Source organism: Microchirus variegatus (genome assembly GCF_963457635.1).
Source record: "Microchirus variegatus genome assembly, chromosome: 14".
NCBI classification, from domain to species: Eukaryota; Metazoa; Chordata; class Actinopteri; order Pleuronectiformes; family Soleidae; genus Microchirus; species Microchirus variegatus.
The window spans coordinates 18323263-18395351 of NC_139815.1; the positions used below are offsets into that span (position 1 = coordinate 18323263).

Genomic DNA, 72089 nt, shown 5'->3' on the forward strand with positions numbered 1-72089 from the left:
CTGTCTTTCAGGATTATCACTGAAACAAATATCGTAATCTGATCCAAGTGCATCCACTTATGACCATCTATTAATGCCAAGAACTTAAATGGTGAATGTAAGGAGTAAATGTTCATTCAGTGGCTAAAGGTGGAGATCAACGCATCCATGTTCATTTTCTGCTACGTTATAATCCCCCTTAAACTGCTTTGGGAAGTCAAGGATAATATCTTTGCTTTCATGTGTTTCACAACTGTTTATTTATCAATGACAAGCACTTGGTCATGATTAAGAATGTGGGTCCTGCCCACAATGGAAAACACATTTCTGTATGTGTGCTTATGTGCAGATAGACAAACACTAAATTAAAAGAGAGCTTGAGAGAACTGACGAAGGGAAATATCCTTCATGGGAACAAGTGAAACCTTGTGGTTTACAGTAACAAAACACCACCATCAGCTGCTTTTCCTGCGGTTCTCTAATAATGTTGCTTCATGTATTGTATGAATTTATGTGATTGTTTCGGGGGGCGAAGCCAAAACAGACCGTGGAATTAACTTTTACCAAGTGACTGTGCGCATACATGTGTGCAGTATGTGTGTTTGCATGTGTATTTTCTAACCCTAACCCGATGGTGAATAAAAACAGCTGTTTCTATTGAACAGTGGCCAAGAACTCCACACAGCAATGGGAATAGACGGTACCAGTGAGCACAGAGTTACCTAACATCGCTTGACCAACCACTGACCACCGTGACCTGCTTCCCACTGAGGTGACTATTGGTCAGATCTCCTTTTAACAGTGGAATAACCCTGTTAGTGGTTTCACTGTACTCAAGAGATGTAGCAACCAAATCAGTCAGTCTAATGTCTATCCAGTACAGTACAGGTAGTTTTACTTTGGTACATTGCATGATTCTTTGCATTTTCATTTCAAGGGTACTAAAATAACCCATTTGTGATGGTCAGAGAAAATGCATAACTGCTGTGTTTTTCTGTGCACCCTGTGTCTTCCTCACAAACAAAGCTTGTCTTCATCTTGTGATAAACGGCCACATGCCAAGAAGAAGAAAAAAACACACCAAATGCTGGATGTCCTCCATTGTTGCTCTTTGTGTCACATTCTTCTTCTTCATTGTGGAATTTATTGGCACGCGACGCTGTCTCGCTGGTATGCCATCGCACAATATTTACGTAGCTGAAGTACCCAAGTACACATCGATCATCATCATCATCATCATCATACGGCGGCAACACAAGTGTTAGATCAAGGTTTTCCAACCCAAACCACAAAAAAAAAAGACAACATTTTTTGAAATCTCGAGTTTCAAAGTCGAGATCATGAGTTTCCAAAAAATTATGACATTATTTTTTATTGTCATTTTTTTTTTCTTCCTCATGTCACTTGGGGGGCACCATAGAACTGCACTTGGTGCAAAACAAAAAATAAGGCTTAGGGAAAGGTTTTTTTGTGGCATGGCCCTGAAACCAGACGTTCCATGGTTGCCAAATCAGGTGATGGAAACCTGCTCAGGCTTGGTTGCCATTCACCCTGTTGTAAATCAACGTACCACCAAAAATAATCTTGGTTAATCTTACTGTATTTGTAGGTTGAAATCCTACATTGTGTTGCTTTAATTTGCAAATGAAGGAGGATTAAATCCTCTCTAGTAAGTGAAGGTCACTGCAGTGACGTGCTTGGGAAGTGAGTGAGGATTCCTCCAGTCTCACACTGGACATTTAAATCCACCAAATACAGTAATAGTAAAGAAATAAAAAATGATTTTCATCAGTTATTAAAACAAACCAAAAATACAGTGAACGGGACTCGCGTGAGATCATTTTGGGGGTGTTGTTTCTCGATGTCGTGTGTCTGTGTGAGGACATTTAAGTTCAGCATAAATGTGAGAACACAAATGTCGAGCACACATCAGTGTTAATCACATAACCATGTGCGCCGTTCAGCTCTTAAAGACCATGGCAGACCTGCACCTCGAGCAATCAGGCCGTGATTGCACGTATGATTAAAAACACACGCAGGAATGAGTGGATAATTATTTATAAAAGCCTAACCTCTGCTGAATGTACAGACTGTTTTATTAATGACTTTCCCCTCTCTTTTCTTCTATTCTTTATTTCCTTCTACCTTTAGTCTGTTTTCCAAACCATTTACAACTTATTGGCTTAGTGTTTTATTTATTTGAAAACTTTTTTGCAAGTGCATAATGAAACACAAAAAAAAAAAAAAAAAAGCTATAGTGGATACACATGGCAGTATACAGAAAATATATACGCAAGGAGGGAAGGATGGAAAGTTAATGCTCACTGCCTCTGTCTGCCCAATGTTGTCAGAAGCTACGTTGAGATTAGATTTATCGGAGTTGATTTATGCCTTTTGAGTGTAGCTTTGCTTTCAAACAGCCATACTTTTATTGCTGCCGGCGTCATAACAAGCACCACAACACTCCAACTGTCAAATAACTGAATGTCTGAATTTCACAGAGCTCTTTTCAAAATCCTGTTTCTTATAAGTCACAGTAGTAGTTCTGGGCCAAAACGGAAACATCTTGAATCCTGTGCTTACAGCAGCGACACGTCAGACCTCAGAAGTTGACACTGGTCTGCTGCGTGTTCCCATAATGAGCTCCAAACGTATAGTGAAAGTGCTTTGAGCTGCTCTGAAACCAATAACTATCTTAAGACGCTCTGCTTTGATTTGTCCACAACCAAATGATTCTTTTCCTCTTCTTTATATTTGATCAATATCGATTCCAACATCTGAAGACAGACCCATGTGAATCTTATTAACCTAATTTTGCTCATGCTGTAGCATCCAAACACTGCCCCTCCCCCATCCCTGGATTTCCCTCCAGCTCATGAAAGTGAATTTGTGAATGTGCTTTGACTTTAAAGATATCAGGAGAGCTAGGATGAGATTGTGGTGAGGATTTAGATTAAGAACTCTAATTATTATCATTAGTATTATCATCATTGTATGACCATCCATGATCAATGGGCGGTGGGGCTGTGTTCTCAGTTGAGGTCTCTTCTTTAGAGGCAGGAATGTAAATCCAGAGGGATTAGTGAGAACACACTGAGCTGTAAAACCTTCATTAACTCTCCAAGGGGTCTCTGCCTCAGTGCGTAAAGTTGGGACGGAGCTCCGGGCGCGCCGCGCGCAGCAGCAGCACTTTCTATCCTACGGGCTTCATGCGCGTCACCTCTGCGAAATCCTCCACGAGCTTTTGCTAATGTTTCGATGCCACTTCTCGCAGTAATCTCTCTCCTGACAGATGACACCAGTGGCGTTCGGTTGATGTGAATGCGTTTTCCTCGCACAGATCATCTCTCTCGGTGCGCAGAGGGGACATGGGTCAGCTTTATGGTGCGACTCTTTTACCATTTGGCGCTATCTGTGTGGTTTTCCTGTGGGAATCTGGTGCCAGCTCTATCAGGACGACGCTTGCAGTGGACACGTCGAGGTGAGTGTCACGGACCACAGCACCAATATAAAGATTAAAAAAAAGCTGTAAACGCATGTTTATCTTGTCAATGAGAGACGAACGTTTGAGAAGCAACTGTGTCTTCTTCTTTTTAAACTTGATCCACAACATCTGTAACTACACTTCATTTTAAGATGCACGCGACAGTAACCGCATCCACTTCACCCACATTATAACGTCTTAGTTAAAGTCAAATTAAGGACTATCTGATTAGATTAGCGCACCGTGCCAAAACCACACTAACGTTGAGTCTGCGTTTAATAGGTTGCCGCTTCTTTACGACACTGGTGTGCGCGCACGCTGTCAAAGAGGAGACCGCTGGATGAACTTGGAGCGCGTCTAATCTAATGTGATTTTCAAGGAAATGCAAACGGCAACCGAGAAACTCCAAATGGTTACGATCGGTCGCGGTACAAAGAGCCAAATGTTCCTTATGCTCAGACAAAACATGACAGATGTTATCAACGTGTCCGGAGAGAGGAGGAGGTGAGGAGGAGGAGAGGATGAGAGAGAATTCACATGCACCGTCGCACATTTGGAGGAAAAACCAACAAGCAAACCGCAGATCGTAAACCAGCAGTAGCGTGTTATTATTCTTATTCCTATAATTATTATTTTCAGCTTGTCCTCTGAACACCCACTGATGCCCCCACTTAAAGGACCAGTGTGTAACATTTATGAGGGATATTTTGGCAGAAGTCGAATGTACTAACCATAACTGTGTTTGTATTTGTGTTTAATCACTTTTAAATAAAAACTCTTTGGTTTTCATAGCCTTGGAATAAACCATGTATTTGTACTTTAGGTGAGGGCCTTGTTTTATGGAGGCAGCCATTTGTTACAGCAGCCTGAACAGACAAATTGGTCAGAGCTTGTGTTTTGTATCTTGAAATGGAAGCGTATTCTTCCTTGTATTTGAAGGCCACCGTAGTATCACAGTTAGTTTGGATAGTAAGATATATATTGCTATAAGAATAGCAAGATTGACAGTTCGTATGCGTGTGTGAGATTTGCATGTGCCCTGGGTTTTCTCTGTTTCCTCCCTCCATGCAGAGTAGAGCTGCAACTAACGATTCTTTTCGTAATTGATTAATCTGTCGATTATTTTCTCCATTAATCGATTAATCGTTTGGTCCATAAAATATCAGAACATGTTAAAAAATTGGAAATGACGATGTTCTTGAATGTCTCGTTTTGTCCACAAACCAAAATGATTCAGTTTTAATGATTTCTTTGTTATGTGGAGCAAAGAAACAGAAACAAACAAACAGAAATCTTGTTTTAATAATGAAAAAAGCTTCAAACCGATTAATCGTTTATCAAAATAGTTGACGATTAATTTAGTTGTTTCAGCTCTAATGCAGAGGTTAATTGGTCACTCTAAATTGACCATAGGTGTCAATGTGAGAGTGAATGTTTGTCACTTCAAAGTATTGTTTTTGGTGGCTTTGTGTGTCTGTCTGTTTGTTTGTGTTTCCACACTTGCTCTTGCCACTATGACCAACAGAGGGCGCCAGAGGCTTGTTGAATGAATGGGGTGAAGTCTGCCATCTCTGCTTGCCTCCTTCTATGCGTTTGCCCTGTCCAGGATTTCCACTGACTTTCACCCCATGTCAGCTCGGATCGGCTCCGGCACCGGCCGGTGACCCTCTTGTGGAGGATAAAGCAGTAGATGATGAGTGAATGAATAAACCTGGTTGGTCATATGGATAGAAACAACTAAACAAGTTCAGACAGCCACACATGGTATCAAGTAAACGGCACAATAGACAATATAAACAAGTACACACAAGGCCTATTATTCAGTGCAGCTACTGCTGCTGGGATAAAGCTCCTCAGAGCTCTGTATCTGTGCCGAGTGCACAATTGGTTGAAATGGTGGTTGAGTGGGTGTGTAATGTGCTCAACTGTTGTGGTTGCGATGCATGTTACGGCCTTATTGTTCACTTCTGTGAGTTTGGCTTTGGGGAGACCTATTAGTGTGGATGTGTGAGAGTTTGGCTCAGATAATGTTGTAGAAACAAGAGAAACGGTAGAATTGTAAGATAAATAGTGACGATGTTGATGTATTTTCTTTAAAAGGTCCAGTGGGTAGAATTTTTGACATCTGATGGTAAGACTGGAGGTCGCAACAAACAGACGAGTCCAGAAAGTTTTCTTCTTCTCTGGTTTTGTGTGTTATAGAATATCAGTGCAAGATGGTGTAATTTACATGTAAAAGTCTGATATTTCAGTTGCAGTAAGTTTTTATGTGACTGAGAAAAGTTTTCATGCTTGAAGGATATGGAAAAATTGGTGATAAAAGGTTAAAGAGAGTGAACACATTGGAAACCGTTCAGAGCCGGCTCAAGACATAAGCGAACTAAGCGGCTGCTTGGGGCCTCACATCACCAGAGGGCCCCAATAGTGTGTGGAGGTATTTTTTTATTATTATTATTATTATTATTTATTTTATTTTTTTAAATACATTTTTTTTTAAATGTATGCATCGTTAGATATATTTCCATATCTAGATAGTGTTTGGTTTCATTTTGAAGTTGGTAATTTAGAGCACATTTGCTCTAATTGTCAGGAACCAGCTTCTCTGATGTGGTGGGAGGGGGCCCCCCAAATCAAATTCAGCTTGGGGCCCCATAAAGGCTTGAGCCAGCAGTTAAAAGAGGATGTTTAGAACCCCCATATTCCATTCTGCCTTTGCATTTCGCTGTACTGTAAATATTTCACAAATGGCAGTAAGAGTGGGCGAAAGCAAGGGTTGTGTTCACTACTGAGGAAACCACAACATGTGTCCGGTTAACGCCAAAAAGCAAATATTCCTACTTCAATAAATGGAAGCAGAAACAAAATGCGGATACTGCATACATCAACACTGACTCACAATCTTTAAGCAATTAAGTTACACCTTCGTATCCCTCACCTTTCAATCTTCACTTTACCACAGTGGACATACATGCACAGAAATAAGTATTTTTGGGCAATGTATTTTAATGGAAACCTTTCAAATGACCCTGGAATCAATTGGATTCAACTACATATCATGTATAATATATGTCGTTAAGCATAATATGCTTATTTATTATTCACTATACAAATACAATACTGTATAATGCAGTGTGACTAATAATTTAAGTCAAACTACTTTTGGCACACTAACATTTCAAGCAAAACTGTTTAAAACTATTAATGGTGGTGTTGGGACTTTGTCTTTTTCTTTCAGCCAAACTTATATATTATATTTGACATGGTAGTGAGTGTTGATCATTTCCATATTATTTCCATGTGTCTTTCTTTTCTCAGAGCTGAGTGTCCAGAGAATAAGATCCTGACCGTGGAGTATCCCTGTGTCAGAGCAGGAGGCAAGAACAGCACTTGTTTCAGGTAAGACAACATCTTCTTGTATGTGAAGAAAAAATAAATAAAGAAAGAAAGAAACCTGAGCCACTGAGTGAAACAGAAATGAGTCACTGCACGCCACATAATATTATTTATGTCTTGGTATTTACTGTAGCTGACGGTCTTTCCCAGAATAGTGCGAAGTACAAAGATGCGCTGAAAGGACAAACGGCTACTGATGACTGTTGGGAGACCTGACCGGAAACGTTGTGGGCTTTTTGGGTTTCTCTAACCATTAAACCGACTGACCATGTCGTTTCCAGGATTCCACAAACTGAAATTTCCACTAGAGAGTATATATATACTTTCCTGAGCCTCATCACTCCTATAAGGAAGATGCCGTTGGTCATAATGTGTCACTTCACAGCAGCCACACTTCCTGTCTCTATTTAATAAAGAAATCATCACCCAATCTTTTATTCTAACCTCACTTTGTAGTTTGCTGTCCCTGTTGTGGACATGGTTGTTATTACTTTCCTCGTTCTACAGTTTCCAGCTGAATCCCACCAGCCTGGCTCTGTGACAGCAAAGCAGAGCTTGAACTTGAACTTTCTCAGCTTGGGTCTGGAGCTGAAACGTTAAGGGAAGACATGATCCCCTCCCAGGGAGTCGGAGTCGGGCCTGAACCTAAAAAGAAGTCGTCTGACAGGAGTGGATGTGATCAGTTATTTTGAGGATCCATCTTGAGGAAGACCAGGACAGGAGACTGTTTATAATGATTACCAGCAAATGTGTTTTAGCTACAGTCAAAAGGGAAAGAGGAGTGCAATTTAAACAGGGTCAGATACACAGTACAAGGCAGTGTAAGAGGAGAACATAGGGCCAGGATTTGAAAGGTATGACATATTACCTGGAAAAACAGTTTCCTTTCTTGCTGTTCTTTTTAAACATAGGTATAATTTACGACCGTGCACTTCAATATCATATCATGGAGCGTTGAGGTTCACATAAGTTAAAGGGATTCCGTGAATTGAATACAGACGCTGAGGCAGAATGTAAGACTGAGCCACAACAGGAGTAAATCAATGTAAATTTGTCATTTCTGACATTTACATAACCTCACTCTTAAGCCAAACTTTGGCTCAGATTTTGGTTGGAGATGTAAGAAGATCCTTTAATAAATGAGCCACCAGGTCTGGTGTGAGGCCAGAACATCTGATCCGTTTACTGTCAAGGTCAGACGGGAACTGGCTCTGCGTCTCGTTTAATTTCTGGCTTCGTGATAGATGTGCGCTTAAGAAGGTGGATTAGACGAGGGCGTGTTTTCCTTCCCAAGTTTCACAGAGTGGTCGAGCACAGACGTAGAGACATTTAGACTTCGGTAATTACCAGCAGGGACAAACGGACTGATCCGTCATGTCAGTCTGAATCTGAACAGAGTGATATTTGTTGTCCAGATCGAGCTGATGAAGGAGGCTGTTGTCGATTTTCATTCGCTTGGACACAAAAGTTTAAGTTGTAGGTTCACAACAAGCTTGACCGAGTTATCTGGATGTAACGTGATAACGTCCATATTGTTCTTCTTAGATTACACACACCATCTGTCATGTGCACACTGAAACGATATTTCAGGCTTTGAATCCATCACAGGGCCACCCTGTTCATGCTAACCACTTCACCACCACCACAGTGTTGTAGGCTGAGCCTGTTTGTTGATGCGACGTGTTCCAGACTGTCATAAATCTGTCCACTGTGTTCATCAGGGAGGGAAGTTACCCAGGTTACAAGAAGGGAAAAAAAATCAAACTAACCAACAAGTCGGGTATCTGAAAACAGAGGATGTCTCAGTTATGGATTAATTCTCATAATCCCGACAGAATTCTATTGAGACATACCTCCATATATTCTCTCTATCTCTCTGCTACATCTTTTCTGACTTTGATAATATCGGCCAGCGACTGTGTACAAGTGAGCAAGTGAGAGTCAGGCCTGGTGCGTGACTGCAGAGTGAGTCCATTATTACTGTTCATTTAAAGGTGGATGTCAAAATAACTCTCAGGGCCAAATGGAAATATCCAGGGCTCCTGCATGGAGTGTAACCATCCTAGTTTTTATACTCAAATGTAGTTTGAAAGTGTTGCACATGCATACCGTCTGCTCGTTTTTGTTTATATTATTATTCTTCCTCTGTTGGGTCTTTGTGAACAGAATGGATGTAACACAATTCATCTGAAATTGGGCTCAGTCGAGCGAAACTCTCAAACCTGACTGAGGGACAGCTGGAGGCCCAGGTTTTGTGAGAAGTAGAATTTTGTGGGTGCTTCTTTGTGTTTTTAGTCATACCCCAACCTGTTTGTAGGTGTATTTGATGTTGCTGTTGTCTGTCTTGACATAAAATGAATTACTTCCTGCAAGTGTCCCTGAGGCGACACGATATCAAAACACTGCTTTACCGAGAAACAAAGAAAGAGTTGTTTGGAGCTGATTTACTTAGCATTGTCTGTTTGACAATGGTTTGAATGTGTTTATGTTTGAAAGTTATGCACCACGGTTTTAAAAGCACAATAAAGACATTTAAAGCATGTGGAACTAGATAAGATGACCTCAGATAAAATAGTGTGGCGATGGATCTTTTGGGTTTTGAATGAGTATCAGCTGAAAGTCCACTGCAGTGATTCATTGTATTGGAGATAATGGCATGAAATCCAATTTGCCAGGTCTTGCACTTTCATGACTTTTGAGATATCTTAAAACCTAGGTCAGAATCCATTAATATGTCAACTTTTGAATACGTTTTTCTTTTAAGCCCAGAATCTTGTGAAAGAGGTCTTTTATAGTGAGTCTGCACCTGATGGATGGATACATTACTAAGTAACTCTATCTTGTACACCACTGGCTCAAGCTTAGAGTAAACTGCCTTCAATCCAAAGACGTGGAGAAAATGAGAGCTTCAAAACCGATACAGTTAGTGACGCAGTCCTCAATAAATAACATTCAGAGAGGGCTACCTAGTCAGACAGGTTAACAACTGCACTTTAGATCAGATAAATATGCTCTTCGTATTTATTGCACATATGATCTTTAGATTTTGCTTTCGGGAGGAGATTTACATGCACAGTTTAATCGAGCTAAGGCCGTAGTCCAAGTTTACCTGCGGAGGAGAAAATGGATGTATTGGCCGTGCACATCTGCCTCTGAATGTGGCGCTGTATCCATCTACAAGTGATTGCATATTGAATCCGTTTCCTGTTGACCTTTACGTCACAGAAAAACAAACGGAGAACGATGAGATGGATCGTGCTGTTCGTACGTTTCGTACCTGCTGTACATGTTAATCGTGATTTTAGTTAGATGGAGCATGGCTCATGTGGTTGCTTGTTGTTCAAAGAAAGACCCCACCATCGAATGATTTACGGAAACACTACTGCAGTTTATATGTTGGTCTCCTTCTACTTCCGTGTCAAAGTCAGGGGAGGACATTTTGGTGCATGTGCAGAACATTAAGTCCGACCCCAGTCTGACTAAGCGTAAATGCAGGAGTAATCAGACTATGATAATCACATTACCCCTGTATGTTAGTCCAACAACGATTAGCTTGATTTTAGTCAGACCAACTTGTTTACATGACATTAAGAAAACCAAATTATTGCCTTAGTCTAAGTCGGACTTTTAACAGATCTTAGTGGCTTTCAAAACATTGAACCACATTATGGTGCTTAACTGTGTGAGATTTATTTAAATAATTAAGTTGTCAGGTGTTTTAAACCTGTTGCCGATAGACTCTTTACACTTTATACTTTTTTTTAATGTGTTTCACTACTTTACTTTTTCTGCTAATCTTTGCTGTGCCTGTGATGTCTCAGAATGCTAATCTTGCCTAAACTGTGAATATGATACCGCTCGACCGACTCGTGAGGTTTTGGGGTGTTGTGTGGTGGAACCCTCTTTGATCTTGCCATGTAAACAAAGTCTGACGAAGCCTCAGGCCTCCTCCTCTTCTCTGCTGTGGCTTTCACACAGAGGAACGGTGAATCAGCTGAATTACCACAATGCTATTGTTTTTGCTTATTTCATGTCCTTGTTCTTGTCCTTGCTGGAGGTCAGGTTTCAGTCCGTGGTTTGTATCCAGTATCTGTGATGTGAGTGTATATGAGCTTGCATGTTTATGTATGAGTCTGTATTCTCTGTGTTGGCAGTAACAGCAGTTCAATTTCATCTTTCCGAGCCCTAAACACTCTCAGCTGTGGAGTATGACTCTAAAAAAGGACCTGCGGGGCTCCTCTAAAATATAAACCCTCCTTTCTCTTGACTGGCATGTTGGTTTGTGCCTATAATCATACTTCCTGGTTTAGCACTTTTTTCTTGAGTGTGTATTTTTAGTGCATTTAAAAAGTCATGTTATAGTTGTATAAATGCAATCAGTTTAAAAGCAGGGAGAGGTGAGCAGACCGTGCCAATGGATCAGTTTGTTGCTTTTGCGGTGGTGGAAGGTTCTCATTTAGACCCGTCAATGGAGTTGTGGATATGAACGATCTTTATTACAACGAAGATGCCTCAAGCCAACACACTATTTATTTACATGTATACCCTTCAGATGGTGTCATGACAACCGCAAATTTAGTCCACATCATTCCAGGAATCATTCACACTGCTATAGTTCCAAGGCTCTCCTTAATCCTTGAGACTCCCATCTCTGCCAAACTCTGTTGTCCTGTCCAGCAGCTTGGCGTGTAGCCTTCAACAAGTTCATGAAATGATCAAATAAAGACACAGCGCACTGTGCAATGCAGTAGATTTGCAGATATGTAATGAATAAAATGTGGTACATAAATTAGTATATGACAAACTGTGGATTGCACACCAGGTTGTGTGTCGGTAGCTACTCTAAAGAGATGCGTGTGTATACCAGAATTGCTAATTTAGTCCCTTGTTGTCATGTCATTTACTGGTTCTTTTTCTCCTTGGGTTGGATTATTGTGTTATGCCAAATAACAATTGCTTCTAAAGTGCCAGAAACATTGTCATGACATTCCCTACATGCAGTCCATACTGGGATGTGGCGAGATTACACAATATGTTGTTTAATCACATGGTTCATGCAATCTTTCAGCATCAAAATTAGACCTGCAACTAACGATTATTTTCGTAATCGATTAATCTGTCGATTATTTTCTCGCTTCAGTTGCGAAAAATACCAGAATATTTTCAAATATAATTTGTATTTTAAATATAACAAATTGTGGACCCATTTTAGTAGACGCTTACATTAATATAATTCACCTAAGTATAGCCAAATCCAATTGAAAACTCACTTCCATGCAGTAGATCATAATATCACACTACAGTGACCTCAGACTGTTTCTCTAACATATGGGATGATGACGATGAAAGTCATGGAGAATTGGTTTTCCACCCTTGATGCTACGTTTATTACTTATCTGTTTTCTGTGCTGTGATCATTGTTCTGTATCTAGTTCTTCTGTTCCCATGATATCACGTCACAAAATGGCAGTGGACATATGCTAGTGATTATTGCTGCTATCTTGAGGCGGTGAACTTTTTTCATTGTGCCCAGTTGCACAGAAGATGTTTATTGTCAGAGAAGTTGAGATGATTGCTAAATGATTACCCCCATAAAATTGTAATTGATACCAAACAGAATAAATAGCACTACCATGCAAATATTCAGCTGCAGCATGGACTAAACCACTTACTCTGCAGCAGAACCCAATGACTATTCTGGTTTCTCACTTAATTCACAGTCGAGCTTGAATCAGGTTTGGATTCTAATGTCCTTAGAGTAAAAAAAATGACTCGACAAGAACAGAACTTTTTTCTGTATTAAGCCAAACCAAACTCCTCAGTGTTAGTCCCTCGATTCGAACCAGCGACCGTCTTGCTTTGGGGCAACAGTGCTAGCCACTACTCGCTGTGTGTTCCGGGCTTTACTTTTTATTATTTGAAATCCACATTATGCTCTGTAACACAAATGTCAAAACACTACTGAACTTCTGCACAAGATTGTAATGCAAGGCAGCAGCAGTAGGATGTTTGGTTTTCATGAGCAGTAACTTTGACGAGAGCGAGCCCAACGTAAAACATCTCAAACTTTAGAGCCTGTTAAACGCTGATCTACAGAAATGGAGGCTGGGGTGGATGCGGCAAAGCTTTGGCCGTGGCAGCGGTGTGAGGCAGCATTTGTGTGGCAAGAAACAAGTAAGGGAGGAGTGTTTTTTAAATTCCTCTGTGCAAGAGTGGCTGTGATTGGAGTGTGATTAATGAGGCGTATGACTGCTGTGTCCTGCGTGAGCTAACGCAAGGATTCGTTTAGTGAAAGCATACGGCTCTACAGCTACATGTGGCTAAATAAATACAGTTATGACAGAAGGCATTGTGTTTGTGTGATGTATTGGTCGCATTGGAGCCTGCAACTGTAACCTTTGTCAGACTCTTATCAGACTGAGAGATTATTTTTTGTCCTAGATAACTTATGTATTGATGGATATCTGGACATTCAACAAAATATCTGAAACGCTTTAAGATGTGTCGTAGTGCTGCTTTTATTGTAAAACAACTAAATGCTGCTTAAAATGAAATTGAGACACAGCCCATTAACTCGCATGTTAAAATGCCATCGCCAATAAAGCTACCGCTGAGCTCTGAAGCTCAATTTCATCTGCCGTCACTCAGTCACATGACACTGAGCTGAGTAACGATCATTAGTCATCGACATTTGCGTTTGTAGGACTTGCCCTGCTGTTGCAGTCCAGCCAAACGTGGCCTTTGCTTTTGTGAAAATTAGGAAACCGAGGACGGGGGCTCGCACGGTATGTCCAACTTCTTCCTTTCATCCTCCCAATTAATTTCTCTTTCTCACAAAGTCGCTGCCAGTAAAACAATACGTAGAATCTGCGGTTTACAGATGAAGACTTGAAGGGCTGTATTTAAAAGAAAAAACACGATGCTTAACATCAGTGTTTCTGGACTTTGCCAGCGAGAATATCTCAAAGCTGAGTCACACGCACACTTGGGTCATTTTGGCGGATTCTTTGCCTCTGAAGCATCTTTGCGGGGGGTCTCCGTTATCGTCACACAATCAGCCCCTTCCACATATTTGCGGTTTTATTTGTCTGTAAAACTTCCACACTTATTTTCAACCGCTGTCCGCCCACACAGAACGTATCACGAAACAACGATCTGATGAGTACAGACGCAGACAGGAGATGTAAGATCAAACCTAACCCAGAGATCACGGCTTTCGGCCAGTGCACTGGCTAAAAACACCAGTCTCCTCTCTTAACTGTTGAGATTTTAGAAATGTCCTCGCTAAATGTTGGTCTTCAGGATTTGCATGTCTTTTTAACTGATCTACAGTTCGACAGTGTTCGGTTTGATTCTTTTTGTTTCGGTCATCGTGCTCGTGACTCTTTCAGAATCCAGTACTCTGTCGACATCACACATAGTATCGGCTCAGCTTGTTTGGTACTAAAAAAAAGAATCGAAATGATATCAAAAGGAGGCACAATATTTGTTAAAGCCGAAATGTGTCAAATTATCATTTTGGATTCAGTATTGTCTTGATCTATACACGTTTTCGAATGGAAACGAGTAAAAAATCACCATTCCCTCGGATATTTCTAAATCGTTCAGCATTAATATTCTGATAGTAGTTACTAACGCTAATGGAGAAGCCAAAAAAAACGTGCTGCGTTGCGCCGTGCTAGAACTGGGTAGTGGAAAAGCGTATATGTACCCGGGGCCCCCCCCCTCCCCCTTTTTCTTCATGGCCTCAAGCATTTGCCTGCTATGACTGTCCTGTCAGTGCGCCTCTGGTGAGTGGCACAACACACCAGTCTGTCAACAGACATAAAGGCCTCTTCACACGTGGTACACACATGTATTGCATACAGAGCAGTTATAATGTATTGTATTTTCCATTCCATTTGTATTTCAGTATTTTCCTTGGCCAAAGTTCACATTGGATGAGCGGATTATCCTGATTTACAAACTTCAAATTAGCACTCAACTATTCTGAAATAGTTGTTTTGAGCCACAGCTGCACTGTCCACTCTGGTCAACAGCTATTTTTCACCTATATTGATCATGAGGACATTTCATATTGAATTAGTTTATTTAATTCTTGCTCCCAAAAGTAGACAATCTTGCTTTTAGACTCTTTTTTTTTTAAATTTACTGCCACCAGCAGGTCAGAGTTTTCACTCAACCAGAGAAAAACCGGATCATCCCCTGGAAGGACTGGCACAAATGTTTGTACAGACCTTCATGGTTCTCAGACCACAGAACATAATGAGGTTTACATATGTTGCTTGGAGAGGAATGTTTTAACAGAGATTGGGTACATTTTGCCAGGATATATCTGCACAGATTCATGTGAACCACAGGGATGACTTTTTTTTTTCGAGCTTTTTTTCCTCTCCTTTTCTTGACATTTCAATTTTTTTTTTTTACTCAATACTTTGGTCCATGGCCTAAAAATATGAATGATATTCCCTTCAGCTTTGTGTTTCTTGCTTTTTTGTTGTTGTTGTAATTTTTAAAAACAAAGTTTAGGTGGAAAAATGTCATGGGAGAGAAAATATGATTCGCTAAAAAAACATGATGTGGATCGATAACATGTCAAACTTTCTTTTATATTTAAAAACAATGAATCCAGGACTCTTTTTGAAGACCTTGTTGCTTTCAGTTTGTGAACATTGTTGTTGGCTTCACTCCGTTAAAATCATTGATGTTTGCAATTGTTAAACTGCAAATGTAATGATTTCAGATGGACCACGTTGTGGGGTCTTTGCTGTGTTGTGTAAGAGGTCTGCAGTTTTGGATTTGGTTTGTGTTTTATAGAGTCTGGAGATACACAGGTCTCCACACATCAGTCGTTCCTTCCAATCTTTTAAAAGCTGAATGTTTTCCTTATACGCACCATGACAGGTCATGTAATCAGATTCTGTCGTGGACGTGTCTGGACGTTGGATACCAGTGGTTTGAAGGTCACACCACAGTGTATTTTTAAAGAATAATTTCAACATCCTGCCAAACAAAAGTTCAGCATTTATTTTGTTCTGAAACAACAAAGTGAGAATTTTGAAAAGACCCTGTTAGGATTTATGGAAACTCTCAAAGCGATATATAGGCGTAGATTCTTTCATGCACTCCCAAGTACATTGCTCTGGCCCACCCGTCCAAACCAAACTTACCCCGTGTGTCACCCAGAAACATTCAAAGTGTTCATTACTGAGATCTGACTGAGACTGACTCAGATCCAGGCCTGGACTTCATCTCCACCTCCACTCCACAGCTTCCTGTGTTTGAGCCGCACTGAGCCTCCGTATTCTGCTCTGCAGAGACAGAAGCCAGGCCTCTACGTAGTAATCTGCATATTAATGCTGCGGTTTGAGGTCAGGTCGGGTGCCATAAACAACATGTTCCATACATGCTAAATGCTTTTGAAGGTGCACATAATTGCAGAGCGTTGACAGCTTTGTGCTATCCAGATAAGGTCAGTAAGGTCAGTGTTGAGAAATTGATCCCATCCTTGGTCACATCTGATCATTTCGAGGCAAAAGAAAAAACGAGTATGACAGCAAACGCTGACGCTTTGTGTCCCGTTTATTCCGCCTCTTGGGAAAGTGTTGCCCTGGGATGTTGGCAGGATGAGACCACAGGGGATCATCTGTGCTGTCATGGTCCCTCTGAGACATGAGGGAGTGTGGACTCTCAGCAGTTAAACCTCTAAAACAACACTCAGCTGGGAGACAGAGAGTCTGCCTACAAGGTGAACGACACCGTGGCTTCAGACATTAGCAGATGGGATGATTGAACACGTTAGTGACTGAACTAACAGCCGAATGACGATTGACTGACTATTGTGATTGATTAACTCACTGACAGCTCAGGATCCAAGCGTGCATTATGTGTACGTTTGTGAACTTTGCTCTTTGACACATTACATGTCAACAGATAAAGTATTGGTGTGTCCGAGTCTTAAGCTCCCTCATGTGCCCCGTTTCCTTCAGGATTTATGGGTTAGATCTCACCTCGAATCCGGACTTTCAAATAAACTCTACCTCCTCCTCGGCATCATGACATTACATACTGTATGGTGATGTAGGCCAACTAAAAATAATCCAGAAAATGACAAAACCATCTGAAGCTCAGGAAAAGAGTGATGAGAATTCCCAAGGCTAACGTGGCACATGCAGAGTATGCCAGATGATAAAAGCCAGAGACGTATCCCAGTAAATGAGGACCTGAGCTGTTTTACAGTGCTGATAGAAACACTATTCGTTACTCATCCGTGTATCACTCAATTACTCATTTATCATAACGAAAGTGTGAGCATAACAGTTATTTTAGGAAACAGAAAAGCTGAATCAACTCATTTTTTTAAGACTCATGCACTGAGGAAACAGCAGGAACAGTGCAGATGAAAGAATAATGTTCTCCTGATCCCAACGTAAAGTTCGCTGCCCAGTTTTTGGCTTGGCGCAGAAATATACTTTCAGCAGGTTCTTAACCACAAGATCTTCTAACACCTATGGTGTGATGCTTCCTTTATTCATACCATTTGACAAACACCTTCCTTTCTCAAGTGCACCAGGGAACTACTGTGGCCTTTGCATACCAGAGAGGATGCCATTGTTTTTTTGTTTGCGTGTAAATCTTCCACAGCCTCTGTGATCTAAGGCCACGAATACCAACATTAGCAACATAACTCGAAAAGTCACAGACGGATTTAGATGAAATTTTCAGGAAATGTTCGCAATGGGACCAGGAAAAAGTGATTAAAAATGTAGGCGTGATCCGTAGACGTTATCACTGGTTACAACACTCGCTGTCTGACCCAGGTGCGCCGGCACAGTGTATTTTGTAGGCACTGCGCTGCCTTGGCGGAGGTCTGCGCTCTCTGAGTGCTTTTCTAGTTTTTTAATAATAATAATCACTTAAACATACATGAGAGTAGTGTCAATTTCTGCCACTAAACCAAATTCTAAACCCCCCCAAAAAAGACAAAGGCGCATCTACTGTATATTCTAAGTGGGGAATCGGAAAAGGGTGTAGCTATAAAGCTTATTTACAACTACCTTTTCAAAAAGAAATAAACTAAGTTATACTATACTGTTTACTATCCTACTATATTTTAAATCACCTCTGAAACAACTCTTTATTATGGGCTATATTTGTAGAATTCAAATCTTGGTTTTATTGTGTTTGGTCCTATTTCATTAGTTTTATTCTATCTCTACATATAAAGTTTTTATCTGTACTGTTTGTTTGAAGACGGATCAAAAATTTCAATCGAAATAATTGCGGTGTCATAAAAGCATCGTCCTGTCATCTCTCGCTCGCATTTCCCTCTCTTACATTTTATCGGCTATGAGCACATGGAGATACAGAGTGGTCCAGCTTCTACAAAGTGCACATAAATCAACATCACTGTTGTACTCAGTGGTCCACTTGGTCAATGGTCCACTTAAACTATACTTTATATAAAAGACGTGGGGATAAACATGCACAGCGTGAAGAGCCTCGAGAAAGTGGCATGGAATAAAAAAAATAAGGCAAAGTAACAATAAAGAGGGTCGGTGGGTTTGGTGTCGGGGGGTGCTTTGGAAACGGAGGTATTTTATTTGATCCAAATGAAATAAAGCTGCACCCTGGCTGAGTGCTCCTCTCAGTGGGAGATTTGCTTGGAAAACCACGTGAAGGTCCATAAAAAGAACAAGAAGGGGAAATCAGAGAGGCTGCTGAGTTTTTCCTTCTTTTCTTTTGTAATTGGCTTCCTATTAAGATGAGTAGTACATGAGGCATAATGCTGCTGCTGACTGATTTCGTTGGAGAAGAACAGCAGCTCCACTCAGACAGGACACAGACATTCACTTTGCCCTGCTCACATCTATTATTGTTTTGACCATCATCTGTTTTATTTACCTCTCTTACTACTGTCACTTTCTCATTTTACACTTTTTCTTTTCATCTGTTTCAGAATAACTGGTGTTTTTTTTTTTTTTTAAGTGAAAATCAGTAATTTCACAGACAGAGGTTTGTGCAGCTATTCATTTTTGCACTCTGAAAAGGCTTATTAGGACAAACCTTTTTGTTTTGGTTTTCATGAGGATTACTGGTGCTGATGAGGTCAGTGTTTATGCCAGAACAGATCCTAAAGATGTAACACAAACAATTAAACACAAACAACTAATGGATATGTGAATATGTGATATGGATGTTTAGGAATACTATATACTATAGAATACTATACTATACTATAAAATATTACATTTATTTGTACAGCGCCAAATCACAACATACATTATCTGAAGGCACTGTACTCATAATATTATATTTTGCACAATGAGCAAACACTGAGGATCAGTTATTATATTACATCAAATTTTCAGAATTGCAGTGAGTGACATCCATTCATCTTCTACCATTTTATCCTCCACATGAGGGTCACAGGGGGCCCAGTCGGCCCTTGTTCTGACCCGGGTCACAAATCCGGGTCTTCTTGCTGCAAAGGGAATGCTAACCACTACACCTGTTTTGAATTGCGTAATATATATTTACTGGTCATGAGGTCACTTATTCGTGTGCCTCATGCACTTTTGTGGCAATGTCCAATCATTTTATTGGTGTTTTACTTCACATGACATCAGTAAATGTTGCGTTACTGCCTCCCTCTCTTTTTTTTTTTATTGAACAGTAAACTGAGCTCATCTTTACTTACGCTCCATCACTTCACTGCTGTATCGGAGTATGTCTGTGTACAATTACACACTTTGTTACTTTGAAATCTACAGGTAGAGCATGGCATTGTAGGAGGAAATACACTTACATTATGTGGATGTAAGGATATGAGAATATAAATATTTTCTATATTAATAGGGATTTTACACAAAGCATAGCATATCCTATTCATTCTAATAAGCTCCTAAACATCACACACTGGACCTTTAAGTCTCAAGGTCTTTCCTTCTTGGAAAATCTACTATTTGTACATCAAATTTGCTCTCAATATAATAAAACTATAATGTCAACGGTGAAATAGTTTCATGTCAAACAGCAGGAAACCTCTGAGTGAAGAACAGAAGGAGGCGATTTGACTTTGAAACAGGTAACGAGGACCAGGTGCCTCCATTACTGTGTGTGTGTGTGTGTGTGTGTGTGTGTGTGTGTGTGTGTTTGGACACATGTTTATGAGTAGTGTGTGGATTTGTTTGTGCATGTGTCCATGTATGTTTGGGTTGAGTATAACTTTGAGATGGTTTTTGTGTCTCTGGGTGCGTGTGTTATAAATGAATGTGTATTTTCACAATTAATCAAGGCCACGTTTTGTCCAGAAAATTATGAAAAACGGCGGGTCGTTATATTTCCGAAAAACCTCAAAATGACAACATCCAACAAACAAACCAAAACACTATATTTAGTTCTCAGAAGAAAACAATCAAGAAGATGAAATCAGAGAACTTGGATGTATTCTTTTTTAGAAAAAAATAAATTAGTCAATGACCAGTAATTCCCATAATGTGTGTTTAAAAAGCAAAGGTATACTTTGTAGATATCTGTTGTTAACATTTTAAACACGTGCATATACAGTATTATGCACACGTGTTTGTCTTGTGGTGATTATATTCCTTCTTTCTCCAGCCCCCTGTTAATCATCCAGGGAGGGCTTTGCTGAGTCACTGACAGCTCTGTCTGTCCTCATCATTAATGCAGTGGATCAAGTAATTCTTCACCCTCGGCTCATGAGTTCAGAGCACTAAAATGCCTGGTGAAATCTCCAAAAATCTCGCCACAGGGAAACGAATAGCAGACCCAGATTAAATGCAGCACATTTGGACCTGAATGCGATCTGCTTACAGACCGTTTTGCACTGCATCCAGAAGTCCACGGGGACGTCCGATTCAAACTATCACTCTCTTTTCTCCTGTAAGCGTTTTCGCTCTGTTTACTTTGGATGACAGTCAACAAACCCCCAGCTGTGGGAACAGTAACCTGTTCCTTTTTCTCACACTTGGAGCGGACACAAGATTCTTTCAGCAAAGCTATAGCGCTCTTCGTTTTGCTTCTTCATTACACTCATCACTGTCCCCGATTTCCCCCCTCAGGGAAGTATTTTGATTCCGATTCTATTTGCGAGAGAACGTTTTACGAGGCCTTTGAGTTACTCTTCCTGTGTTTAATGGGTGTTTAATTGTCTTTGTAGAGCTGTAGAACGGAGTCGGACCTCCCAAAGAATGCCAGCCATCATGTTCCATCTTTTTCTGATTAGTGTGCACCTGAACGGCCCTCGGGGCAAACACAACGGCCGTTTTACTGCTGCAGATTAGTGAGGGTTTTCTAGCCACTTTTATGGCTCCGTTACTGTTACCTTACCTGCACAAAACAAATCACTGGCCAATTGATAACAGATTTGGAACGACACCGTTGTTGCGCTGTTGTATGAAATTGACGAGCATTAGCGGAGAGATGGTTCTGTTTCGTGTAACGAAAATGTGAAATCTGAGATAAGAGGGAGTGGAATTGCTGGCAAGCTACGAGTGAAAACTGTTGCAAATGTCTCATCTCTAGGATTATTCTCCCTACAACACGCAACTATTTAGAAGATTTTGAAGACTTTCTTGGTCTCTCAGGTACAAAAAACTTACCATACACATCATTATGCACATCATGGTACATCATTCCCTCTTTCAAACACTTCAAGCACAGGTGTTTCAGTGCAGCTTATTATCGCCTTTCCCACACAGTAAATCAGATTATGAGCTCTGATGATGGATACCAAGTATTTGGGGAAACCTAGAGCCTGTGTAGCTGTTTCTTCTGGTGTCTTTTCTATTCGAACATTCTTTGCCATCTGGTATTGGACACCAGCTCTGCAAACTTCTGCAGACTCGGAGAGAGCGGAACACGTGTGTGTCTGTCACAGAAAGCTGCTCAGAGGGTCAGAGATGCCACATTCCTGCAGCGACACTGAGCCTGGACAGGTCACAGGGGCCACAGACCACTGAAAGAGATGCTGTCAGACACACACACGCACACACACACACACACACACCCACACACACACATACTCGCGTTACAAAGTCCTTTAAGTCTTCTTAAAACAAGTAAAAATGAAAACGGGCATCAGCAAACAAAGATATTACTTAACTGGGAGATTGTGTTGAAAACTCATGATTTATAAAGTGAAGTTGGTGCGATGCTGCATCATTCTTACTCATCAAGTTCGGTTGTAAATTTCTGCTGTGGTGTCTGAGGATTTGTGTATGTGACGTAATGATGGTCTTGCAGATCTAACTCATTTTTAATAACCTTTCCAGTGAGATGGTTTCACTTATTTTCTTTGGCATTCCTCTTATTGTGGGGCCTCGACTGGCTTTTAAAGAAATTCTTCAATATTTTGGAGCGGAGCCAGAGTCGGTATGTTTAACAACAGCTAGGATGAAGTTGTGGCATCACATGGTCGGTTATCGCCGTAAACATGTTGCTGTACATGTAACTGGAGACCAGCATAGCCATCCTGCTATAAAGCTAGAGGTAAAACTACACGCTTTTCAGTTTCCTTGACAAAATGTAACTGCACATTAAAACGAAAAAAACAATTCTTGTTTAATGGCTGTATCATAAAATATGATCCTGGGAAAATTAGAGCTAGTGATTTAAAGTTTGGATGTTTTAAAAGAGACATCAGGATGAGAGAATAGTTAAATAGAAATGATGGGAGGATGAAATGAGTATAGGGCAAGGTGAGGCATAACGTGGAGGAGGAGTGGAGGTCAGCTCACATTTGGTGGAAGTGGTTGAGACCTCATGTGCTCTTTGTCAAAGCTTTCTCTGTTTTCTCTGCGCTCTGATGTTTCCCCTGAGGCTTGGGTCCTGGAAGTGGGCAAGCAAATAAACAGAGAGGAGGTGCTCACACCTTTACATATGTATACTCACACGAGTTAAAGTGAACACACACACACACAATTACCTTAAAGTGTAGCTAAACATGCAGCTGTGCAACAACAGAGTTAACTTTTATGGGGGAAGTTGTTGTAGCAGGTCATTTTAAGTGGATTTTCTTTAACCTACTTTTTTTTTTTTTTTTTCAATTTAGGATAATAATTGGGACATTTATAAAGTTAGAACGTGTTGCTTGTCAAGCAAAAAAGTTAAACAATTTTCACTGGATATTTTTTAAAAAGCACCAGCAAAAACCCATAATTAAGAATATACTGTATGTGTAGATATATACACACACGTGTACATGGAAATATTTGGACCATGGCAAAGCTCCCAAAAAACGTGTTATACCACAGAATCACACTAATGTGCTTCACTATAATCTATCATCACATTGTCATAGACAACACGAGCAGCCAGTGATTTTAACTTCTTTCGTCTGTGAGCTTTAAAACAAATTACCGCTCAGTCGATGGCTACAAGATGCTATAATTGTAACACGTATGAGCCACATCGGTACGAAGCATCAATCAAAATGACAAGATGTTAACACACACACACACACACACACACACACACACACACACACACACACACACACACACGCACACACGCACACACGGTCCATCTCCTGTCCTGGTGTGTCAGTCGGCCGTTGACCTCCTCTGAGCTTCACTTCCTGTGTTCCTCCCCACCAGAGCCCCAAGAGGGAACACTCTAATATGACAACAACCTTCACGCCTGACCGTCCTCCTCTTCCTCCTGTCAGTGTCCTCCCTCATTTCTTACTTGTGGCATTTCCTCCCCCTCTTCGTCAACGTCATCCCACATTGCTGTGAGTAAAAAGCGAAAAAACGAGCTGGGATGCATTTCAAAAGTTAAATAAAGAATTCTAGAATATTATAGTTTGCTTTGATAAAGCAGGCTGACCGCTGCGTCATCGACTGGACTAAGGAGGTAGAGGGATTTACTAGGATTGTTATAATGAATTTCCTGTCGTGGCAACCTACTGTATTCCTGCTTGCAAATGTACAAATAAATCTCTGTAACACTGGATGTAAAACAGTACAGTTACAGTAAGCAAGGAGACCCCTAAAAGTACATAATCTTCAGAGTAAGGTGATCCAGGCCCATGCCTCTGCCTCTGGACCCTGTCTTGGTGTTTCCTCCGGTGCCTCTGTGCTGATTTTGGCAGCATTAGCAGCAGCAGACTGAGGTTGTATATGACAGTCTGGGTAAACCCCTCACTGAGCAGGTATGGCTGCTAGGTCAGACAAGTGACTGGTGGTAGAATGTTGGTGCAGCAGTGGAATGGGGTCAACACATGTGGCATGTGTTCCTATAGACGCTTTTGAATCGGACACATTTCAACGTAAGATCCCGAGTCAATATCAGGATCCTCCGAGGGAGACTCGTGTTTTATTTTGCTAATTTTTTGCCAATCAAAAATCCCCGTGCATTTTGATCATGTCAGCAGTGATGGACGTTTAATTTGGTGTTCGAGGTTTAACAAAGTCCTCGGTGGGATCTTATAGGCGCAGTGTAATGTCCAAGTCATTTCCACTTCTTTAATTACCGTCCAGTAGCTGTCAGAAACACCAGTCAGCAGTTACAAATGATATCCACACGGACAGCGTGTGTTTGCAAATGCCAAGCATGGCTGCCAACTCCTGTCCAAACCTTCTGCTGTCGGCGTGTTTTCATAATGCAGCGCGAATCAGCTGTGAAATGTACAAATTACTACATATATAAATAATAAGGTGGGCTTCCAAAATGAGAAAAAGCAATAGAGTTGGACAGTTGAGCCTAGCCTGGGTTCAATGCAGAACAGAAACTTTCAACATTATAATAACATACAGTAGATGTCGTGTATAACGTCTAATGGTAGATAGACCATTAAAGGCTCCATATGTAAGAATGTGGCCAAAAACAGTTACTACACTCAAATTCAAAATACTGAGGTCTTTTATTTTTCATTTTCTCCGCCATTGTAGCTCAGACGTAACTGGCAACCCATGTTTGCAGCTGAGACTCTACTGACTCTGCCATGATTGGTAGACGGCGGTAGGTGGCGCCACATGCCAAAACATGATTTGCGGTCTGCAAAAGATTTTTTTAATGCAAATATTTTGGCTGTACTGTTGTTGGTGAGTTCAGTTTGTTATATGAACATTATTCCTGAGTCTCTGTGACATATTAGGAGGATTTTATGGCCAGTTGCTTTAGGTTTATTACATAATGCACCTTTAAATTGTCTATCTACCATTTTTTACTCGGTGCTCCCTGGTTATATTGTGGATTATTAATAGTATTTTATTACAGAGAAGACGAGGGATCTGCACATCTACAACCCGCTAGGCTCAAACCTGCAGATTAGCAGTGACTGCTAACTTTTGCTAAATGTAAAATTTGAAATCAGAACCAAAATGGATCACTGATTAAGTTATCACCCATCTGTGCATGTCAGTCCTTCGATACTGATTGAAACAACATAAGCTTTTAAACATATTGAATCAACATCTGAATCTTCCTGACAGATAGTCCACTTCAGTCCAGTGGTGTAAACCAAACATGGCTGTTAAAGGCCTGAAAGATTCCTGGCCTCAGCAAATCTTAAGAGGACAGAAAAGTATTTCTCTTCATAAAAAATAAAGATGGACAGAATTTCATGGCCGGGGGGGTCAGCACTGAGGCCAACAACACATCAGCCTGAGGGGAAAAGAGACGGACAGAAATTAGCGAAGCAGCAGTGAGTACACAGTGAAACGAGAAACCGATACAGCGGCGTGAATGTGAACGGACATGTTTCAAACCGTGGGTTCGATGCAATGCAAGTAAAATGCACACGAAAAAAAAGGAAAGAGGAGGAGAGGGAGCTGACGAGCATCATGGACCGCTCTCACTTATAAACCCTGACTTACATTAAAAGTCTGTACCCAATTACTGGATGGTATCTCGGGCCTCACACAGTCTCCCACACAGGTGCTTAATGTACACATGTACTCTGCATGAACACAAACACAGATTGTCGCGGGTTTTGGAAGACGGATCCAGTCGTTAATGTTCCAGGGAGGTGGAAATGTTGGCGTATCCATAAAAGGAAAATATTAATAAGTACAATGGAAAGGTGTACTTATTCAGCTTTTAAAGGATGACGCTCAGATATCATGTGAACTGTCATTCCAACAGAGTAGAAAAATGGTAGAAACAGCTTATAAGAGGAGGCATGTGTGTGGCCTGATGAGGCAACCACAGCATTCCATGACATTCAAGGCTAAGAATCGAATATTGCTATAATTATCGATGGGACGCTGAAATGTATCAACAGCTACTGCTGCTCTCTATTCGTGCCTTACTGTCCGTCTTCTGTGGTGACCATAGACTGTGTAGAGAAATGGACTTAGCCTTCTGCTTTGACAAGTGAAGCCCAGGATGAAAGTAGCCACATTAGCCACCATGAGGTAACTCAACTGTACACAAAAAGTCTGTCTTAAAGTCTGTTTAAATGGAAAGCTGTTGGAAAATTAGCCTCAATCCCAAGGAATTAATGGTCTTCTTCAATATAAAATGATGTCTTCCAAATGTTTCTTAACAGGTGGTAACATGGATACATAAGCATATTCTTTCGCCAATGTGTAGAACTGAATGTCTAATCCAAATCTTTAACCTTAAAACCACGTTTTAACCCTAAAAAGCCCTTTGAAGTTGTAAAACCAGCCGCCTCACACGGACAAAAATGTCCTCACAAAGATCATCAAATAAAATTTGCCCTCACAGTCTAGTACAGATGTACACACACACACAGTCTGGTTTTCAGGACTTCAGAGAACATTGCATTGACTTACATTAATTTACTCTTAAATGTCTTCACCTTAAAACATAGTTATTTACATTATGGGGATTTGCTTTTTGTCTCCATAAGGAAGACAAGTTTACAGGTGTGTAAACAGATTGAGGTCCACGCAACAAAAGGATTACCTGGAACACACACACACATAGGTTTGCACAGCTATTCCTCTTAAGACACTGCACTGAACTCCAACCTAAATAAAGCCCTAACCCCAATCTTAACCATATCCAGGTAATGTCTAACTCTAATCTTAGTATTACCACAATTCAAATCTTAGCCTTAAACTTATATCAGGATATAAGGTGTTTGCCTCATCAGGACCAGAGTTTGGTCTCCATGAAGACTTCTGGTCCTGACAAAGTAAGTGTTTATGCCAGAGAAGGTCCCTAAAATGTAACACATTCAAGTACAAACACACTCACAGACTGTTCATTGTAGCCATCAAGTGTAATCCTCTGTGTTTTGGTGTCATGTTGACCGTGGAGCATGTTGCCTATCTGACTAACATATTTCCTCATCCCAAAACATAAACACACGGGTCGTCTCTCCCTTCACCCTCATCTGCTGCTTTTCCACTCCTGTCGTTCACTCACACACTCAGGGGAGATGCTGCTGCTGCTGCTGCTGATGCTGCTGCTGAGCCTCCTGCATTTCTGACTGACAGACGGTCTGTCAGTTTATGTGGATGTGTGGAGACAACATGGCTTTCACTGCCCGCTCTCCTTGTTCTGTCATTCAAATTCTCTTCCCCTGCTGCAGCAGTGCTCTGGGTCATAGCCACACTAGCATCTGGACTTTATAGAAATATCTCTATTTGACGGACTGCCATGAAATCCTCTACTCTATGAATGCTCAGGAGAATTGACTTACTATCATCTGATAATTGTTTTTAATGGGAGTCGTGATAAATTGTGATAAGGTTATAGCTTATAACTGTACGTGCTAATCGCTGTTGTGATAGCTGGTCGCTCATGAAAGTGGGGTGAAAAGACAAATTGGTTTTCCCGGAAGGCTTTTACGGTGCTGCACTCAGCTGGACACATGAAACAGAGAGACAGAGTTCCCTCACCTCCGCACACCAATTACAGCATCATGTGCACTTACCGTAGGTCAGAGCGACTGTTTGACACAGCACCCTCTACGCTGACATCAGAGAGGTGCGAGTAAGAAAGGTTTTACGAGGTGGCTAGACTCTGAGAGGCTGCTCTGGTAAAAGCGAAATGGCAAATTTGCTCTTGTTAAAGATACAGTATGTAACATGTTGCGTAACATGAGAACCTATGTATCCTTTAGTTATCATCATAACTCAGGTTTGTCTGTTGTGAGTTATTGTAAAAACATGATGGTTCTTGGTAGGAACATGGACAGCTCATCAGCAGTTCATACCATCAGGTAATTGTACCCTGAAAAAAACATTTAAGTTGAACTATTTTTGCTAAATCAAAATAAATGTAAACTACATTTTACACACTGGACCTTTAAATCAGCAGCACTATATAGATTAATACATTATTTTTAATATATATATATTACCTAACATTTACTGACACTACACCTGAATTCTGCGTGATCCCCTTTCTTTGAAATACTAAATTCCTCACCTGCACTGTAAACCCACATCTGCAATAAATGTAAATTGCTATCATGAAATCAATGTTTGTCCTTTTAAAGTACTTAATCCTGCTAAAGTGTAGTGAGATATTAAAGTAATCTTTTCCCATAGCGGGAAAAAAAAAGCAAGGTTTGTCCTTAGCTGACTTTTACTGACAATACACCTACATTTTAACTTCCTTCAAAAAAAAGATCATTTAAATTGAGACAGCCATGAAGTCAGTTTTCAAATTTTAAAATACGTAATCGAACGTAAACGTACCAACTCTGGTATCTGCCAGTACTGCCATCAAATAAATGCTCTTTTTTGTTTTTACTGTATAGTTAATATCTACAGACTACAATATGTTTGACTTTAAATTTTGATGAAAGGAAACTATGGCATAATGAATGAATGGTCCTGTGGCTGAATGTACCACATTTCATCACATTTGTATCTGATATAATGACAGAAGAACACAGTGTCAACACAGATCAAGATCTGGATTTAGACCAAACTAAACACTATAACATACAGTGGATTTATATGAGGTATACCAGTATATATTCATTAAAAAAAGTACTAAACTATCTTACATGGGAGTGAAGTATTGTTGTTTTTGGCAGCTCTGTGTGTTTATTTGTTTGTCCGGCTGTTTGTGTTTCCGCACTTGCACTTGCCACGGTGACCAGCAGAGGGCGCCCGGGGCTGGTTGCTTGAATGGGGTGAAGTCTGCCATCTCTGATTGACTTGTTGTTGTTGTTGTTGTTGTTTTAATCCTGAATCTGCTCCACCGTCACCAATAGAATCTTATCATTTCTTCATTTGACTTTAATCCACGTAACATTTCATCAGAATATTGAGACGTGCTCATAAACACGTCACATCATTGCTGATGAAAACATGTCAGTTAGATATGATCGGTATCTGCACCTACAGTAATACATGCATCTGTAATACATTCTTCTTTTTTTTCGATGGGTGATGATTGATGTACAGATTGTCAGAACGGTTGCACTGATACCGTTTGTCTCACTATTTACCCCCAACATTGGCCCAACCCTTGCCATCCTGTCTCAGTGCTGCAGATTAAAGTCAACCTCATCTGGATCTCATCAGTTTAGGCTATTTTATAGGTTATTATTCATTTGGGGGGGTAGTTTTGAGGGTCTCCGAGTGATTTAGTGTCACACTGCATGGAGGCTGGAGGAGAATAAAAGCAACTTGTTGCCTTGAGGGTATCCTGAATGAGCCAGCTTGTTTAGTGACCTCTGGTAGCAGGCAGTTTTAGGACATTTCTATTCCGTGTGTGATATTTGTTGCATGGTTTGCTGTGCTGCTCCAGTTTTCCCCCCTCTGTTTTTCCATCTGTAATGTCTGTAACATGTGGCGGATTGTTGTGGGATGTCTGCATGAGCGTCTTTGCCAAACACCATAAATCAATTTTGGGAGGAATTGTTGCCCGGATTTTCGTTGCACAACGCTGTACTTGAATTAATCTCACATCCACCACCACCATAAAAGTGTTACATCAAACACATCAGACGCTGTAAATGCAATTAAAATGGGAGTAGAAGTCGTCGGCATTGATTGTTCATCTGTTCGACAGGAAATTAAAAAGAGCCACATCAAAATACAGTGTTTTATTATTGTAATTTAAAGGTGCATTATGTAATAAATCTAAAGCAACTGGCCATAAAATCCTCCTTATATGTCACAGAGACTCAGGAATAATGTTCATATAACAAACTGAACTCACCAACAACAACAGTACAGACAAAATATTTGCATTAAAAAATATATTTTGCAGACTGCAAATCATGTTTATGTTTTGAAATCCTGTTTTGGCATGTGGCGCCACCTACCGCTGTCAACCAATCATTGCAGTCAGTAGAGTCTCACCTGCCGAGCAACCACGGGTTGCCAGTTACGTCAGAAAACGAAACCTAAAAGACCTCGGTATTTTGAATTTGAATGTAGTAACCGTTTTTGGCCACATTCTTACATATGGCACCTTTAATGTTGAGTTTCAGAGAATGTGTGTAATACTGTATTTACTCCATATGATTTAGTATGATGAACATATGAAGTTCTGATTCTGTGTGACCTTTAAAGTCTCAGTTGTCATAGAGGGTTGTAAAGGTTCTGCTGCATTTGTTCCCCATGCTGTGTGCAGATTGGTGCACGGTGGTCTCCTTTATCCAGGTGCTTAGTGGTTACATCATCTTTCCAACCAGTGTAGTCACGCTTTGGCAGTTTCTATTGTACGCCGTGTTTGATGTTGAGTTTTTCTTTAGTTTAAAACCAGGTGTTTAAACTAAACATGATTTAAGTGTCTAATTTGCGAGCATTAAGCTGTGTCACCTGGGAAAGACCAACTGTGAAATGTCCCGCAGCTTCATATTTTCTCAATCATTCCGAGAGTGCAAAATGTCCAATTATTTCTGTAATGATTTGAAGCTGAGCGGTTTTGTCGATGCTTTATCTGAAAATAGTGCAAACATCTGAACGCTCTCTCTCTCTCTCTCTCTCTTTTTCAGGAGAAAATGCTGTGAGGGCTTCAGGTTTGTGATGGGCCAGTGTATTCCTGAAGGTAGGTAAACCATACACACTGTCCTTTTAAGTCATGAACCTCACACACTCCTGATCTGATAATGGTTAAAAGGAACATTGTGTAACATGAGCTTTGTCTTCCAAAGAAGTTTGGATAATGCTGTGATTGACCTTTTGTCACGAGTTAATTGTGTTTTTGGAGTTCCGGGAAATGTGCGCATGGCTTTGATTCACTGACGAACTGTGATCAGTTGCTGCTCTTTCATCGTCCACTTAAATAATCTTAGTGGGATTAGTGTTTCACTTTTTAAAGATGACAAACTATTGTAGCCTAATTCACATTATTCGGTGTGATTAGAATTGTTAAACCATATGTTTCCAAGAGATTTTACACATTAATCACAGGTAACACTTTACAGTACAGTAATAATAATGGTATGATAATAATAATGATTTATCAAGGTCCAATTTTTTTTAATGATAATAACGTGTTATTTTTAATTCGCTTTCCACTAGAGCTGCAGCTAACGATTATATTCATAACCGATTCATCTGTCTGAGTCATTTCTTGATTAATCGAGTAATCGTTTGGTCCATAAAATGTCAGAAAAATATTGCTCAGTGTTTGTCAAACCTGGAAATGATGATCTCAAATGTCTTGTTTTGTCCGCAAACCAAAATGATTCAGTTTTAATGATTTCTTTGTTTATGTGGAGCAAAGAAATGAAGAAACTATTCGCGTTAAAGAAGCTAAAACAATGAGAAAACAGGTTTTAATAATGAAAAAAACCCTCAAACCAATAAATCGATGATCACAATAGTTGACGATTCATTTAGTATTTGAGTCATTGTTTCAGTCCTTGTTTCCACCTCTGTAATTATAATGGTAGTAAAACAAATAAATTGTTATTTTATTTCCAAAGTTATATCCAGCTGACAGCTTGGTCATGAGATTTATTACAGACATCAGTGTCATGCCTGATGATGATTACTATAGAGATGAGATGGATGGTATTATCATTTTAAAATCACATTTATTTCATGCATGCAATGCAAAACATCAATCTTAAGTTAAAAGCTAAGTTTAAAAAACAATAAAATAGTCTGGAAACCCCAAATAAATCTCCTGTAACTGTGACGCCGATTACCACTGACCACAAGAGGGCGCTGTTCTCAAACTGTGTTCGAGGTGGGTTTGCAAAAAGAGTCAGCTGAGTCAGCTTCTTGGAACTACCATATAAATGCCTTAATGACTTAATTACACAGATGATTTTGATGTTTTGACTTAATGTTGATCAGGATTGCCTCCAAATTTTTCGAAAAAAATCTTTGTTTAGTTTTTGTTTTTTCAAGATATTTAAGATATTTATTAAGATCATTATGTTCAAAGAGTTACTAAATATATATACATTTGGGCTATTGATTAAATATATTTACAGTTTTGTCATGTGAAACCACTTAGTGTTTATAAACCTGGGTGAATGAGTGCAGACACGGTTTTTGTGCTTTCGTGAACGGATGTTTTCCTCAAGAATCAAGAATGGCTCTTTTCAAGTCCACGACATTGCGACAGTGACCTGAGGACATGGAAAACTAAGCAGCTGGAGCAGATGGTTATTTATTTACACCTGTGCTTTTGTTTCTCCTCTGACATGTCAACAAGTTTTTGGAGACAAAAAAGGCCAGTACAATCTGTAGTGGTCAGTTCCCAGTTGGGGATGCGGAAGCAGATGATCATGAATAACTTCCTTTCTCGTCTCCTTTCTCTCTCTCTCTCTTCGTCTTCAGGCGTAGACGTGTGTGCTGCGTCACCGTGTGAGCAGCAGTGCACCGATAACTTCGGGAGAGTCGTCTGCACGTGTTACACCGGATACCGCTTTGACAGAGAAAGACACCGCAGCCACAAATCTCCTTACTGTCTAGGTTAGTGTTCCACCCTGTCGTCCACATCCCCTCATCCTTATGACTGTTATTCAATCAAATCATTTAATGTTATTAAAAGCCATAATTTAGTCATTTTCCCTAACTGGAAATGAAAATGCCCTCTTGCTGTTTGATATTTAGTATATTCTTTTAAACTGATTTATGTTTTTACTCTGCTTAAATTCATCTGTTAGACTCTTCCGAGATTGAAACACACATACTTTTTAAAGTTGTCCTGGCACATTTGCATTTTATTAATCTAGTTTCCCTCTTGAACGATATATTATATGAGCTTGTGTTTTTAAGAAGAGTTCATTTGTGTGGTCACTATGTGCTGCAGTTTACTACTATTAAAAGGTTTTAATCCAGGAAGAGGAAAATTAAGATCGACAGTTTACAGTGTTTGATTATTAGATTAATGTGTGATGTGTGTGATCTGAAAATGATGTATTGTTTGACTTTTCTTTCACTGTTAAAAAAAAAAAAGTTTATGCCACCTAGTAATTTAGTAGATTTATTACAAAATCTGCTCCCTAAATATATATGACGATAACTTAACTTGATGTAGGCCTACGTGCAGTTATACTAACATCAAATGTCTGCAAAAGGAGTAACGATTCCTAAAAGGAAAATAGATTAGATTATAATAAAAATAAACTAGAAGCACTCGGAGAGCGCACACCTCCGCAAAGGCAGCTCAGCCCCCCACATAATAGCGATAAAAATAGTGATGGCGTCTACGGATCACACCCAAAATGTACTGACTTATGTTGCTAACAGACAGACAGACAAACAAACTCTGGCAAAAACATAATCTCCTTGCGTAGGTCAATAAAATAGAAATATGACAACATATCTTGCTTACTTAACGTTTATGTTGTAGTCTGTCGCCTCCAGATTTTGATTTTGATTTCTTTTTCATTCACCATCTCACGCAGACATCGATGAGTGTGAGCTCTCCGGCAGCAGTGAGTGTGATCACGAGTGCGTGAACACGGTGGGGAGCTTCCTGTGTCGCTGTCGCAGCGGCTACGTACTCGCACCAGACCAGCGCTCCTGCGTCCCCGTACACAACTGTAAGTTCATAGGGAATTTAAGGGCCTTTAAATTGTAATTCATGACGACACAATCAAGGCTTATTGTGTGTAACTGTCAAACGGGGACGACTGGAGTCATGTGACAAGTGTGTAAAAAGGTGTTAATGTTTTTTTTGCTCTGCAGTGAGCTCGTCTGGAAAGTCCGACACCTTGATGAGTGCCGCCACTTGCTCGTTGACCTGTCAAGATTTTATGAACATGAAAAACAGTTTGCTGCAGCTTAAGCTGAGGCTGGGAAACACACAGTCACCAAACCAGGTAACGTGTGACGACGCACAACGATTCGTCAGCGTTTGCCATGTTTCGGATGTGTTGGAAATGAACATTTTTTAAACTAGAGTGTGGTTTATAGTGAGAATAGTTTATTAAACTAGATTTTTATTCCACTTTTGTTTTTTTAGGTACCTGGTTTGGCTAACAGCAGTGACAAACCATCTCTGGGGAGAACAGGAAAAGGTCCTGATAGTCCTTGTCTTCCTGGTCTGCCGGGCCCTTCAGGAGCTCCCGGGGTCCCTGGTAATGTTGAGATAAAATGTTAGACACATAAACATGTACTTATGTAGATATATAAATGTATTCAAAGGAAATTTAAGTGAAAGCAGACTTTGGCTATTTTTAAAAAACGGATTTTTTATGACCCATCTGAAGATCTTGGCAGACACTTTCCCCTGCTCTTTATTATTAAATTGTTTTTTTAGTGTGTGCTAGATAGGTCACCAATTTAAAAATACATATATATATATATTTTATTGCTTTCCTCATGCCAGGACACCCAGGACAACCTGGAAAGAAAGGAGACCCAGGAGAGAGAGGTCTGTCTGGTCCACGAGGAGACATGGGACCCATGGGTCCAGAACCTGACATGAGACATATCAAAAGAGGCCGCAGGGGGCCAGTGGTACGACTAAAACACCTATAGTACCCATCGCAAAGTTTTCATACTCCTGGATTGTAGTACTGCGTAAAAGTCTTCAACCACCACTAGATTTCCTGATGCAAAATTATGACTTTGTCTAATCTTTGACATTGAAATTTGAAATTTGAAATTATACGATAATTCGGGTTTCACCATTGGCATTAATTAGGATTCCATTCCATTTAGGTTCAAAAGACCTGAATTGTAACGGAAAGTCACGCTAAATACCTGACAGTTTGATTTTGTATTTCAGAGTTGCATTCAGAAAATAACATTTGACCATGAAGGAGTTAAATCTGTGGTATAACTATGTTGTGTTTGTTCATACAGGGACCACCTGGAGCATCAGGAAGAGATGGAATAAAGGTCATTATGATGTATTTTTATTGAGTATGATTTACCTGTGCAGTATGTGTATTTGTGTGAAGCCTCACTGTTGCCATCTAGTGTCTGCGCTGCATTATGTGCAGTAAACCTCTCATTTCACTGTATTATATCATTATATTGTAGTAAAATAAACACTGTTGGTTTTGTTTCTTCCAACTCAGTTAAAATCAATTTAAAAATCAGATCAAGATAAATTTGTCAACTTTTGGCTTCTCCCTGTGTACAATGTACACTAGTGAACATGTTGAAAATATTTCGAAATGTGATGATTTGGTTTACTAAGTATGACTTATAATGTTTAAAGCCAACATGAAGTCACTGCCAGACAGGAAAGCAGATATGATTTCAGAGATTCTTATTGTACAAAAGTCCAAAAAGAGGAATAAAAAATGTTTAAATTATTGGAATTACAATTATGGATCCAAGGAAATGTGAATTTAACGATGTGTGCCACACTTGATTTTCAAAGAATGCTTTGTTGTGCTATTTTTTAGGGATATATTTTAATTTAAAGCATTTGCAATAACACTTTGTGTTTCATTTGTGTGACTGAATAAAGAAGTAAGTCGTTTGTCATCTACAGGGTGACAGAGGAGCTCCAGGTCCCAGAGGACCACCTGTAAGTTAATGCTTAAGAAATGTGTTTGCAGACATCCATAATATATTTTGGTACAATCATGATATATTTTTTGGTTTCAAATTGTTCTGTTGATTTGTCCTAAACTATTCCATTATTCACTGACACATATCTCTTATTTTGAGTTTTAACTTGAGTAATAATTATTTGTTGCCATAGTGATCATACCTTACATCCCAATAAAGAAAATGTTTTTCTGATGATCAAACTTAAACATGCAGAGTTAACCGCTAATCAATTCTGTTTCCATGTGTTTGTAGGGACCTCCCGGCTCCTTTGACTTCCTTCTGCTAATGATGGCCGACATCCGCAATGACATCATTGAACTGCAGGAGAAGGTGTTTGGGGAGCGGCGGGGTATCTCTCTGGACAGTCCGCCTCAGTCCAGCGGGGAACTGGATTTTGCCGAGTGGGGCTCCGGCCAAGGAGATTTAATGGCCAATACCTGACCTTTGACCTGACCAGTGACAGACACTGACATACAGTCCCTGAACGTGACTCTTTTCTTCAGAGGGCCATCATGTAAATAATTTGAACGCAGAGCTGGGATGAACTGGACGAGTAGCCTCATTTTGTGCAGTCTGTGCCATTCTGCAACAGACTGCAAACAAAACAGGCGTTCCTGCCGAGCGCTGTCTCGCTACCGTCGATATGCTGTGGTGTGAGGGAGGGATGTGCGTGCAGGACACAGAGTGAGAAAGACATGTCTGAGCCTCTGAGCTGAACCACTTCAAACGATGAACTTTTTATCGTCTACATCTCTTCCTGGTCCTAAATCTGTCCATGGAAGCTCTGCAGTCGCTGACAGTTTGCCTGCGGGGCATCGGCATGAAAACCCAGGACCTGCACTGTGAGCCTCCCGTGCACCTGAGTCTGAGCCTTTTTACCTCGGGACTTAGAAACACATTCTCGATATTCAAGAGTACAGGAAATCCCAGTGTTGCACTGTTTGACAGAAACAGTAATGGTCGATGTGCTGTTCAAAACTGTCCCTTTAAACAATCCTAATTCAAGTATTAATAAAACCGTATATGCAGCAAAATGTTTGAATAGTTACATTTACAACAGGATAATTTTACTTGGTTACGAATTTCACGGCGTTTAAAAAGAGAATCACCTTTATCACCCAAACATACATGTATTCATGATTATAGAGATAAACCAACAGGAACTATATCAAGAAAACTCTATATACTCTGTGAAAAAGAAAGGCAGCTCGACACGACACACACCAACAGGCATACATGTATAAAGACTTCCTTTTGCTTTTACTGTGAAGGAGCTGCAAAGAAGGGGTTAACCAATACAATAAAGGATTTTTCTACATAATTGACTTCAAATAGTGCTTGGAATTTGTTTAATGTCATTGCAAAATAACAGATCTGACAAAGATGACGGCATTTAATTGTGTCTATGAATTAGTGTTAACAACCAAACCTACTATAAAATAAATGATTAAAAGCTAAACGAGCTGCAGACATGTATTACAACTTGGAAATAATGTGACAATGAATCGGGATGAGCAGCATGTCATTTGTTTCATATTCATATCCACTCTGCAGATTCCTCAGAGTAAGTGAATTGTGGCATGAACGGATGGATGATAACTACTTTATTGAAGTGGTCGCGGCTCTTGTTGTTGTCTTGATGAATGGAATTTGAAAGTTGGCTGAAATAGTGAGAGACGACGCCCGGATATTTGACAATGACGATGCTTGAGCCAATCAAATCGGTCTCACAAGCAAAAGAACGCAGATCCAAACAGACATCCACACTCGGTGTAGTGAGAGCTGTTGTCAAAGTGCCGTTGAGCAGGGGTTTTTGTTTCCAACCATATTCTCCCTGCTCTCAAATGTCATTTTACTCAGTGCCACCAGCAGAGGGAACTAAGTTACTGACAATCTTCCCTTAACATTTCATCTGCTTCAACACTTGCAAGGTCAAGTGACCGTCGTCTTTTTTCACAGAACTTATTATCAAAGGACATGTGATGTATAATTGTTGTCCGATAATTATCCATAAACTATTCCAAACATGTAACCTATGGATAATGTGTTAATCATTCTAGCATCTCTGTACAAGGCAACAATCCCCAGCGTTGACTGTGGGACTGAAGCGTGTTTGAGTGTCATTATGGTTACGGGTCAGAGGTCAGAGGTAAAATGCCTAGGTATAAACAGCTGGAGGGATAATTATAGACTGCTGGCTTTCTGAAGGGGGACCTGTCTGGGCTTGTACCCACCACCGGGGAGAGGGTGTTCCTCAAAGAAAAAAAAAACAACAAACCTCTTTATTTTTGATCTGCCCTGGTTGACTTCGCTCTCTTTTTGGTGGCTTTGATTCTTTGATACTTAGGAACAGATAAATGTGTGCGTGTGTGTGTGTGTGTGTGTGTGTGTGTGTGTGTGTGTGGGCGGCTCACCTGACGGCTCCACCCACTGTCGTGCGGTCACGGCTCACGGTGCAGCCGTTGCCCGGGTAACCACAATCAGGAAAAACAACATGAAACGATTTAAGAGCCATGTCGGTGCGAGGAAGACAAGAGAGTGAGAGAGAGATTATCTCGTTTCCTTCACCACTTGTCATGCGACTGGCGAGGCTGTCCTTCTCAGGGCTGTAGGGGGCCTGCGGAGAGGAGGTCAAAAATGTGCGAAAAGAGGGTCTTCTGGGTATACATTTGGGATATTGTGAGCTCCAAGTACCACCTGGTGACTTTACTCTCAACATTTGTTCTAGTTTCTTGGTGGAATCCCACCATTTGTTCATTTTCATTGGTCACTGGTCATTTGATGGCTCTTTGAGTACCTATACACTATACTGTATGACGTCACTCCCTCCATCTTTCTCAATCTCAGCCTCTATCAATCGTATGGACAGTGTCTGATCCTGTCCTGCCATCATCAGTGTCTCTCTGACCAAGCCTTTTCCAGCCCTGTGATTTCTTAACATCAGCCACTCCTGCAGGCGGCACATCCTGAGCCACCAGCATGATGATGATGATGATGATGATTCTTCCCCCGGATCTTCAGTGGGTTTCTCCTGTCGCACTGTGCAGGTCTTAACGAGGTCACCTGTCAGATGCGTTCCTGGATCTTTGTTGTATTGTCTTGGATGTGACTCTGATGCTCACTAGTCCGAGAACTCCTTCTGCCACGCGGTGTACAGCAGGGGTCTCAAACTCAAATGATCTGGGGGCCGATGTGCATCTACTGTGGTCAAGAGGGGGCCGGCCTAGAGAACAAAAAGTGGGGAGAAAAAACATTCCCATGTTGACAATATTGCATCATGATACCACACGTATACTTAATAATACCGTTTATGATGCAAAATGAATGTATTCATATCAAAAACAGACATTTATTTTAAATTACATGAATAATAGTGTGGACAACTGTAATTAAAATTTGTGCCAGGAACCGTTTTGGCCACTGCCATTGGTGGCTTGGACCCTAACAAGCGCATTTATACTGTATATGTAATTGAATGTTGTATATGATTCATTTAATAATGGGATAATTATGACCAAATGTCTTATTATTACTGTTAAACATTAACATTGCTAGCAAACTTAATTTTTTCATTATAACATGATATTAAATGGGCGGCCACATGTAATCGATTGGGGGCCGCCAGTTTGAGACCCCTGGTGTACAGCCTCACACCGCTGAACATGGGGTTAAACTCCTCCTTGTCTTGACCTCTCTATGACGGTGACCTCTATCTCCTCCACTTGTCAAGTCATTATCCCAGCAGGGTCATAACAGCTGATTCACGGTCGTTAAATTTTTGGCAGTTTGGATGCCTGACTTTGTTGAATGGTGACTATTTGTTTCTATCTTCAAATGAAAACAAATATACAACGATAAAATTTGCCCACATATTTCCTCCTATGATTGGAATTTCCGTACTGGCCAACCCATAAAAACACCTCATGCACCTCGATGCACGACACGGCTGTCACTTCACACGGCATTCAACAATCTGGGGCCTGTGTGTGTGTGCGCGTGTGTGTGCGCGTGTGTGTACATGTACTTGTATCTGTACTTGTATCTGTTACCTCTTTAGGAGCTTTTCTGGCATAATGGAGAGAAAAAACCCTAACCCTAAAGAGGCAGAACCTTATTCAGGAGGAAGTGTTTTTTTTTAATTGTGGTTAGATTTATGGTTAGGCTGAGGCTTATTGTCCAAATGAATGGAACAGAATGCAGTGTCCTAAGAAGAAGAGCTGTGCAAACCTGTGTGTGTTTGAAATGCACCTGTTTGTAGTTGTTGCTGTTTCATCTGATGATCAGTGTCTGTGTCTTATCTTATCTTTTTCTTTGCTTGTTTTTTTTTTTGTGTTTTAAGTAGCTTCCATGCAGTATAAAATTATAATTTTCTATTATTTTAATAATGACACGGCACTAGGTCAGAAAAAGTCAGAAAACCCAAGGTGGATGTACTTTGCAAAATAATAATGCTCTACACTAGGAGTCATTCATACATTGTATTTTTGGGATTGCTATTTTTATGTTAGGACAACATGGCGGGTTTGTAGCAAGTAATATTGCTTTACAGCAAGAAGGTTGCCGGTTTGAATCCCAGTTCAAACGAGGGCCTTTCTGTGAGTAGTCTGCATGGGTTTTTTTTACCTCCCACAGTCCAAAAACATGCAGCGGATGAATGAATTTTCACAAGCGAGCACTGATGTCTGCTCAGTGCACAACACTGAATAACACGGAATCAATGCAAGGTTTTCAAATATGTCAAACTTTCACCTAAATTATACGATGCACAATTGCATGAGTCGGGTCGACATTTATTGGAGATTTAACAAATAGAGGCATATAACACTAAAGTGGATATATCTGATTGCACGAATGTAAATATGGATAATACAGCCTTAATAAAGTTAAAGGGAAAGAGGTTTTTTTAATGTCAATAACTGGGCAACAGACCATTTTTGTGTCCAGATTAGTTGTACAAACTGTTTTGTTTGAGACCCTGGTAAAAACACACGTTGTTTTCCTCGCAACTGATGTCGTGTTGTGTCTTACTAATCAGCCCTGCATGAAAAACACACCAAGTGTTTTTCTCAACATGCTTTTGATCCAGGACAACACCGGTTACTTGTTTCTAACACTTTTATGAATCCCGTTTTCAACCAGGAAAGGTCAACCAGCAACTCATTGGTAACATGACGCAGTTTGACTTGAGTTTAAGGAGTCTCGGATATTTGAGGTTGACGAAACCTCACAATTTAAAGGTGCATTATGGAATAAATCTAAAGCAACTGGCCATGAAATCCTCCTAATATGTCACAAAGACTCAGGAATAATGTTCATATAACAAACTGAACTCACCAACAACAACAGTACAGCCAAAATGTTTGCATTTTGCAGACTGCAAATCATGTTTATGTTTTGAAATCATGTTTTGGCATGTGGCGCCACCTACCACCGTCTACCAATCATTGCAGTCAGTAGAGTCTCAGCTGCCGAGCAACCACGGGTTGCCAGTTACGTCAAAAAACGAAACCTAAAAGACCTCGGTATTTTGAATTTGAATGTAGTAACCGTTTTTGGCCACATTCTTACATATGGCACCTTTAAGCTTCTAAATTTAATTCATCAGCAAAAAGAGAGAGCAAGATTCCTGGCCCAGCAGGGGAGTGACTGCACCCCTGAAGAGATACCTTGGTATCAGTAACCATTGCAGGTGTAAGGTAAATCACAGGTGTATGCAGCTGCGTGCAAAAAAGGAGACGAAGGAGCACACACACACACGCACGCATGTAAACATGTCTTACTGTCTAACATATAGCCACACACACACACACACAGACACATGATCTCTCGCACGAAACACAGACATGCCACAGAACACCTGACAGGTGCAGGCGTGGTCTGCTGCGAGACACGCAACCTTGACACGCTAACTCATTCTTAAATCTGAGTTTCATGCCTGAGGCTGAGCGCTAAGAAACCCCGTTTACTCTCTCTGAAGCCTGTGCCTCTTCCAGTCCTTGTCTCTGGTCACACCCTCTTCCGATTGTAAGTTAACTTCTGTCACTCTCCTCATAATGGAGCTGCTAAGAGTCCTGAGAATTGAAGCTCGTCTGATGAGTAATGGACTCATTAAATCTGCCTCCCTCTGAGGCACTAATACAAGCTCAGTGACACCCAGTGCATGAAAACACACACAGAAGAGTCGCATGTAAACATGGTGTTGCCTGCAACACCACCAGCTTTCCACATGTTCTCACAGTTTGAAGAGCTGGATTTATTTGCTATGTGATAAAACACTCATGATTTTCTTGATTCTCCACTTGGAGCCTGCTGGCACATTTAGGCTGGATGCAATATCATGTCTATCAATAATGCACATCAAAGAGTTGCCAAACGCTTTTACTTTGCTTCACAGCAAAGTTGCACTTGATTGGCATCGCTATGCCAGAATAGGAAAGAAAAATCTGAAAGGGCGGATTAATGGCAACACGCTGTGTAAACTCCCCTGGCCTGAGGCAGTCGGTCTTAATAGACCTCAGCTTCCTCTGTCATTTACAAGCTGTTTGCATGCATGTAGCAGAGCCAAGAGTGTGAAAAACCGGATGAGCAAGTCCACAGGTCTCATGTCTATTAGGGAGAATGAAGCAGAGCCTTCCCTCTGGTTGCAGAGTTGCTTTGCGTGAGGACAACAGCTTCATCATTTCAGGCCCATCGACCTCTTGACCTGGCCCTGTGGCAGCGGCATTTTTTACAACTCGCTTTTTACTTTTTTTAAATGCTTAGAGGCACACAATTTCATATGGACACACGCTCACCATTATATACTCCAGTAACTTGTCTTTTTGTAGCATTTTACCAGATTTAACAGATGCATCTTTGCACCATGAGTGGCCCACAGCAAGTCTGTCAGTGTAGCCGCTGCTTCTACTTGGTGGGAAGTGCACACTTATGCAGTATAAGGCCCTAACAGAGGGCTGTGTATTGAAGTTTCTGCAAAAAACTTTTATACATGAAAAATATAAGAAAGCTCCCGATCCAATGTGAAATGGTCACACAAATGTGCCATTTTCTGATGTTAATGCATGTAAAAGCAAACCTATTAGCCCACAATTGTGCCATTTTAGTGGGTATTTGCATTCAGATGCTTGTAGTCATCAAAGATAATTTGTAATGCATTGGATTTGAATCAGACTTGGACAATGTAACTGGTAATCTGAACATGTCCTATCATTTCAATATCATTTGAAAATTTAAACGATTGGATTGCTGTGTCCAAGTGGCCTTGAAAACATTAATGCAGAGGAGTTGAAATTATGTGAATCACTTCAGTCTGAACGCTGATGTATGTTGTTGATTTAGCAGCAGTACACGATGAACACATAGTGACTGTAACATAATGCAATGAGGTGCATTCACACTCATGTATCCATCTGTATGTAAAATGCAGAAATACATCATTCATTCAAGCCCTGGAAGAAAAGAAAAAACAACACCACACACACACACACCTTTTATTCTATTTCACAATGTCAGCTGTGTTTTGAGCTCATGATATACAGTGATTCATGTCTGAAAATGGGGCTTTGTTCTCTACAAACAGCCACTCTTTTCTCCAATCAGTTATTTCCCTCTTAGCAACATAATAGGAGCATTTTACACCGGCTGAAAATCACAACATTGCTTTGATTATGTGTGTTCCTACAGTCTTCACATTCTTGAAAACAAATGCAAGTTGTAACATCTTCTGTCAACAGTATTTGGCTTTGCAACCGCAGTTAATCTTGCGCGTGCGTGCCTGCGTGCGTGCGTGCGTGCGTGTGTGTCCTGGTGACTGGTGTGTGTGTGTGAAAATGAGGTGCTTGTTGATCACGTTGGGCCAAACCACAGCTGTATAAAACACTAAATCAATTGATCGCACTTTTGGACAAAGGAAATCTCTGGAGCATTCAATCTTTAGTACAAATCAGCCTGATTGTCAGAACTACACACACACACACACCCACTGATTCTGCTGACACACACACACACACACACACACACACACACACACACACACACACACACACACACACACACACACACACACACACACACACTGCAGTATCTGTAACTGTTGTTTTTGGCCCCAGCAGGCTGGGGTTTCTGGCCATGATAATAGTATTTACAATCATGAAATTTCCAAGTAGCCTTAAAAAAAAAGAGAGGGAAAAAAACCAACAAAACCAAGCTGATAAATTAATTTGAACCTGGCAAGTAAAGTGCAGACACCAGTTGTGTTACGAAATGACTCCCACCATAACAAAGGTCTTGCTCAGGCAGCAGTATGTCTGGCACCGGCTGGAGAGAAGCACAGAGACAGGAGGCTGGTGCCCTCTTTTAATACGGTAATTTATCCTGCAGCAGGCATTCATACAACTGCTGGACCTGACTCCAAGAGCTTGTATTCATCCTGTCATCGTCTCCTTTATTCGGTGTGTAATTTACACCTTCCTTCTGAATACTACCGAACTACTGGTTTGTGGTAGAGTTGCTGCGTCTTTTACCTTCCAGGCAATGTTGTTTTTGAAGACCGACGTGCAGAGACTTGACATCTGTTTAATGCTTCGTACTGCTTTAGGGAAATGATCTTGTTAATTTTTTGGGGGGGGATAAAATTACACAACTAATACAATAACTGTGAATAATAATTTTTAAAAAAATAGAAGAAACGGCTCATTGGAGAGAAGAGCAGTGTGGTATAATTAACAGTGATGTTAAGTGGTATCAGCAAGTCAAATGAGGGGGAACAATACAAACCACCTGCAATATATTCTGAATAAATAATTATGTCAACAAATGTAGACGGTATAGTATACGCCTTTTATTACTGTTGCTTTGGATGGTTTGAATGTTGTTTTCAGGAAATGTGGTGTCGTGATATTGGAAAAGGTCTTGGTGAAGATGTGAGTGCTCCCTCTGTGCTTTTATCTATCTCCCAGTCCATGATAAAGTCGTCTGCTGACTGAAGAACCAGAGCGACCTCTGCTTCTCCTGTGACCACCTCCAGTGGTATACGACTTCAGATGTGCCCCAGCCGTGATTGACAGACCGACGTGCATTTGTTTATTTGCTCGGTTGAAAATAAGGCAGATACTTTCCTGTCATGCATGTAAAGGTTTGACAGACAGTTAAGAAAACACATTTCTGCGTCGCAGTGTTTCCTCCTTGTCTCTTTGATGAGTTCCTCCTCGGGGCACAGTGACTTTGTCTTTGGCAGTTTGTTTAATGAAATGTGTGACTTATAAAACAAATATGAGCAAATAAAAGTAAATCAAAGCTGCTGGTGCTAATGGTTTTTTTTCTCCGGCAACACAAAAGAGATCATTTTCATGACAGATGCGTCATTTCTTTTTCGTTCTTTCTTTGTAATGTACCGTATCAATATTAATTTGTACTCGGAGTAGGGCTGACACTTTCTCAAAAACATTTCCATCAAATATTACATGACAAGTCCTTCCTTCAAAGACACAGAGGTGACATTACACGCTATGTTGATCACTAATTGCACAGCCTGTCTGTGATGCCTCTTCTACTGCTTCACTTGTGAAGAGCAGGTCTAACTTATTTTCTCTGAAATACTTCCACAAGTTATATTTTTTTGTTATTGTAACTGTCCATTCAGGGGGACAGTTTAGTTTGCTTGTGTCTTGGTAAATTAGTTGATCTCCATTCTGAGGAAAATATAACATCAATTTTATTTCTCTAGTGGATTCAAAGTGGATCTTAGGCCAAGCTGTGCTTGCTGCACCCTCTGTTGGGCCACTCATAATTACTTAAAGAACTCATAACCTATTTCTCCAAGTGAACCTAGTTCCCTGGTGTCCTAATGAACATGTCTGTGACATGCTTTGGTCAAAATACCTTAAAGATGAAGCACCACAGCAGTTCAATCAATCTGCCAAAACAGCCCAGTTCAGAACGCTCAGTTTTGAGTGCCTGTCTCTTTAAATGCAAATGAGACACAGGAAACTACGTCGCGTCACTGAGGCTCCGGCAGCTAACAGCAGTTAGCATTTGGAAAAGCCATCATTTGCCGACTTTAGCCGACACATTGCCGTCATATATAAAATGTATCCACTGGACACGAAAATCCTCTGAGGCTGGAAGTTTGTGTAGAACTCTGTGCTGCACTGTGCATCCAAGAATAGAACACTTCACAGACTTCTGCTCTTTCGGATACCTCGCCTGCACTCTCGCTGTTTTTAGGGAAAAAATCGGAGCTCCGCGAGACAACAATTCCAGGAATGTTGTCACAATTTTGTGACGTAGCAATGAGCGCGGAAGTCAACATCGCATGTTTTATCTCCTGTACTTGCAACATGAGTGAGTCCCAAATATGATTATTAAAATGATTAAAAAGTTGATTTTGCATAATATTCCATCTTTAAAATGGTGTGATGGGCTTCTAGGCTGTATAATATCGAAGTTGAATGGGATTTTTTTGAGGTTAAATGTTGAACTTTCCCCTCTAAATTATAGGGATATCTGTATTTCGGATGAAGTGACAGGCCTAAGAAAGAGAGGGAGAGAGAGAGAGCAAAGCTTTTTCTATCCAGGTTCTATCAACAACAGAGCAGTGCTTGTTGGGTCATGATCGTTTGTTAATAAAACAAGACTATGTAATTAAGCCTGGCTCTGCTGGCAATGGTAGATTTGTTTGTACCTCACAGCCACAGTAACTGAGAGTCGAGGACAGAACATGACGTCAGAAGGGTACGTTCATCCGTCTGCATAAATTTAACTGTATATGCACTTGCTATAGTTGCTATTGATGCACAAAGTTAAGTTTATGATCATACTGGATCATACTGGAAGGCTTTTGTAACGGACTACATGAGGCACTAGTCTCCAGTGAGGAATAACCAGGAAATCTAAGAAATATAACAGAATAACAGCATTTAAACTTTTCTTTGTGTTGTTTTGTTCCGACTCGCTTTGTTTTGAGTGTTCTCATTCTACCATGTCTGACCATGACTCATTTGTTCTAGACCCAGTGTTTTTTTTTGGGGCCCACGACATATAACCAGAAATGAAGTTTCGGGGAACAGCAGGTACAGTATGAACACCAGGTACAGTATAAGATGTGAACACACCAAAAGAGACCGACCAGTTTAAATGTTGTTATACCGTCATACACATACAGTACATATTTGCAACCAAGCAGAACTGTGGCCTTGGACTAACAAAGATGAAGAAACAAAAACAAGAGTCTACAACCCTAGTGGCCACATAAAGCTGGACTCAAGAAGACCAAAGCTTCATGAAGGCAAAATTCTCCTGACTATTTCAGCTATAGAAACAGACACATTCATTCATCCATTGCTTAGAATCTGCTTGATAGGAGATGATTAACTCTCAGACTGGAGCAATCAGATCAGAGCTTGACAGCAGTGTCGGATACTCCCACACAGAGGGGGACACTGGGACAGATTTTTTTTTTTCACCTATATGATGAATGATCTTTATTGTGTATATATACAGTAAATGTTACCAGCTTGGTTTTTTCTCATGGAACCTCATATGTTTGGTTTGAGAATATTTCAGTCTAGACCACTAAGTGTGGAAGTGTGGGATGCAGTAATGTATACTCGGGTTGGAATAATGTACATTTGCTGTGTTAACATTCTTGGCAGAACATTGATTATACGAGGGGTGTGTGTGTGTGTGTGCGCGCGTGTGTGTGTGTGTGATATTCATTTATAAACATATAGGCAATTTGCTCGGAGAAGATGACACCTCGTCATTTTGGGTTCTATCCTTCACGACGCAGTCGACAGCGTCACGTACAAAAACAATTATTTTTAATAGATGTTGCGAAAGACTTCCTTTCAGTCATCTTTAAGTCGCAAAACAAATTTGATTTCGTTTCCACATTTTATTGCGAGAGTCGCACCAAGTCACTCTTGACATGTTCGATCAAGTGCGCTCCGGTTTTTGTTTTTTAAGCGCAGTGCAAGATCTGGGTTCATTCCTGTCTGCAGCGCCTCCAGCTCTGTTGTGCACAACTGGTGGTTTCTATGGCTGGCAAGCCCCAGAAGAGATGGTTTTGTTGTCACTGTCACTTCCCACTGTGAAGCAAACATGCACACGCTGAGCAACAAAAAAAAAGCCAGGTGAATTCACATTGATAAAAATCAAGGACAATATGGCGACAGCTGTATATGATGTTGTGCAATCCACTGCAGCGGAGAATTTAGAGGGGGAAATCAAGCAATAAGCCAGAGTCTTGGGAGTAGAGAAGCTCTCTTAAAGCTGTAGTGTGTTTGTTTGTCTGTCATAAAATCACGTTAATCGCTAGCCATGGCCACAATTCACTATATTTCTCAGTAATGTTACACATTCAGGGTAATATTTGAATCATATTTCCTTTGAAATCCTCTGTCATTCGATTTTTTTTTTCTTCCACTGTACACAGTAAGTTCTTCATTTTTACCTGAAACATTGTAGTGTCCCCAGTCCTTATTGACTTCTGGTAATCTGGGGAATCAGGGACGCAAAGTGGACATTTATCTATATATCTGATACAGTATGACCTCAATCCCTAGAGGACCATAAACACTGTCTCCATATGAATGCAGACACAGAACTCAACTCCGCTTTCATTGTTACTTTAACAAGAAAACCAGTCCAACTCAGTTGCCCTTGAGTGGTTGACATAATAAAGGCGGTAAACAGCTCCCATGCTTTTACTGGCAGCGTGCTCCTCTGCGCTGCACCTGCCAAAAAAAACAGCTTGTGCACAGTATGTAAGATCTTGAATGACAGACTGAGAGAACTCTTTGTCAAGCTGCTGCTGTCATTCACAAAAAGCTTTTTCATTCATCTGTGCGTGGGAGTGTCTCCAAGATTGTTTACATGCTCACCGTGGAACCTGGAAAACCAAAATTACAAGCGGATCTTTCTTTTCCTCGTTTAATAATAACTGTCTTCTCTTCTGAACAATGCGTGTGCAGAGGTGACATATTATCACATGGTGTGTGTGTGTGTGTGTGTGTGTAGGTTGTGCAGGTCTGTGGATGTGCACGGTCTTTGCACACATTCTGTGTTTTTGCGTGCCACCTGTGTGCCGCCAGACAATCGGTCTCCATGTGAAATATAATCGAAAGAAAGAAAAAACATTATCTCCCTAATATGAAAGGACTATTTGCAAGTGCAGAACATTTGCTCACACGTCGTCGTATGGGTGACAAACAGAGGGCAAAATTACATACCTGCACATTGACTCATTTCCCTTTGTGCATATACAAGAAACTAAAGGCGTATGCTTAGCAATAACATAGTTAGTGTCACACCCTTGCTTTTACATCTTTTCTCTGACTTTACTGCCCTCTCCGTGCATTCCACGTCGAGTTAAACACAGGTGTTTGTTTTCGCTGTTGCTTTAGAGCTCATTCGTCTCCGTGCGTTGGCCCTGCGACCTTTCGCCCCCAGTCAGCTGGGATTGGCTCCAGTGACCCGCGACCCACATGTGGAGGATAGAGCCATAGACAACGGACGGATGTGCTGTTTTAGGAATTTAGTATTGCAATCACAATGTTTTCTGCAGGACATTTTTTCGGCTTTATCTGTATTCTGCCCCAGAGTTTGAGCAGCCTCACTACTGATGGACTTTTTAAGCGGAAGGTCACAATGTGTTTATCAGGCGTTCTTTTTTCCTCCACTGGTTCACAACAAGGCTTTTTCATCTCAGATTTACATTTATTTAATATACTAATGAGTGCCAAAGCCTTTATAGCCTCTAAGCCACTGTACGACATTGTTTTGCTGATGACAAATATTCATGTGGTTAAGACATGGATGTGTATCTATAAATGCAAGGAGTGTCCGTCTCGCCACAAAGACATGAAAGCCAAGTTTGAATATACTTTACTTTTATATGCTTTAATATATAATAAAGATACACAATTAAAAGGGATCATCCTATTCTAATCCTATTTTTTCTTTCTTCCAGACACAAAGTATTCTCTGTTCTCTCAAAACACAGATAAAAGATAGTTATCCATTGAAGGTTTCTGTCAACATTTTAGGAAATGTAGCACAAGACTATAATTCACTGTGACTTAGACAGTGAGTGCGTTTACATGCACACTAAAAAAAACGATTACTGGCAATAATCAGGTCACTGGAATAAAGCGTTTAAGGTGTATACATGTCTCGCAGAAATCAGGTCATTGACAGAAACCTCGGTGTGTTGAAAAGGTTATTCAAAAACCGATAACGGCAATAAACCAATAATGATATCAGTTTATTCCGTTTACATGAGCACTTGAATAACCACATAACTACAAAAATAACTAGTGTGCAAGTAAACGCACTCATTGTTGTGTATGCATTAATTCAGCAGAGACAACGATTTCTGACACTCACTTGCAAAAATGTACGTCAGCTTTACGTGGCTATATTTATCAGGCCTTATTGTCTTATTAACCAGAGGAGGCCATATTATTATGAGAGTGTGTAGATCATTGTGGAAAAGGCTATCAATCACACCATACCCCTGCCCTAATAGTTGCATTATTATCTATTTTACTATAAATGACACTACAATATACAAATGGACACCATGCTGTATTGAAGAAGACCTGAAAGCTGTGATTGAGAACATAAACAAGACTTTACTGATGTTATAAATCTAGCAGGAAATAGATACATATATCTACATGTATATATATATGTATTTTATATATATATATATATATATATATATATACAGTACACTTATATCAAGTACCACCTGAGAAAATATTGAACTCTCAGCGTACCAACGTTAAAATACAGTGTAAATGGGCGGCGCAAAGTCAGCTACAGACTTTTCTAGTATAGCAAAATTACATTAAGATAGAGCGATTATTCATTTTATTATTAATAATTTTTATTTATTTAATTCTCTATGCACTCTGGTCAAAATGTCTCAGCTCCACTGCGATCACACACCCTGGTATATACAGAAGAACAGTATTTGTGATTTTCCTCCAAGTGCCACCAGAGGAAGCTCACGTGCCACTGGTAGTACACGTACCACAGTTTGGAAACCATAGGTCTAACAAATGTGAATTTTGCTCTCAGGAGCTTGCACCAAAGCAGAAAATCCAGTCTTGACTTCACACAAATATTAACCTCACTTATCCCACTATCCATAGCAACTGTATCCAACCTTCACTGCTGATGTCAACACTGGATCAGCGGCTCACTTCACAACAGAAGCTCCAGTGTTTATTTATCGCATTAAACACACAGCAGCAGACAGTAAATCCCTCCTTATCAATGTAATACTTAGTGTCATAAAGAAAGCATTGGCTGATTAAAGTGACAGACGACAAATGGTCTTTGGACAAACATGCAGCACAGTGCTATAGCACCCACAGCACAAGTACTGCATGTTCAGGTTCAGATGACATACTGCACCACTTAGAGGAAGTGAGAGCGCGAACAGCGCTATTCAGGACGATCTGGAAGTATCACTGAGCGCAGCACATAAACATCAAAGACACTGAGTCCGACAGAAGAACGCTAAAGTACATTCACCCGAGGCCAGGCAGGAACATTTTTTTTTTGTAACTGCTACAATTATGATTGCTCATAAATTACATTTGGAAGCTGAGAACTGGCTTTAGATCAAATCGCAATAATTTCTCACTTGACAGGCTGGGTAATGGGCTGTTGGCAGATCTATTTGTAACCTCATTTGATGTGGCACTGGAGGGCAGGTTGTGTGAACTGTGCATCCCTTCACCACATATAAAATCAAAGGAGCAACCTTTGCTCGAGCGGTGGTCGCCGCTACCTTCGTCTGAACCACGATAATTCATTGAAATAATCAGATGTGATTTCCACATCACTCGTCTGCTTTTGTGAAGAACCCGTGTGTGGGTACAGAAGCGTGCAGCGACGAGCATTGTTTCTCTCTGGAGGTTTATCAGATGATCACGTCCCACCTTCCCACAGATGGGTGCATGAGAAACAGAGCTGCCCTGCAGAGATCGAAATTTATTTAAGCCAGGTTACACCCATTGGCAACAAATCTCTCCTCTCTGTCATTCTCACACACACAGTCAGGACTACTGTGTCGGTTCTTCCACACGTACCAGCTACAGCCGCACACCAACAATCCTTGCGACACACAGTGTGTATGCCAGGTGTGGCACATCCTCTTTAAATGATACGTGTGGTATTTTTACAACATGCTTGCTATTTTTCGAGGACAAAATGCTTGGATTTGGTGAAATATTCCAACACGATGTTTGACCAGCGCTTTCCACACACACACTGAAGCTGTGGGCAAATGTTCTGCCAGATTGTGTTTGTTTGTGCAAAATCACCAATAGTCAACCAGAGGTGTAAGAGGCGACACATCTGAAGAGACCAGTCTGACACCAAGAGTTCAAAGATCTCTGGTGTCATGAAGACATTCTGATGTGTGTTTATGGAGAGAGGGAGATACCCACACATAAGGTCTTTTACCATAACCTGGTGCTTTTTGTGCCATTCACTGTGCCTCAATCAGCCCGAAGACTAAATCCACTGAGTATAGTTTTGAGGATTTAAGTTTGAAAGTTTGAAAAGTAAGGACAGAGGTAGCAGGTAGCCACTAGGGGGCAACTGCACTGGTTGCAAAAGAACTCTGTTTGAATAGAAGTCTATGAGGAAAAGGGCCTACTTCTCAAGTAATTTATAACATCAGGCAGTCACAAGTTTCAGGTCTTCTCCTTCACTACTACTGCTACTACTACTAATAATAATAATTTGTGGGAAAGGGGCGTTTCTTCATGTAGTTTGCATGTTCTTCCCATGTGTGCATGGGTTTTCTCCGCGCTCTCCGGCTGCTTCCTAAAGTCCAGAAACATGCATACTTGGGGATTAGGTAAATTGGACACAGTGGGTGGTTGTTTGTCTCTATTTTGTGTCCCTGTGATGGCCTGGTGAACTGTCCAGGGTGTGACCCTGCCTATCACCCTAGGGTCGCTATGATTTGACAATCTTTGCAAATCATTGCATTTAGAAGATTTAATTGGGATCACACAGTTAATTAGTAATTGTGATATTGGCCTGTTGGGAACATAATTCAGCGCATTCAAGTAAAAAGTGCCACGTCAAAGTACTTACAGGAGTGAAGGTAATACTGTTAGTTACTGATGTTTTTGACCTGGCATCACCTGTGTTTTTACACAGATAAATACCTCATGGGATTACATTGCAGTTATTTAGCAGTTACTGATTGTAGAGCTAATTCTCATTGTTGCACCAGTGCCCAGTGTTTTTGTTGAGACAGAAAAAAAGACACGGTTTAAAAAAAGAAAAAGAAAAAAAAAAGCCAGAATTATTCTTAAACATTCCTGATTTGTGGTCACCATCTTTAATCTCCTGCAGCATGAGGACCTGCAAGTTAACAAGCTACTGGATTACTGCCTTTACTTATCACACATGCCGGCACAGCAGTGTTAACTTACTTCACCACTTTTTTGATGTGCTTAATCCTGGATTGCATTATATGTACATGCTTATATAAGTGGATTACACATATAGGCGTGTCGCTGAACTGCTCACCTTTCCTAGGTAACAATAAGCTACACACACACACAAACACACACACACATACACACACACACATACACATGCATAAACAAATGGCTATATTTATCAGGCCTTATTTGCTTCCACTCTACACAGACAAAGAGGCGCACAATCGCTACACAGTCAAATCTGTTCCCAAACTGGGCCAGTGTCTGAATAATTCATGACACTGTCCAGTGGCTAAGTCAGCATTATCAAGCATGGTGTCATCATCCTCCCTCTGTTCTCCCACTGCGTGTAATGAATTGAGTGAGTCTGAGCCCTGGCATGCACAAATGATTAACTGGGTGCAAAGAGGACTGATTAAGGAGATAAAGCTTGGCACACAATAGCCTCAGTGCTCCACTTGCAAACTGCATAACAAGAGCTTCCACACGCAGTGCCAGGAAATTATTTGTGTCTCAATCTGTCGTTTAGATTCTGTCATCCTCTACCTAAGTTTCTATCCCAGATTTCCACCATGTTTTATTCTGAGCCGTTCCCATTTGAAGCCGCAGTTGGTATTTTTCACTATAAATAAATGTCTGAGACATTCAAACTTTTGTCAAGTGAGTTCGCAGCTCCTCTGGGTTGCAGAGTTTTGTTTTCACGTCTGTGGCGACACAAAATGATGCTTTTCACCTCACGAGTGATGAAGGGAACACGGAAGCATAAAACGAGACAACACTTTAGGTTTAAGAATGATCCCTCTCTTGCTAACTCTTTGCTCTCTCTTGGTAACTTTAGGTAGCTAAAGTTAGCTAACTTTAGATAACAAGAGGCATTTTTCCTGTGAAACTGCTGAACAACCAGTAGTAGTAGCCAACTTTTGAGAAAACCTTGGAGTGAGACATCGTGGCATGCAGGGCTAATGTATGCTGGCCCAATCAAGGTTCCCACCACCACACACCCAATATATTTATTTATAGTAATATTTAATGCATCCCAAGCTTGTTAATGCTTTATACAATATAATTTATGGATTATTAAGGCTTAAAGGTGCATTATGTAATAAATCTAATGCAACTTGCCATAAAATCCTTCTAATATGTCACAGAGACTCAGGAATAATATTCATTAAACACACTGAACTCACCAACAACAACAGTACAGCCAAAATATTTGCATTAAAAAAAATATTTTGCAGACTGCAAATCATGTTAATCTTTTGAAATCATGTTTTGGCATGTGGCGCCACCTACCGCCGTCTACCAATCATTGCAGTCAGTAGAGTCTCAGCTGCCGAGCGGAACCACGGGTTGCCAGTTACGTCAGTAAACGAAACCTAAAAGACATTGGTATTTTGAAATTAATGTAGTAACCGTTTTTGGCCACATTCTTACATATGGCACCTTTAATACTCATAATGCTTTATACAATAATAACATGGTAAATCAAGTAGATACCCTGGGAGCTGGATTCAATCCTACAACCTCACCAACATGAGTCCAGTTACTTAACCACTAGGCTACCACTGTTATTGTGTATCTTGTGTCATTGCCCGACAAAAACTCGATCCGTTCTCGCATGCGTTTGGCTGAATTCCTAGAACCATTGACACTCGGACACCTCTCTTGCCGCTCAGTATAGTAACCGAGCTGTGGACATGGACAAAAGTAACTGGCCACACCTGTTAAGAATTGAACTCAGGTGTTTCTATCAGGCTTTGGGCTCGGCCTCTTATCTCCAATGAAGGGCAATCTTAACGCTTCAGCAATACCGAGACATCTTGGACAATGCTAGGCTTCCAACTTTGTGGCAACAGTTTGAGGAAGGCCCTTTTCTATTGCAACATGATTGTGCTCCAGTGCACAAAGTAAGGACTACAGTATAAAGGTTTGATGAGTCTGGTGTGGAAGAACTTGACTGACCTCAATCACCAGATAAAATGTTGTTTCAAGAACAGAGAGAGACCTGCTGCCGACAGAGTGAAGGTAATACTGTGAGTTTAAGTTACTGATGTTTTTGACCTGGCATCACCCGTGTTTTTACACAGATAAATACCTCACGGGATTACACTGCAGTTATTTTGGTTACTGATTGTAGAGCTTATGCTCATTGTTGCACCAGTGCCCAGTGTTTTTGTTGAGACAGAAAAATACCCATATTATTCTTTAACATTCCTGATTTGTGATCACCATCTTTAATCTCCTGCAGCACGAGGACCTGCAAGTTAACACGTTGTTGGATTACTGCCTTTACTCGAGCACCTTTGGGATGAATTGGAACAGAGATTGCGAGCCATGAAGGCCAGGCCTCATAAATGCTGTACAGATTGAATGGGCACAAATTCCCAAAGAAACATCTTGAGGAAGGTATTTCAAGGAGTGTGGAAGCTGTTAAAACTGCATATGTAAATAACTGTATATGTATTTAAATACATCATTATGTCCCTGTTAGTGTAATGGTCAGGTGTCCACATACTTTTGTCCATATAGTGCAGATCTGTGCAAACTATAACTATGGTGCATGTTGGTTTATGCACTGTATGGTTGAAATTATTTTCCACATAAGTAGTAATTAATTAATTCATGGTCTTTCCCTTTATCCTCCACATGAGGGTCGCGGGGCTGCTGGAGCCAATCCCAACGGACATCGGGCAAAAAGGCGGTGGTCACACCCTGGACAGGTCGCCAGTCCATTGCAGGACAAGACAAACAACGAGAATGCAAACTCGCACGCACGGAAAGATGCCAACTGGCAACCCGCTTGCTGTGAGGCAATAGTGCGAGCCACCTGCTTCACCGTGTGGCCCGCGTAAGTAGTAAACTCGGCTCACGCTACACAACAAACATTTACAAGAGCAAACCTTGGAGTGCCAGCCAAGGTGCAGAGAGCAAACTGCAGCCAAGTGACTAATGAACAATGTGTGGAACATGTTTGGTAGTTTGCATGGCTTGGGATGTATGGTGCTCACTGAGGTCAGTCAAAGAAGAATCCATTACCACATTATTATCAGTGGGTCTATGAGCATCTGGTAATAATCACTGACATTCACATGGGCTTCACTCATCTCCTTAAAAAGGGGACGTCTCCAGAGATTCCACACCACCTCTGTTTAAGGGAAACATTGTTCTTTCCCTGTGTGTTGTTATACAGAAGCAAAAACAAATGTATGTGCAAGTCTAAATTCGGACTATTAAATTACATGTAAACACTTTGTCCGACTGAAACTGTACTTGAACTGCACTATCAAATTTCGCTAAGTCTGACTAACACACCCAGAACATGCAACTGGGAGTCGATTTACTATTAAAAATAGAAGAAGCCGGTACACAGAAGAATAAGAAGAAGACAACAGCAAGAACAACATTTGGACCGACAAGCAGACTGAATTTATACCTTGTTCCCTTTATAGAATTTCATATTTTGAAGTTAAAAGATAATGGAAGGACATAGAATGGTGCTCAACGTGCTAAGAACTGGACACCAGGGAAAGTCAATTTGTTCTGTGACCTGAAAATGCCTAATAGAACAAGGTGATGGTCAAATCACCACAGAGTAATTTAACAGAGTTGGACACTTTGAATAAATCTATACCTTACAATCAAGTTATGTGAACATACATACGTAATAAGACTGTCAACAAACAGGTCCTCAAAACATGAGTAATATGGCACACACACACACACACAAATCCATCATGTCTTTTTAATCTCTTTCTCTTCAGAGTTCAGGGGTCACACAGGGGGCACTTACCGCCAGGCAGAGTTATTCATTCTTGAGGTAGCCTACTGCTTAAAGCTGTCATGTGATGACTATTATTGCTTTCGCTGCACCGACACACCACAGGATAGTTGACCATACCTCCTGACCTCTTTCTGACCACACATACTCGGGTGCAGCAACAAAAGGACGCTGTGCTTGTCATCTCCAAAGTGACGGACAATGTCTCCAAATTCTCTGACTCAGTGTCCTCATTAGAGTGTATTCACATTCATAAAAAATACACCAGCAAGGTTTCTGTTTATCTCTCTCAGGGTGCCAGATTTTTACTGTAGAATATCATAGTGCTTAAGAAACTGTAAAATAACGGTTTGACTTCTGTATGTGCCACAAATACAGTCTATGGCCATATGTAATAATTAGATATCTCCTGTATCAGGGTGATTCTTGTAATTTAAGAAAAAACTTTAACAAACTAAGTAAAAATAAAATAAAATATATAATGTACCTGTAAATAACAGTTATGTGACATTCATTTAAAGAATATTACCCCCCAAAAGCAATGAAACAATACTGTAAATATACAACGTAATCATTTGACACATTAAATTTGCTTCGCTACAGTTCATTTAACAAAAAAATAATACATATAAAAGAAAATGTCAAATGTTGAGCTGTAGTAAAAGGCTATTTCTATTCTCTAATATCATGCATTACAAATGTCTTCACTAGAAATATGCAGACGTGGGAAACGCATGCAGCTGCTACAGCAGCCTACATATGCATAGTTGGTCTAAAAATGCATTACACACATTTTCTTGCATTTCTTTTTTTTTTTTTCTTTACAAAACTTAGCGTGCATGTCTAAAAAACGGCCGCTGATTGTTTTGATAGAAAAGGGTGCCCGATACCTCCCTCTGCTCTGTCTGTACACAACCTCCCGACCCTTGGCTCTGTCCGAGCAAACACAGTCTGCACGCAATGCACAATGATTAACCCACAGATCGTCTATGGAGGGAGGAACCACTCCTGCGGAAAAAAGTGGACCCGCGTACACTGCTGTTGCTGCTGCATCCAATCTTTCTTTCTTTCTTTCTTTCTTTCTTTCTTTCTTTCTTTCTTTCTTTCTTTCTTTCTTTCTTTGTTTAAATTATGCTCCCATATCATGTTTTTCTTCATCCATTCCTCAAATTATCTTCTTATATGCATTAAATTAATTATTTTAAAATTGTTTATGCATATCTCTGCTGGTACATGGTGTGACCCATATATCCTAGATACTACTAAATATGACATTACAGTATATATGCAATAATAATCTTTGACCCATTCCTTATAGTTCTAAACACACGATTCAGAGTGAGACCTCTCTGCTGTTTGGATTAACCCATATGATGGCCCGTTGGTCTGCATTGCAATGAGGGTTGCAGTGGGGGCAATGTGTGTGTGTGTGTGTGTTTTGGGGGGAGGAGTGTGGTTTTGGGGGGGGGTTGGTTATTCCTTTGTGTCATGCATGACTTGTTTAGCGTGCCAAGCTTATCCATATCTTATTTCCCAATAGGAAGAGAGGATCATATACCAGAACTAACTATAGCAAACACTGTACTCTGGCATCTATCCTATAACACTGAACTAGGACATGAGGTAATGGGTACGTCCAGAAACAGATGCACTCACCGTGACTCTGCTCAATGCTGTAAAAATAGAAATAAACCACAGATTCGGGTAGTGTCAGTATCCACACTGAGCTGCTTTTTGAGACGCCTAACAATGTGAATCAGGTTTCCTCTGGAGAGTTTCACTGTAGTAAAATGTATGGTGCTGGTTTTGAGGGATGTGCACATGCCCTTGTATACACTCTTAGAAATAAAAGTGCTAAGTAGATCCATATAAGGTTCTTCGGGTTCTTCACAGGAGAACCTTTCGGGTTCAGGTAGAACCTTTTTATAAAGCTTCCACCTGGACCTGGACCTTTATTCAGGAAATGGGGTTTAAATGATTCTTACTGGAACCATTCGTGTTACCAAGAACCTTTGACAAACCCTTTCTTCGGGAAAGAGTTTGGATGATGGATGATGTCTATCAATCAATCAATCAATCAATCTATCTATCTATCTATCTATCTATCTATCTATCTATCTATCTATCTATCTATCTATCTATCTATCTATCTATCTATCTATCTATCTATCTATCTATCCAACCTAAACAAACTATACAATCCATATTCTGCATGCTTGTCTTTGCACAGACTAAAAAAAATTAAATAAAAATCAGCCAATGCATTTTACCTGAGTCACATTGGCTGTTAAACAATATGGGGAACAATATTTGTTGCACGATTGGAGAACTATGTCTAATGTGTTAGCTTCAGGATCAGGATCCTCAAGTTTGTCTTTACTGCTAATATACTGTCAGTATATATACTGTATATATATTATTACTAATACATATACTGACAGAATATTAGCAGTATATACTGTATATGTGCTGGTGTGTGTTTGATAACTCTTTGGCATAAACAGACCTCGTGAGGACCAGTAATCCTCAAAACCTATAGTCCTAATGAGGTAAAACCTGAAATATCTTACCTTAAAAAAATATCTTACCTTATATGGTTAGATATTTCATATTTTACCTTATAAATGAACTGAAGTCAATGCAGTGTCTTCAAAACAGCTGCAAACGCGCGCGTCTGTGCCGTGCCATTAAGAAAAATGATTTAACATTTGAACCGCTGCTGCTGCTGCTGCTGCTGCGCAGTGTCGTCCCTTGATTGATGTTCTTTCTCCGTGTTAAGCTGAAAATGAGTCAAATATTCACACACGCACAGCGTGCGGGTCATGCCTCTGCGCAGACACGCATCCTAAGGGCTTCCCCTTTATGATCTCGCCCTCCTTGGCCCGGACTATTTACGCGCAGTTATGACACCTTCGTGCTGCGCCAGAGAGGGAGAGGTGACAGAAAGATGGATGACCGAGATATTTCTGCACGCAACTATTGTTATTGCCGCGGAGAGCAAATACTGGGCTTGCATAAGGACAGAGAGGGAGAGAGAGAGAGAGAGAGAGAGAGGAGGGGGAAGCCATTAGCTCACTTACTAATCTGGTATTCACGCCTGGTCAGGAAGGGAAGGTGATCCAACACCCCCCCCCCCCCCACCCATACACTCACCCATACACACACTCACTCACTCACACACACGCAGTCTTTCTCTCATGCAAACACAAACACACACACACACACACCCACACACACACACACACCATCCCTTCTCTGTCGTGTGTGTTGGGTTCATGGTTGCGTGTGAAAGTCATATCAGCAGCTGATTTTGAGTCTTACGTGGCGACCCATCCTGACCCTGTTATCTCCTCATATCTCCTGCTGTGACCTATGACCTCTGGTCTTCTGCATCTATGCAATTATCCTCTCTATCTGTTGACCAGAGGTGGAAAGGTGGAGTAGGTTTTGTGTGTGTGTGTGTGTGTGTGTGTGTGTGTGTGTGTACTAAAATTGTAATTTTACTTTTACATAAGTATAGATTTTTTTTTTTCACATCCTTTATTGAGTAAACCTTTTAAAAGAATACAAATAGCAATAAAAATTGTTTTGTCAGTGAATGATGAGGACAGGTGATAATTATGGTTCCTGAGTAAGTGAGAAAGTTAAAGGATTTGTGGCCTCTGACCCATTTTGACTGATACATTATGTGCTTACATGTTTTATTTTGTCAGCTCTTTAATTTGTGAAGGTTTGCCTTTAATTTGTGTCCCCTTGTCCTTAAAGAACCCCAACCATGTTAAAAAAAAGTAACTAAGTAACTCTGAGTAAAAGCTACTTTTTCACTTTAACTTGAGTACATTTTTAGAGCAGTTTCTTCTTTTTTTTTAAACAAAATAATGGTTCTTTTACTTGAGAATATTTCTGTACTCATTCCACCTCTGCCTCTGAGATCTATAAAAAAAGGGAAAACAAGAACAAACAACTAGGAAAAAATATTTTCTAAAAAAAAAAAAATGCATAAAATAAACATATTTCTGTAACACCTTACTGTACATTGTGGAAATCAATAAGTAATGTGTATGGGTGCAGGAGCTCATGTAAAAAAGAGCACTCATATTATTCAGTGAAACAAATATTAATAATGCAATGGCACGTCACATGCATTCACTTACATATTTACTTGTTTCATTGAGCATATTGTTTCAACAAGCCATTTTTTTTGCCATGGGCCACATATAATTACACACAAAATGGGGAATAGAAATGAGTAAAAACTGTCTTTCAAAAGTTTCCCTCACCTGGTCAGAGGGCAAAAGGGCAGGTGCTTCAGCACCACCTGGGGTCTGTCTGTGCACATGCATGTGTGCAAAACATAATGAAGGACTTTCAGCTTTATCATTATGTTAAATATCAAACATTTTCATGTGAAGGTGTCACACCGATGCTATAGCCTATTATTAAGATGGATATTATGGAATTACTAGATTATCTCAGTGTTTCCACACAATTACCATTGTTATTAACACAGTGATATTGTAAAAGGAATACAATGCTATCGCCATAATATTTCCGATAATTACAATAAAATATATTTATCCCAAATGTGTGTCCAGACCATGACCAAAATCTTAGATTTTGTCTTTGAGCTCCATCCAAAAAGAACTGAATCAAAACCTGCCCTGTACTTTTTGCAAACAGACATATACATTAAGTCCATTAAAAAAAATACTGTAATTCATTTTGTTACGCCTCAGTAATGAGCACCTGTCAGATCAGCCGCAGCCACGCGTTACTTCCTTCATTTCCTTCCTCACTTGCAGTTTTTAATTACTTTTAATTAGTAACTGCCGTAGTTACTGATATAACCCTTCAGGTAAACGTGTAATTTGCAAAACAGGGACAAGGGACGACAGCTTAAATGCAAATGCACATAACATGTAACTGCATAGTATATGTACATAAAGTACTTTTACTTCAACAAAAGTGAAGTAAACGATGAAACGTATATGTAAATTACTTGTATTGAATATGTTCCCAACTTTCGCCCTGTCACAGGTTTTATGATCCGAGAAAATTCTGTCAAGACTGTAGCTTTAGTTCTGTATATCATCAGGTTTGTTGTGTGCTGTAATAGTATATAACCTAAGGAAACAATGCATTACAATTAATGCATTAATGGATTTAGTATTAAAGGGGCACAAACTCAGTTTATTACCTCTGCCATGCGTCTTATGTTTCAGCCATTTGTCTGCCTGATTGTCAGCAGGAAGAAGATACCGGTGTTGACGTGGATATAGATCTCACGAGGGAGGCAGGTGATGAAGAGCGACAGAGAAAAGAGGCCACACGCTCTGGGGCCACGAGGCACAGGTACAGGTAACTGGATCACTGTAGTGGTAGAGATGTTTGGTTAAAGTGGAAGTAGCATGTGAAATGAAGAAGATTCAGATTGGAAATGTGTGTTATTTCATTCAAAGAGGTCAAGTGTTGCCACTGATTACAAGGCACACCCAGTTGCAGGAGATTATCTCTGATAATTTGATGGAGAAATGTCTGCTTCTATTTCTTTGGTAAATTCTCAAACGGATTTATACAGTATTTTATTGTTGATTTTCTCCTTTGAAAGTGCAACATTTGTGTCTAACGCTGATTTGCTAAATGACACAAAACACCAACAGCGTCTTTTGGGAAATGTTTTTTTTTTGGACATATGTTTTTTTTATAATCACAAGTTTCTTTGATCATGAAAAGCTGCATTCACTCTCCAGCCCCAACTAAACTATGACGACCACCTCAAAGAAGAAAGGGCGGGGGAGAAAAAAAAGGCCTTGGACAGCACCGGTATGCAAACACAGATATTCACACAGTGAAGCAGAGGTACACACCTGCTCTGAAGATGTGTGCGTGACAGCCTCTGCGTGAGTAGAAACTAACAACCTTCACAGTCATTACACCTGCTTTTATGTCCAAGAATTTTTTAAGAGCTATACGTTTGGCTCTGGGCAAAGCATTTTTTACCCTGCTTTTTTTTTTTCACAGTCCCAGTTCTGTGAAATGGACAAGCCAACAGCAATCACCAGCAGACCAGTGTCCAACTCGACCTGTGCTCTAAACACGTTTGCCTCCTGTGGCAATCTCTTTAATTGTTTGAATAGATTTGTGGCACCCTCATCAATCCTTTCTCCCTATAGCTCCCCTCAGGACAAACAAAGTAATCACCATCACTTCAGTATTTTTCATTCTTTGACCTGCTTTTTTTTTTTTTTTACTCTTTGGTGTCTGCAAATAGATTCTGGCTGAGCCTGTGGCTCATGAGAGTTAGGGGGGTTAGTGAATTTGAAAGATGAGGTGCAGTTTTTAGCCCCTTGTTTGACATTTACTGTTGCTCTATCTCAAGCTGTGATATGTGGTTCACCTGCAGTGATCTGACACACACACACACACACACGCACACACACACACACACACACACACACACACACACCCACACACACACACACACACACACACACACACTCCTGCAGCCTGAGCGCTCACTGAGAATGCAGCCTGCTCTCACCTCATGCACAGGATCGCAGTCATGTTCATCTTTTATCAGGTTCAGTTTCATACAGTCTCTCTCTCTCTCTCTCTCACACACACACACACACACACACACACAAACACACACACACACACACACACACACACACACACAGACACACACAGAGAGAGAGAGAGACACACACACAACCCCAAAATACATGATGGATAAATCGTACTGAATAGAGGAGCAGTTGTGCATTTCAGGTGTATTTCATATTAGTGTGTGCTGCCAAGTAATGATCAGTTTATTGCTTATCTCTTAGTTAGTTTTCCCTTAACCCTTTAAGGTATGCACCAAGAAAAAAGTAAAAGCATTTTTTTTATTATTATTATTTGATTTTATTTACTTATGATAACAATAACGGGGAATTAGACCCTACAGTATTTCAGATACAGGCCTCTACCAAATGGTTGAGACGTCAGTTCATTATAAACCTGGTTTGCATAATTCATAAATGTACAACATTCAGAACAAGTCACATTAATTTAGTGTTAGTGAGTTCAGCTTGATGCATTTTTCAATGAGATATAGTGACTTAAAGTGTGGTCGACCAAATGGTCGAGTAGTACCTTAAAGGGTTAAATGACCTAAATACATTTTAATCTTGTCATATATTGCTTATTTTTCAAATACCTACCTAAAATTTATATTTAACATACAAAGATAAATGTAGTGTATCACTGTCCTGAAAATCTTTATTCGATGATGAAAATAAAACATGCTGAACGACTCAGTCCAACATCGCTCCACTGGTCTCCACTGCGTATAAGAGAAGAGGTGACCATTCACCTTGTTTTCTAAGTTCCAGTTTTATAACTTCTTGTGCCGTTTGTTGGGTTCTCGCCTGTGGGTCCGGCCCCACCGTGTTGCATGACTGCAAAGAATGAAGCCTGAGTGGCAGATTGCATGACTCTAAAGCCCCAAGATCCTCGCATTTACAGAGGCTATCGCGCTTAAATAGTACTGTATGTGTGCACCTTCGTGCCCAAAGCAGTGTGGGGGGGAAAGGGACTCGACTCTCGCGTCCTGCGCTCTTTGTTCTGCAAGTTTAAGACCCTTGTGTCTTTTCCAGAGGCTGCTGCCTTCGCGTGACTTGGCCAAGCAGATTTAGGATTGTCCAGAAGACCGAGACCCTCCCCTCTGGACGGGCAGCTCCGCTTCTCACGCAACCTGCTGCCCCAGAGGCGCAGCGCCGAGGCGCACGGCGAGAGTCCCCGGGGAGTCAACACGCAGTCCGGGAGGATCAGCACGACACAAAGCAGAGAGGATTATGCAGAATAAACCAAAAGTTTTACCTGCCGGACTGAATCTATTTTATTGTGAAACTTATTGTGACTCATTGTTGCGTTATGACAAAAAAGTTCTGCCTATTTCAAATTACAAACTTAAAGGAGTTGTTAAGGTTTAATAATATTAATATCCAAAAGTTACCTTTAATTTGAAGGGCAGCCAATACATAGCATTTTATTTCATGTTGTACCCATTCCCCGCTAAATGTAAAGTTTAGATACACACAAAATATATTAAATCAGCTTATGCCTCATCAGGTGGTTTATTACCTGCAGCTTTATGCTGTATTCTGTTTTTTTCATTATGCCAGGAGCAGATATCAGAATAGTTTTGTTTTTGTTGAAAAATAAAAAATAAATAAATAATGTTTTGTGTTTATTTGTAATGTGTATAAATTTCAATATGTACATCGCCACATTCAAGAACAACGTGAACATTAACGTTCAAAACAAAATAAAATATTTATACCTAGTAAACCAAAATGAATAAAAAATAAATACACGAATAAACAAACAAGCAAGCTCAATCCCTCAAAAGGAAGCGTGTTAGAGTTAAATAAACACTTTGATTTAACCGTGCGTCTGTTTAATAGTCCCACATGTTTCATATTATGAAATGAAAGTTTACTCCGAATCTAAAGTTGACTAAATACTCAGAAAAATGTTCTTTGGATATAAGGGTTAAAGAAGTGGATGGAGTATTGAACCAATCATATGAACCCCCCTCTACCCAACCCACCCCCAGCATCCTCCTCCGCGCTCTCACGCAGCTGGTCAATCTTTAACTCCGGTGGAGAACTAACTAACAGGTACAAGCACGCAATGGCATTTTACTGTTTTATCAGGACTTAAACCTGTCTGGGTGGTTGCTGCGTGTGGCGGATGTGACAAACTGCTATTTTTCGACCTGATTGACGAAAGACACACAGAGTCATGGCAACATTTACACAAGCGCGGATGATGTGATGTGCCGTGCTTCTCCAATTAGATCTTTAATCATCTCTCTCCTCCTGCACGCGATATTCTCTCCCACATTTCCCCATGTCATTTATCACAAAAGTGAGTGGAGCAAAATCAAGGCTACTACTATTTTATGAATGGAAGTGTGTGATGTGTGGGTTCACGATTTACGTCCAACAACACACTTCTATAATTATCATCACCCAGTTCTATTTTGAAGCACATTATCATGCCATCAAAGGAATCTAACCTGATCAACAGCAATTCTTTGTCTTGACAGGAGACAAAAAAAAAATCCCCGATTGCGTTTTTATTCTCTGCATGGGAAAGTTATTTGTAACTCATACGGTTCAGCCAAGGTGTGATTGGTTGATTGATGGAAAGATGGATGAAAAAAAAGTACACTCAGGAAAACATTATTCGAGGTCAAAGTTTTCATGATTTGATCCGAGCAGACGCACTTATTAATATATCATAGGTCATCATATGTCCGAATACAAACGCGTGCAGACAAATGGGTGCATGTGCAAACTCTGTAAAGCATCCTGCAGATGCTGCTGATCTGTTGTCACAGATCTGAGTGTAATATTATTCCATGGTGGCTCCAAAATGAATCATGTCAAACTTTGTGACAACAAAGTGTGAAATGTAGTTTTGAAATTGTGCGTGCGCTCATATCACGCACACACTCTCTCTCTCACACGCACACACACCTCTGCACTAAACTTCATTCATGACAAAGACGGGGAGGGAGAGAGAGAGAAAGAGAAAGGGGGAGAGGTTACGTCGTGCGCGCATCAGCCAATGAAATTGCGGAGCGCTCTATAAAGTCAGAGCCCATTCTCTGTTTTAGGAACATTAAGTGAGTAAACTCGAACACTAATTCTCCAGATCTATTCGTACTATTTTTTGCACGCACTCGAGGGATCGTGCCATCGCTCTTCTTTGACCGCGTCACTCAAGGTAAGTTTAATATGCACACAATATGCCTGAGTTCAGAGTCACTGGGAAACGCAGGGGGGAAAAGTGCTGAGCGCAGAATATTTTTTTGCAAGAGTGACGTGTATAATAAGACTGAGTTTGCACTTAACTTTAAATGTGCATGCTCTTTTGAATGCTTGTGTTCTCTTCATTGAGGTTTAGATTTTTGTTGTAGATGGTGGTTGGAAACCTTCCACAGCTTCCCTCTCTGCATAGACCACCTCATTATAAAACGGTTGCATGAAAGCAATTTATATAGATTCAGGTGAACAACAAGCAAGTACTTTGTGACAGTTTTTGAAGTCTGCCTACTTATAAATGTTATGGTGCAAGTAGTCAACATGTTGCTCAACACCTCTTCTCCTCCCTGCCTTCACTGCACTAATGCCCCACCTATTTAATTTCCAGATTGTGTTGAAGCCAGAAAAAAAGGAGACGTCATTATGGCACTAATGATACTGCCATTTATTGGAGCAGTGTCGGTATATGAGGGTTTGGTGGCTGTGACGACGATGTGTCTGATGTACCTGCTGCTCAAGTTTTTCAACAATGATATTCCTGAGGGGCTTCGTCGGCTGCCAGGACCAAAGCCCCTGCCCATTATTGGGAATGTGCTGGAGGTGGGCAGCAAACCTTACCTGAGCCTCACTGAAATGGGCAAGCGCTACGGCCATGTTTTCCAGATCCAGATTGGCATGCGTCCCGTGGTTGTGCTGAGTGGCAGCGAAACTGTTCGACAGGCTCTCATCAAGCAGGGGGAAGATTTTGCGGGCAGGCCTGACCTGTATAGCTTCCGCTTTATCAGCAATGGTAAGAGTCTGGCCTTCAGCACAGACCAGGCCGGTGTCTGGCGTGCCCGCCGAAAACTGGCCTACAGCGCCCTCCGCTCCTTTGCCACCCTGGAGGGAACGACCCCACAATACTCCTGCGTTCTCGAGGAACACGTGTGCAAAGAAGGAGAGTATCTGATCGATGAGCTCAACGCTGTCATGAAGGCTGAGGGGTCCTTCGACCCATTCCGCTACATCGTCGTCTCTGTAGCTAATGTGATCTGTGGAATGTGCTTTGGCCGACGCTACGGCCACAATGACCAGGAGCTGGTCAGCTTGGTGAACCTCAGTGATGAGTTTGGTCAAGTGGTGGGCAGCGGCAACCCCGCAGACTTCATCCCTATTCTCCAGTTCCTTCCCAGCGCATCGATGAAGAAGTTTCTGAAAATCAATGAACGCTTCATTGAGTTTGTGCAGAAGATTGTCAGCGAGCACTATCTCACCTTTAACAAGGTATGTCACACATCCAGGACATCATCTCTGCACCATTCTTGTTGAGTTACATTGATTTTCTTTTCCATCACTGTCCTGTCAAGCTAAATTATGATTGTCCAAACGTCTTTCTGCAGGACAACATCCGTGACATCACTGACTCCCTCATTGATCACTGCGAGGACAGGAAGCTGGATGAGAACTCTAACATCCAGATGTCAGATGAGAAGATTGTAGGAATTGTCAACGACCTGTTTGGAGCGGGTAGGTCTACATCATTCTTGATCATTCATTGATCTGATCATCAGCGACCTCAGGATAAGACAGGAGTCCTAACAGAGATTGTGTTTCTCTATCTAGGTTTTGATACCATCTCCACAGCATTGTCATGGTCAGTGATGTACTTAGTGGCCTACCCAGAGATACAGGAGAGGCTTTATCAAGAAATACGTGAGTACAGATACTTCCTGCTGAATCGGGGATTAAAAAATAATGATTAGATTAACTGCAGCCTCCCTCTTCCCCCTGAACTAATATTTAATGGTCTTGTTATTTTTCAGAGGACAACGTGGGTCAGGATCGCTGTCCTCTTCTCTCTGATAGACCCAAGTTACCTTTCCTGGAGGCCTTCATCCTGGAGTTATTCCGCCACTCTTCCTTCCTGCCCTTCACAATCCCACACTGGTGAGTTTCATCTCTTTAAGAAGTCCGAGAGTAGCACAGGTGCAGGTGTTATCACACAACTACAGACGCTCTAACACTTCATCTGCCTCTTCTTTTTCAGCACCACAAAAGACACATCTCTGAATGGTTACTTCATCCCCAAAGACACGTGTGTCTTCATCAATCAGTGGCAGATCAACCATGATCCGTAAGTTATGTTTGTTACACCGAGAAAAAAAAAACCCTTCACATTCACGCTCCTCAAAATGCAACAATCAGAGAGAGTTCTGCTAAAGCAGATGCAGGTTACGTGCCGGTAATGAATCTAAATCTTCTTCCTTCACTGTTCTTTTCAGCGAAGTGTGGAAAGAGCCATCTGTGTTCCTACCAGAACGCTTCCTGAGCGCTGATGGCACCGAACTCAACAAGCTGGAAGGGGAGAAGATCATGGTTTTTGGCTTGGGGAAGCGGCGCTGCATTGGAGAGGTCATTGCACGAAATGAAGTCTTCCTCTTCTTGGCAATTATTATCCAGAAGCTGCACTTCCACACAATTCCAGGAGAGGAGCTGGACCTGACGCCTAAATATGGACTGACAATGAAGCACAAACGCTGTCATCTGAAGGCTTCAATGCGACAGAGGGGCGAACTGTAAGGGTTGCAGACAGATTATCAGTGGAAGAAGCATTTTTCCCTGAATGTAGGGCAACGGATGCCAGATTTGATTCAGAGCTCATGGCATTGAGGCAAATGAGTGAAATGTGCATATTACTGAGTGTCAGAGATTACTAGGTTCATGTGAATGTATCTCTGTCATGTTTTTGGCTCTCTAAGAGAAACTGCTGCACATGGCAGAGGCCTCTCAGTGAAATGTAAGGAAAGATTTGTTTCTTCTGTTTTGGTGTCCTGTAACTAAAACTGTTGACACTCAGAAGTTGTAAAATCTAACACAAACTGAATTGCCTTGTTCAACTTTGGGACAGACGGTATGTTTTCTGGATAGACGTAGTCATTTTGACCATTGTGACCTTCATTGTGACACAGTACACAACCTTATGATATAAGTTTTACCTTTAAGCTAATATGTTTTATTCTATCATAATGTCAAAGAAAGACAATGAAGATATATTTGTATCCCAGAATGTGATTTTGTGTGTGTATCAAGTTAGGAAATGCGTTTTTGTGTGCCTAGCATTTGTATATATTTGAGATAATGTTTCCTTTTTGTTGTGCATCTGTGAGATTTATCAGGACACCAAAAGATTTCCAGTGATTTTGGAATACATTAGTAAGCTATAGAGTTTTTATATTCCTATTTTTTTATAATGTATCAATTATTGTACAGCATGTGAAGTCATATGACTGGAGCATCCTTTAATCAGCCACACAAATAAAGGAAAAGAAATTATTTAATGATCGTGTTGTTTGAATTATTGACTGAATTTGACTGAAGGAAAACCCTGAAAGTGAGCATCTGTTTGAAAGAGGTGACTGAAATGACTGAAATTTAAATTGTAAATGTGATTGTGAACTGACTTGAACTTCTGAAGAGGGCAATCACAACAAAGCCACGTGGGAGAGGAAAGGGGGAAATGACGTCACGAGTCAACCCGGAGGACAGCACAAACAGCACTTGGAGGAGCGGTGAGCTTTCTTTTGACACCTCGCGACAAGCTGAAGGTAGTATATCAGTCAATTATCGCCCGAATACGCTCAGGTTGTGTGGTCAAGGTTAACAGATAGTCCTGAGACAAGAAGAGTGGCAAGAATTGAGGCTAATTACAAATGTGAAGGAGCTAAAAGAGGTGTTGTGACAAATCATGATACCCATCGATATGCGCTACTCAGCGGTTCTGCGCATGCTCTCACAGCGCTCATGCAGTGAGCAGTGGTGTCATACAAAGTACTTTTGTACTGGGAGCAATATTTGACAGAGGATATTTTTCTCAGTCTTCTACAAAGTACCTTAAAGGGATACGTGATTAAAAGTACATTACATTAACAGAACATTACTTTAGTAGAAGTTAAAGTCACTTTTTTAAATAATACTTTAGTAGGTAAATGTCTAATAAGGAGTAAGGATTGAGCCATGTTAGCTCAGTGGTAGGACGAGTTGCCTTTCAACTGGAAGGTTGTCGGTTTAATTCCTGACTCTGCTAGTCTATATATGTCCTTGAGCAAGACACTTAACCCCATGTTGAAGCGTGTGTATGGTTATGAAAGATGTGTGAATGGCAAAACCGTAGCATAAAGCAGCTCATAAAGACGAGGAGATAATGCGCTATATAAATACAGAGCAACTCTTCTTCTCTTGATTTTATTTGGTAGTAACGTGTAACACAGATAGTTAGAGGAAATGTGGAATAATCTACACATTTTATCTTAGGAAATGTAGTGGAGTTACAGCAGAAGTTTCTCAAAATATAAATGACATAGTAAAGTACAGATACGTGAATTTTGTACTGAAGTACACTAACAAAGTATTTGTACTTCATGACATTACAACAAGTTATTGTTATAATAGAGTATCAAAACATGCTACCCATATTCTCACAGTGCCCATGCAGTGAGTCATGGTGTCATACAAAGTGAATTTTGTATTGGAATTTGATATGGGATATACTTACTCCTATCAAGTTAATGCTCCCCTGAAACCATAAAAATGATCATCTATCAAAACATGCTCCGCGTATTCCTGCACATTTATCTCCGTTTGTCATCCACAATACACTGGTTGTGTGTATATCCTCATAGGGATGTCACATACAAATGTTTCCACTAACCTCGCACATCTGGAACATAAATCATCTTTCAACGGTATGTTTACGAAAATGACTGAAACCGTAACGACAGTAATTATCCTCGTTAAATGTTAACCTTATTTGTGACCACATATCTTATCCCCTAAAGTAAGTTACAAAATAAATCACAAAGTCATAATCTTTTGTAAAATGACCACGTGTCTGTCTGTCTGTCCCACTGTTAAACATCTGACTTGTAGTTGAAATTTCAATCTGCTTCCACCTGTCAACACAAAAATGTATAACTTTGCGCGTCTCTGTTCACATATAATGGAAAGTTGGATCTGGTTGTACTTTTACCAACAACAAAGCTCCCTTTTTTTTGCACATGATACAGTCCTTTCTGCTCCTCTATTTATATCTAGTGAAAACATAAACAGGTGTTTTTGTGATTTGAATCCGGAACTATTTTAATCTGCATTGTACTCGCATCACACGCCCTCTTCACCACGACTGTATGCTGATTGTGGAAGTATGCAATGTGACTACATCTTTACTGTAATTCAGCCTCAAACTTGAAGCTCTAATGATATCACAGACAGTTTATTGTTTTCTTTTGAATCTTTTGTTAC

The 72089-nt window shown here is 40.5% G+C and overlaps 2 protein-coding genes across 2 annotated transcripts; both read left to right on the forward strand.

Annotated features, from left to right (window-relative positions):
• Window positions 1-3344: 3344 nt before the first annotated feature.
• LOC310936909 (collagen and calcium-binding EGF domain-containing protein 1-like) lies at window positions 3345-36180 on the forward strand (the record flags this gene model as incomplete). The annotated part of the gene is made up of 11 exons (XM_083901070.1): window positions 3345-3460; window positions 6779-6859; window positions 30759-30811; window positions 32560-32694; window positions 33633-33770; window positions 33916-34049; window positions 34193-34307; window positions 34559-34689; window positions 35038-35073; window positions 35678-35713; window positions 35992-36180. Exons 1-11 carry the CDS (start codon window positions 3348-3350, stop codon window positions 36178-36180), a joined length of 1161 nt encoding a protein of 386 aa, XP_083757196.1. The 5' UTR covers window positions 3345-3347.
• A 30505-nt stretch (window positions 36181-66685) lies between these two features.
• cyp1a (cytochrome P450, family 1, subfamily A) lies at window positions 66686-70094 on the forward strand. Its single transcript, XM_083900961.1, has 7 exons — window positions 66686-66774; window positions 67201-68075; window positions 68192-68318; window positions 68415-68504; window positions 68615-68738; window positions 68839-68925; window positions 69074-70094. The coding sequence occupies exons 2-7, from the start codon at window positions 67236-67238 to the stop codon at window positions 69369-69371; spliced, it is 1566 nt and encodes a 521-aa protein (XP_083757087.1). The 5' UTR covers window positions 66686-66774; window positions 67201-67235; the 3' UTR covers window positions 69372-70094.
• Window positions 70095-72089: the final 1995 nt, after the last annotated feature.

What these genes read in the sequence shown, in the direction of transcription:
- cyp1a (XM_083900961.1), top strand. Translation starts at nt 67,236, where the DNA reads ATGGCACTAATGATACTGCCATTTATTGGAGCAGTGTCGGTATATGAG. An exon ending in ACTATCTCACCTTTAACAAG is followed by an intron (nt 68,076 to 68,191) that starts GTATGTCACACA and finishes GTCTTTCTGCAG; the next exon opens with GACAACATCCGTGACATCAC. An exon ending in CCCTTCACAATCCCACACTG is followed by an intron (nt 68,739 to 68,838) that starts GTGAGTTTCATC and finishes CTTCTTTTTCAG; the next exon opens with CACCACAAAAGACACATCTC.